This window comes from Cryptomeria japonica, chromosome 1 (assembly GCF_030272615.1).
Source record: "Cryptomeria japonica chromosome 1, Sugi_1.0, whole genome shotgun sequence".
NCBI classification, from domain to species: domain Eukaryota; kingdom Viridiplantae; phylum Streptophyta; class Pinopsida; order Cupressales; family Cupressaceae; genus Cryptomeria; species Cryptomeria japonica.
Window position 1 is genome coordinate 102,850,371 of NC_081405.1, and position 72,089 is coordinate 102,922,459.

The 72,089-nt window shown below is 37.1% G+C and overlaps 1 protein-coding gene across 1 annotated transcript; it reads left to right on the forward strand.

Moving 5' to 3' along the window:
- The first annotated feature begins 33,669 nt into the window (after positions 1-33,669).
- On the forward strand, positions 33,670-38,336 carry LOC131040660 (eukaryotic translation initiation factor 3 subunit B). The gene is made up of 11 exons (XM_057973616.2): positions 33,670-33,902; positions 34,292-34,526; positions 34,867-35,013; positions 35,416-35,544; positions 35,655-35,783; positions 35,953-36,036; positions 36,219-36,343; positions 36,456-36,654; positions 36,831-37,363; positions 37,455-37,563; positions 37,661-38,336. The coding sequence occupies exons 1-11, from the start codon at positions 33,784-33,786 to the stop codon at positions 38,000-38,002; spliced, it is 2,151 nt and encodes a 716-aa protein (XP_057829599.2). The 5' UTR covers positions 33,670-33,783; the 3' UTR covers positions 38,003-38,336.
- The last annotated feature ends 33,753 nt before the right edge of the window (positions 38,337-72,089 follow it).

Genomic DNA, 72,089 nt, shown 5'->3' on the forward strand with positions numbered 1-72,089 from the left:
TGTTGCTTTTTACTATTCCAAGAAATTGTTTCTGAACCAACAAAAAAATAATAACCACAAGTATATTTCCCATCATTGGGATCTCCACCTAGATCAGAATCAATAAAACCTTTTAAAGTAAAATTAGAATTTGCATCATAAAACAAACCTACATTAATAGTTCCTTTAATATATCTTAATATTCTTTTAGCAACTTTAAAGTGTGTTTGTTGAGGTTTAGACATGAATCTTGAAACCAAACCAACACTATAAGAAATATCTGGCCTAGTAAGAGTTAAATAATTCAAACTTCCAACTAATTGTCTATACAAAGTAGGATCAACAAGAGGAGTTTGCATATCAAGCATTAACTTAGTGCCTAATTCAATAGGAATTGAAACGTGGTGAGCATCATTCATTTTAAACTTATCTATGAGATCTTGAGCATATTTACTTTGAGATAAGAAAATTCCTTTAGAGGTTTGCCAAATTTGCATTCCTAAGAAATAATGTAAAAGACCTAAATCAGTCATTTGAAATTCTTGATTAAGTTGAAACTTAATATCAGAAATCAAAGTATTGGAACTTGAAGTAAGAATCGAATCATCTAAATACAATATAATAATGATAATATCATCTTCACTATGTTTAATATACAAGTTAGGATCATTTTTACTTCTAATAAAGCCTTGAGAAAGAAAGAATGCATTAATATTTGAATACCACTCCCTAGGAGATTGCTTTAATCCATAAATTGATTTCTTTAATTTACAAACTAAGTGTGCATTACCTTCTTTAATAAAACCAGGAGGTTGAGACATATAAATTTCCTCATGTAAATCACCATTAAGAAAAGCACTTTTAACATCCATTTGGTCAATAGGCCAATTCATTCTAGAAGCTAAAGAAAGCACAAGTTTAATTGTAGGCATTTTAGCAACAGGAGCAAAAATTTCAATATAATCTAAGCCTTCAATTTGAGAAAAACCTCTAGCAACTAGTCTAGCTTTAAATTTACTAACTTGATTATTAACATTCAATTTGGTTTTATAAAGCCACTTACAAGAAACAAGATTTTTACCATGAGGCAAGGGAACTAAATCCCAAGTCTGGTTAGAAGTTAAAGTATCATATTCTTCCTTCATTGCTTTTTGCCAATGTGGTTGATTTTTAGCTTGATCAAATGTTTTAGGATCACTAGAATTCATAATAGTAGTCATTAAAGCATAATTACAATAATGAACTCTTCTAGCTTGTAGTCTATCCATTCTAGCTAAGTATTCATCACTATCTTGAATTAAAGATTTAAACCATTTAGGTCTTCTTTTAGAAGTAATGGATTCATCACTAGAAGAAGATTCATGAGGAGTAGAGTTATTATTATCATCGTCACTATCACTAGAAGGAATAGAAAGAGATGCATTAGGAGTAGGGTTAAGAGAAGGAGGTTGGTCCTCCACAAGCACAACTTTTCTTTGAGCAAGTTCATCATCCTCCACTTTAGAACAATCATGAATGCCTTTTTCTACAATACAAACATCTCTTGCAACTTTTACCTTGTTAGTAATAGGATTGTAAAATCTATAACCTTTAGTATTTTTATCATAACCAACAAAAATAAAAGGAGAAGATTTAGCATCTAATTTTTTTCTTTTCTCCTTAGGTTTGTGAACATAAGCAGTGGAACCAAAAACTCTTAAATTCTACAAATTGGGCTTTCTACCAGACCAAGCTTCTTCAGGAGTTTTATCCTTTAAGGCTTTGGTAGGTGTTCTATTAATTAAATAGGTTGCACAAGCCATAGCTTCAGTCCAAAACTTGTAATCCATATTTTTTTGCATGCAATAAACATCTAGCCATTTCAACAATTGTCCTATGCTTCCATTCCGCCACACCATTTTGTTGTGGTGTATAAGGAACGGTAAGCTCATGTTTAATTCCAAAAGATTTTAAATAAGCATTAAATGCATTATTGACATATTCTCTTCCATTGTCAGTATGAAGAATCTTAATTTTAGAACCAGATTGCCTTTCTACAAACATATGAACTTCAGTAAACACATCAAGCACTTGATCCTTACTATGAAGGAAATATATCCATGTTCTCCTTGAAAAATCATCAACAAAGGTAAGTGCATACCTTGAACCTTGGATGGAGGGATTCTCCATGGGACCGAAGAGATCACTATGAACTAGATGCAATTTAGTATATGCCCTCCAAGATTGACCATGAGGAAAGGGTTCCCTATGCATCTTACCACTCATTCAACCATTGCAAACAATTTGAGAAGGAACAATACTAGGCAATCCATCAACCATATTTGCTTTTTGCATCAATGAAATGTAATCAAAATTGAGATGGCCAAGTCTTTCATGCCATATAGTAAAATCAACAGTAGTAAGCAAAGAATACTTTGGAGGAGCAAATTCATAGAACTTGAATAAGTTATCACTATCCATTTTAGTAGTAGCAATAACATGATTAGTGTTTGGATCAATGATATAACATATACCCCTATAAAAGTTAATCTTATAATCTTGACAAAGTTTAGGAACTGAAATTAAATTTGATTTTAATTCGGGAACATAAAGAACATCATGTAATTTCCCATTAGGAACATTCACATCACCAATAGCTTCAACTTTGCAACTATGATTATTAGCTAATTGAACAGGAATATTAGAAGTATCGGGATGCAAAGATTCAAAACATTCTTTATGAGAAGTAACATGCTGAGATGCACCATAATCAATAATCCACTCAAGTGGTTGAGAAACTTTATAAGTACATGTAAATGCATGACGAGATGAATTACCATTATTATTACCTTTCTTATAATGAGGTTTATGTTGTTGATTATTTTTATTATTTTGGTTCATGGGCTTTTTACCATTTTGCTTTTTAAAACAATTATTAGTAATATGTCCATCTTTCCCACAATATGTGCAATGGGGTCTTGTTTGAGAATTATTCCTTTGATTATTGTACGAATTATTATGATTATTATGAGAATTGTTATGATAGGATTTAGAATGAGATTGATAATTAGAAGACTTATGATTATTATTATTATTATTGGATCTAAAATTATTATGATGATTTTGATTTTTAAACATAAAAGCATATTCACTACTTTTAAGAGTACCAAATTGAATTAATTTAGCTTCCTCTTGACGTAATAGATTATGAAAAATATCATAAGTTAATTGAGTAGCTAAGCTAGGAATAGCAAGTTGAGCATGAATATTCGTAATAAATTGCTGAAATTGACAAGGAAGACATTTTTTAAGAATAAGATGAATCAAACGTAAATCAGCTAGAGTTACTCCTAAACCAGTTAATTGACTATTAACAGAATCAAACTTTAATAAGAATTCATCCATGGTTTTAAAATCTGTATACCTGAGATCTTCAAGTTGATCTTGAAGCTGAATTTTTCGGGATTCATTTGAGCTATCATAAGTTGTTTTTAAAATTTCCCAAGCTTCATACACTTCTGTACAATTTCCAATTAAAACATACAAATCAGGAACCATTGAAATACCAATTAAACCAAGTGCTTCCTCATTTTGAGCCTTCCATCTATCTTGGTCGGCTTGAGGAGCAGTTGTAGCGGGCTCGAAGGTTTTATCAGCTGCAACATCCAAAAGATGCCTGAAACGAAAAATAAAAGAAATATGTGTTTTCCATGAATGATAATTAGAACTATTTAATTTGATTTCCGGAATTAATGTAGACATGATAGCAAAATAATGGTTAGTAAAAAAAAATTCCCTTTGACTAAAAACCAAAAATTAACCTCCTTAATTAAAAAAGAATCAAATTTTAATAATATTTTATATATATATAATTTTCTAAATTTTACTCACAAATTTAAATTTAAAAAAAACTTAAATTTTAAATAAATGAATTTAATATTTAAACTTTAAATCTTTATTAATAAAGAAAACAATTAAAAAGCTTTATTAAAAAATTCATATATATAAAAAACTTTTTAATCTTAATAATACAATGAAACCATTTTATATTAAAAACAACTTTATTTATTATAAACTTTTTAGAAAAAGTAAACTTAAGATAAACTTAACTTAATGTAAAGAAAATAAGACTTTATCATAAAAAGTTGAATATAAACTTGAATATAAAGAGACTTAAAAAAAACCTTTATAAACTTGAATATACGTAAAAAAGAATGAGAATAAGAAAGGTAAAGGTCAAAGGTAATGGATAATCAACGCATAGAGAATGTAGGATTCATTATTAGAAAACCACATAGAGGCGTTATGGAAGAAGAGGTGAAATGATTATATTTAGTATTATTTTATTTTATTTTATTTTGGTAGAAAAGTAACGTTACTCTGTAACAATTGCAATGAAAAATAGTTTGCTTTCTTGTCAAAGATGTTATAGGAATGATTGCACAAAAAAAATAAAAGAAATATGAATCAAACTGTTTTTAGCAGTTTCAACTTGCACAAAGACGTTACCTAAGAACATATCTGATTCAACAAAGTAACAAGTCAAGTGACAAGGCAAGAGAAGGACCATGCAGGGGTAAAGAAAACAGGTCTGCGACAAACAAAAAAATAGATCTATACAAATTCTTTAAGAGAAGTGAGACGATAACGAATCTATGTAAATAACAGAAGCAAAAGAGAAATATTAGAAAATGATTTTTTTCAAAAAAATAATATGATCAGAGAATGTCTTAGTCTCCACCAAATATAGTTTATAAAACAGAGATAACACAGATATTGAAATTTAATGTAAATATAAAGGAGATGTTACGCAGAAATTAAATAAAGTAAAAAAATATGATTTTTTTTGTTTCTTATCAAAACCCTGCAAGAAGAGGAATGTTAGAACCTGCAAATAAACAGAGAATGTATTGGTGGATAATAAATCAGTTTTGGCGGCCTGTTAATGGGCTGCTGAGGGATAATCTTCAGAGTAAGGGCAATCCAACCCCGGAGTGGACTCCACCTAAGAAGGGGTGGATCAAGATTAATTTTGATGGTGCATCGAGGGGCAATCCAGGGCCCTCGGGTGCTGGGGTGATTGCTTGAGATGATCATGGAAACATTTTGGCCATTGCGGCCAAGCGATTGGTGGATGGATCAAACAATGTTGTCGAATGTCAAGCTGCGGTGGAAGCTATCCTTATGGCTGGGAAGTTGGGAGTCAAGAAACTTCATTTAGAAGGTGATTTTCAGGTAGTGGTGAATGGGATTGCGCGAGGACGATTGGAAGCGTGGTTTCTAGATAAGCAGGTGCGTAGGATGCAATTGTTGCTGAACAATTTTGAAGATTTTAAAATTACCCATGTCCTGAGGGAGGCTAATTTGGAAGCTGACAAACTTTCTAATGTGGGAGCAAATGGTTCCTTGGAAAATTTGTTTAGCATGTTTGAGGACTTTAGAGATTGTAGTCTTTTTGAGTAAGACTCGAGTTGATGGATTTGGAAAAATGAACCCAAGTTCGAATTTTTGTGACCACTCACAACCTTAGCACTGTGGGAAATTAAGTCCCTCGTGGTGTGTGTTCTTCAATCTTGTTGCAAGTGGCCTCAAAGTGTTGGTTGATGATGGAGGTGTGCGGAGGGAGTGACTGGAGATGATGTTGGGATTAACGTGACGCGTGTGAAGCTTTTATGACAAGAGATGGAGGCGGCCTTTAAGTCCCTTGTGTGATTGATCCCTGGCATTTTGTGGGAAAAACTTGGTTTTTGACAGAGTGCTCAGGGTTGTTTTCTGTGTAGCGGAGAGAGAGAATGGAGGTGAATTTTTCGTTGGAGTCGGACGGTCAATTACCTACTTTTCGAGGGCCGATTTCGAGCATCACGCTTACGAACGTTTTCAGAGTGGACGAAGATGCCTTCTGGAGGGCTATTCGGCTTCTATTGGGAGAGGAATTTCTTTCTTAGGATTGGCGACCTAGAACAAATCTTGACATCTTGTCTCTGTTTACTACTTTGGCCTTGCAAGTGGGGAAGTCGAAGGAGGAAGTGCAGCGGATCCCTTCACTGGTTTTACGACCCAAATGGTCAGGAGGTTTGGAAGATGTGGTGGCCCGTTCTGACATTGGTGTGGGGTTGAGGATGGCGGAGGGCCCAAGCAGGAGGATTGGTGTGGATGTTGGGGAGTTGCAGCCTTTTGTAGTTTGGTCTGCTTCTCGGCCAGTTGCTTCGCAGGTGGAGGATGCAAGAAATGGCTGGGCGGAGATTGTGAACTTTGTTCGCTAGTTGGGGTCGACTGAGCGTTTCAACATTCATGGGAAGGTGACTCCCATTCAGTCTGAGGCCCCCCTGGACGAGAATGGGAGGCCTATGGTTCGACATCAGCTCCCAAAGAAACCAAAGAAGGTGGTGGAGCGTGGGTCGCTGTGTGGAGGAAGGCCTGGAACGATGCCAGGTGGTGGGTGTGAGCAGCAGGTGGCTGGTCCCAGTAGGGGTATTCCTAATTTCTCTCGAGAGGAAGCTTTGGGATGGTTTCGTAGTTAGGCTGGGCTGGCTGGGGTTAGTGGTGTGGTCCTTTTTGTATTCGTATACGACCCTTTTTGTGAATATGGGTCTTAGTAGGAAGATGCTTGGGTTTTTTTTTTGTAGTAGGGGCGTGACCCCTTGGTTTTTGCAGATTGTCTTTCTACCCCTCAAATGTAATACTTATTTTTCAAAGCAATATATTACTATATGCTATCGATCAAAAAAAAAAAATCAGTTTTGGCGGCAAGCCGACCAAACAGATTAAGGACGTTGAGTTTGGTGGTAAACCTTCCAAACTATTCACAATAAAAAAACCAGAAACTTTGGCGGCAAGCCTTCCAAAGCCACAACTTTAAACCAGAAAGAAGAAACTTTGGCGGCAAGCCTTCCAAAGCTTTTCTTTTTTTTTTTTTATAAAAAAACTAGAATAGAAGATTAAACCTACAGACAAATTTGTTAACAAGTTTGAAAAAAAAATTAAAATATGAAATAAAAAACCTGCACAGTAGAAAATATTAGAGAAAGAACTTCTTCTCCTCTCAAGAATGCCTCCAAGAAGGTGAACTCCACAGAATGGTAACCTTCATCAATATCAACTTGAAACAAGGATTAGAAACCTACTCTGATACCATGAAAGGAAAGACAAGAGCAAAGAAAGAAAAATAAAATCCAAGTAAGTTTATTGATGAAGTAAATGTTATCAAGAAAAATGCAGAAACCTTGGAGCAATCACCCAAATGTGAAGAAGGAGGCACAAGAACTTTTGAAAGGGGAAAAACAAAGAAAAACCCCTTGTGATATTATGAATAAGGCAATGCCTAAAATGAGAAGAGAGAGAGAGAGAGAGAGAGAGAGAGAGAGAGAGAGAGAGGCTCTTTACAATAATATCATTAAGAAGAAATGAGAGAGGAGACATCTCTTAAATAGAGATGAGGAGAGGAGTTACAAAGTAACTCCCAAATCTATGAATGCCACCATTCATAAAATGTGTGTGCCATGTGTCCACATCCTCTTATGGAGGAAATATAATATTCTTTAATAAAGGAAAATAAAATAAATGACTTGTCCTCACACATGTACTAGAGGACAAATTACATGTAGGATTTCCAAAGGAATATCCTAAACTAAATACAAATAAACCTAAGCCAAGTAAAGATTAAATATTTTAACAAAAGGTTTATGTTGTTGCATTGTGGCATAAACAAGAATCATAATGAAGGTTAAAAGTTTTCATAAGTTGGGTGAGATTTTACTATCATAATAACTTTAGTGACATTTGTGTGTCTTAAAGAATTATATGCGATATGAGGGTTCAAAAGGACCACTACTACTACCTAGTATTTCTCACTTTTGAAGAAGGAGAAAGAGGTTCCCAATACTTTGGAAAGTTGCCCAAATTGACTATTGTTGGAGTAATTAGGACAATTATCAAATTATTTATTTATTTAGGTCTTCTAATTAATTTTTGACTTAAGCTAAACTTAGGTGCTTTTTGTTATCTAGAGTTGTCTTTTCTAGCCTTAGTTCTAGTTGTAGTTGAGCTTAATTTATCTCCTACTTTGCATTGCTTTGGTTCTCCTAATTTTATCATTATGGCTTTGCACTTAGGGTTTCATTCATTCATTGTAATTGTATGTCCAATCAATTGAGTGTATAGTAATACAAAATTTTCTGGTTGTTATAAAGCATATTATTTATGTTTGATCTCTTTTTTGTGATAGATGTTTTTCTTGCAGATGATTCTTGGCTCCTATGGTTGATCAACTTTTACATGGTATCAGAGCACTAGATTTTTTCAGTTCCTATCCACGTGCTTGAGGGATCCAACTTAGGGTGATTTCATGTGCACACTAGCCTCAAATGAAGGTTGCAATCGTGTTCCCAACATCCCAAAACCTACATATCAACATTTCATCAAAATTTGAACAATTGAAACTTTGGGTCAATTTGGCCGAGGGCACAAAAATTGAGGTAAAATTCTTACCCGATAATGGATGTAACATTGTATATATTGTTACTTGTGGTAACTTATGATGGGTTTGATATATTATAATAGATGTGAATCATTTTCTCATCTTTTGTGCTTTTTGTTGGTTGTTTGATACTTAACAGAAGTTTAGGTAGTTTGCTTGTAATTTGTAGTGTAGATCAAAAACTGGTTTGGTTTCATAGATTTTAAGACCTAAAAAATGGAGATCCGGTGAAGAAAAATGTAGTATGCATGAATGGCAGGCATAATATTACTACATTCATTGAATGCCAATATTTATTGAATACCTAATCAGTACTAATTTCTGAGGCGTATTATAACCACATTCATAACTAATTATGACAATCCAACTCATTTGGATGAAATATCTTTGTTCATGTGAATAAAAAATTAGATTAGGGTTTATCTCTGACACTACAAAATATATTTCAGTAGGCCCTTAGAGTTTATCTGCCATCTTTATCTAGCCAAAGTAAACTTGTCATGAGTACTCTTCAACAAAATTGAATGTAAGATGCCCATTTATCATCAAAGAACTTAGGTAAAAGAGGAGGATAGAGGCTAGAATTCCAATGCTAGAGTGTTCATTAAAACTCTTCAACTTCTATTCACTTGTAAAAACATTACACATATAGTGGGTTTAAAAGTTTTCAAAACATTGAATATTTGTTGTATGATTAAATGTATTTTGTAGTAAATTTTATTAAATATAAAAGTAACAAAAAGAAATATTAATTAATTGTTCGAGCTATATATTGTCTTTTATATCATTATTGGCAATTATATTTATTTATAATGGAAAAATTAATTTATTCTAATATTCTTCTTTACTATCTATCATTAACTGCTTCAACATTCACAATTTTAAAAAAAAATTATTTGCTAGTATGTGATATATATTAATCAATTGATATTTTAATTTACAAAACTCTAATTAGATTTGTTCATTGTTTATCAATTTTTTGATGAAATGATATTTGATATCAAAATGTGTTGCTACTTTTGTGAAAAACATGGTTATTTCATATTGCAATTGTTGACTTATTATCATAAGTAATGGTGTTGGGATTTTATGATTATGCATTAAATTTAACAATAGTCAACACACCTAATTGCTTGATATGCTAATGGTGCTTTCATATACTTTTTTTCAGCTAGTGAAATTGTTATAATAAGTTGCTTCTTTGATGCCCATGAGGTTGTTCTTGATCCAAAATATAAAACATGTTTGGAAACTTAATCTTTCTATCATGCATGCTACCTATAAAGTACCTATAAAATCATTGTCAATATAACAATTAATTGTAGAATATAGTATTCCAAGCCATGTTGTTCTTGGCACATGTCTCAATTTTTTTTCTCAATTTGCTAATGTGAGTCTTTTGATGATTTGATAAATCTTGAAATTGGATTAGCACCATAGATTATATTTTTCCTTGTGGTTGTGAGGTACATTAAAATTCCAATGAGTCTTTTCTACACCATCAAATCAAAATTGGATCCCTTATCTTCTTTGTTGAGTAAATAGTTCTTGTTACAACTAGATTTGGTGCTATATTTCAATTCATCATGTTTAATCTCCTTATAACATCTTCAAATAAATATGTAACCAAATCTAGTATAAAATTAGATTTCTTTGACACCATTAATGCAATATTTTGTTAATATTTGAAGCTCTGATAAACCAAGGGAATAGAGTGAGGTTTGGAGAAAAGAAAAAATGGGATGGACAACTTCAATAGCCTAATTGGATAGGAGAAAGAAGATAGGGGTGGGTTGGGTTATGCCTAGATAGATAAGTATAACACTTTGATAAGAATAAAGGAGAATACCAGGGTTCACATAAAAATAATGATGGGATGGACAACTTTGATAGCCTAAAAGAGAAGTGAATGAAAGTAGAGATTAATGTGGAGTATGCCTAAATGGATACGTTTGACACTATGATAAGCATAAAGGAAAAGCAAGGTTTGGAGGAAGGGCATGTTGGGATCAAAAGAAGTACATATTAGGTGTTGGTGTAGCTAAGGAGAGAAGACCTACACATAAACCTAAAGAGATATAGCTTAATGGAAGAGGAGATGATACATGTTTGTGATTTGTAGTATCTCAAGGATAATTATGAATGAGTACTAAGAATATTTGTGTTGGTGTATTGTGGCATAACCAAGAATCATAATGAAGGTTAAAAGTATTCATATGTTGGGTGATATTTTACTATCATAATAACTTTAGTGACATTTGTGTGTCTTAAAGAATTATATGCAAAAATGAGGGTTCAAAAGGACAACTACTACTACCTAGTGTTTCTCACTTTTGAAGGAGAAAGAGGATCCCAATACTTTGGAAAGTTGTCCAAATTGACTATTGTTGGAGTAATTAGGACACTCATCTAATTATTTAATTAATTAGGTCCTTTAATTACTTTTTCACTTAAGCTAAACTTAGGTGCTTTTTGTTATCTAGAGTTTTCTTTTCTAGCTTTAGTTTTAGTTGTAATTAAGCTTAATTTAGCTCCTACTTTGCATTCTTTTAGTTCTACTAATTTTAGCATTAGGGTTTTGCACCTAGGGTTTCATTCATCCTTTCATTGTAATTGTATGTCCAATCAATTGAGTGTACAATAATACGTAATACTTTGGTTGTTAGAAAGCATATTATTTTTGTTTGATCTATTTTGTGTGATAGGTGTTTTTCTTGCAAATGATTCTTGGCTCTTACAGTTGTTCATCAACTTTTACATGGTATCAGGGCACTAGATTCATCAATTTCATGCCCACATGCTTAAGGGATCCAACTTGGGGTAATTTTATGTGCACATTGAGCTCAAACGAAGGTTTCCATCATGTTCACAGCATCCCAAAACCTACAAATTGATTGTCATTTCATCAAAACTCGAGCAGTTGAAATTTTGGGCCAATTGGCTAAGGGCACAAAAATTGAGGTTAAATTTGGGGGTAGCTAAAAAATCGAGGCACTTTGGAGTGAAACGGAGGTCACCATCATGCTCAAAGTGGCCAAAAACCTTAAGATCATTTGTCAAATAATCAAAATCAAAGACTGGCACAATTTTTGGTAAATTTTTTAAGGGGCACATTTTTCCATGCAAGTACAAATTTGAACCTATACCTACATCATTGTTAGATTTTTTTTTAAAAATATTAAGGCAAAAAAATTTCATCACTCCCTTTAAAAAAGTTTCTTCATTGCAATTTGTTTATAAAAAAATCATTGAAACTTATGCATCAAAAAGGAGGTGTTGGTTTTTATTTCAAAAAAGGCAAAAACATTACATAAAAAAATTGCATAGTAGCTTGTACTAGGCTTGCATCAATAGGTACAACACTAACATCAAAAAATTTGGTTCCTTTTTTGCAGCTTATTAAATTTGGCGCTCTTCTAAATTTAGCAAAGCCCATCTATTTTTAGCCCTTCAAACCCTCAAATACTTAGTTGTCATTTTCTGCTCATAACTTGGACATACGGGCTCAATATTGCACAAATGAGATATCATCAAAATTTTGGTTCTAGCATTGATCTGAATCTGCAAGTCATTTTCCTAGATCCTACATCAATTTTTTGTACTAGGCCTCTGAAGTTAGCCTTCGATTTTGCACTTTTAGGGCCATATCTTGCACATCTAAACTTTGTTTTTTGAAAACCATATATCGTCAAAATCTCTCAGAGTCCTCTATCTAGATCTAGTAACATTTTTTTTAGATTGTTCTCTAGGTACATTTTATTCATATTTTTTTTACTATTTGGTCAATTACTTGGATGCTTTGGCACTTGGGATGGATCTATTTGTTAGAGAGGATTGCATTTGATATGCTATATATATTCTAATATTTTTGGTGTTTGATAATTTCATTTGAGGAAGTATCATGGGTTTTTTTATTCATCCTTCTATTATCTGCTTGATAAAGAGCAATTACGAGTCTTGGCAACACAACATCCTAACATGTATTAGGTGGCTAGATATGTTACCTTATTTGTATGGATTCATACCAAAACTAGTCACTCCTGGAGGTAGATTAGCTTGGGGTGATATCATAGACCATGTTGTATGTGTGATTTTTTCTAGTGTTGATCATGACACTAGGTGTGCTATATCGAGCCTTGAGTGTCCATGCGCACTTTGGACTTAAATTTGGGAGATGCATGAAGACCCTCATACCCCTCCATTCCCGAAGGATCTTGTGTAAGATTGTCTTTTTCCCCTCGCACATGCAAATTTCATACCCTTTGATGATGATACTATAGAGGATCTTGAGTATATCATAGGTCTTGCAAGTTATGATGGATAATTGGAACCCTATATTCATGTTCGTACTCCTCGCATTGACATCCCATCTCAATCATCTTCATCTTCTATTGTTCCTAATCATATTGGCATTGTCTGATGCATAGCCCCCATTGATTCAATGCAACAAGATATTGTTCTTCCAAACATAGCTACTTGGGATCCGTATCTTATAGACATATCATCCTTGTTTGTGGAGTCTCATATTGTAGATATGAAGAGTTATTTTGATCTCCTCTTTGTTGACAACCTCATTAGTGTTGTCAACCCATCTTCATTGGCCATGGAGCTTGTTCTTCATAAGATTTTGCAGAGTCCCGATTTGTCACCTCCTACATTGATTGGGCATGTAATTGATTAGTTTATAGCATCATCATCTTTCATGGATACAACAACATTTGACAAGCTTCTAGAGACACATTTATTTTGGATTTGGATTCCTACAACTTCTAACTTATGGGAGTGGCATTTCATATCTCCAATGGATTTGTTTCTTCCTAAAGGGAGAAATGTTGTTTACAAGTAGTGGATCGTGTTCTATCTTCACATGTTCATCATTAGCACATGAACTACTTCTTCATTAGGGGAATTTGTATCTGTAGACACCTAAAAGTAATTAAATTAATTTAAGCCTATCAACATAATAAATTTAATTGTGTTGGTCCCTTTCTTCTTAAAATTAATTAAATCAAGTTTAATTAATTTTATCACTACGGTCCTATAATTATTTATCAAAATTAATTATTCCCCCATCCTTCTAAAATCAAATATCATTTATTTCTTATAAACCCTACTTAGTTAATTAATTTTAATTAACTAAGATAATCATGTGATTCCTACAAATCAACCTTTCTAATCCTATCATCTAGCCTAATTAATTCTTCTAGAAGCATGCTTATCATTATTCCTCAATTTTAAATTCCTCCACTCATTCTCTCTCCTCATGTCACATCCTCCTAACTTTCCCACTTGCACTCTAATCACTAATTAAGCCACCTAATCAATCTTCCTATTCATTTGCACATCCCTAATCACCATGATTAGGGATGGGTCAACTTTGATCCTTTCAAGGGAATTCAAATTCTTTGAATCTCCCCATGCATCCTCTTCCCGAGGAATATTTAATTCCTTTATCCATTTATTCTTCACACACATCCTCTTATTTTAGAATTTTTAATTCCTCCTATCTTTTCCCAAGTAATTTTATATTCCTTTTTCTCTTCACAATGTCCTTGGGAGCTCTTCCCCATGAACCTTGAGAGGTGTGGAGACAAGAAAATGCCTTTATGGCATATCTCTTGAATCCCACACCTTGTCCTCTCAATCCTCTCCTCCATTTCAAATACATCTCAACACTTCATTTTGAAATCAATCTTGGCCCTCCATTTTGGCCTCCTCAAATCTATAAATTGGGGTCTCTTCCCTCATTTCCATACCAACTTTTCATCTAATCTTATGTTGTCAATTTGAGATCCAAAATCACCCATCATGCCATCATAATGCCAAAATATTCCCTCATCTAAGCCAAATCCTTCTCATCCATCATCATCATTCAAGTCTAATCCAAATCCAATCTTGTTGTGTATGGAGAGAAATCCACAATCCACCATCAAAGGAGCAAATCAAGTAGAGCAACAAGGGTGCCTCTACTTCATCAAACTCAATTGGAGGAAGAGTAGAAGCTAAGGTATAATGGTTTATTTGTGTACTTGAATGCATTATTTTGTGTTTTATTTGGTTTATACACTAACCATTAGGCTTTAGATTTTCACCCTCTTTAGTATCCTCATTTTCTCTTGTGGGGAGACATTCATTATATTATTATGATAGAAACAGTCCTTGGGGGGTCACATTGAGTTCTCCTTCTTTCCATTTTTCTCTAGTACAGTTATCACATTTTCTCTCTTTTGAAGAGGAATTTTCTACTATGTCATTTTTCTCCCTTTCTCAATTTGCGAGAGTTGCATTGGTTTGTACATGAGAACCTAATCAGGCCAATTTGTCGGCACTCATTCATGCATGCATATTTTGCATTCATCATGAACTCTTTAGCTTATCCCTACATTAATCTTAAGGGGCAATGTTGGAGTAATTTTTAGGCCCAATATGGAAAGCTAATGTACTAAGAGGGGAGGGGTGTATCAGTACTCCAAAATTTTTCTTGAATAATAACTTTACTGTTATGCATAAACAGAATAGTGCAGTAACAAAAAATAAAGTTAAAACAAATAGATAACAATCATACATGATTCACTCCATAACACATATATTTTGGTCACGCAGAAACTCTTGGTTAGAGAGAAAAACTGCGGTGGGGATGGCACCCACAACTTCACTACTGCAATAATAAAGAGTGCTCTGTTAGAGCTACATTTTAGCTATTTCTGATAGCTTACCCTATTAGGAGTAACAAGATCTGTTAGATCTACCTTGCTAAAGGATTTTACAACATTTATTCTGAATGTTGCACCTGGTTAGAGGCTTTACAATTTATAGACTTGATTAGAGTCTTTTACCCTTTTAAAGGTTTCTCTTACAACTTCACAATATTACAATAAAATCATTACAAATATCTGCAACTTTACATCTGGAATGTTATAGCAGATTCTATGTGCTCAAAATAGATTACCTTGCTTATAGCATACCTCGATAACCCATATAGTAACTCAGTAAACCCTTCTGTTTACTTTGTTCTTCGACTGTTCTCTGAAAACCTTCTCGGTGACCTCTGTGTCTTTGTAATAGTCTTCTTACACTCATTTTCACACCCTTAACTCATGCTGTATAAATAGATCTCTTAAGATGGTGATCCAATTCATTGCTTCAATCTTACAAACAAGATTCCTTGAATGAATAACTAAACAAAATATTTCATTGGTTAGATTGATCTTAAAATCATACACAATCTTCTAGTGCAATTTCCAATGTAATAACGGTTAGATGTGCCTCGATCTTGTAACATGTTTTCATATGCATATCCAGGTTCAATGTATCTGGTAACACATTTCACTCAGTGTATATCAACTTGGTGTGTCATCTTTACTGCTCGGTAGACATAAAAAGATACTCGATAGATAGCTCGGTGTATACTACGTTTTGTGACTGCTTTCTTCTGTACCTGACTATACTGTGCATACCGACTTCTCTGTGTATACCGACAACATGATTCAGTAGTGTTAACCGACTAGAGTATATAGTATGACTTTGAATATAAAAACTAATAGCAACTTGATAAGGAGTAACAATCTCCCCTTTTGACATTAGTTGAGATGTTTGACAAAAACTACTTTCAAAGTCATAACTCAAAAATCTATATACTTTGCAAAATGACTATACTTGACAGTATATACAATAGTCAATGAAATAGTATATTAAGATATACTCCCCTTATCATTATACTGTACATAACTCTGATTTTGCATGCTCGGTTCTGTGCTTGTGTGCTCTGCTTATTGTCCTTGGATACTCTGCATACTCTGCTCGGTATACTCCCACTGTATACAATACTCTGAATACTATATCAAAACTGTATCACAAAAATTGTATCTCACTCAAATATATCTCACTCCCCAAATAAATATATCACTCCCCCTTTTTGACAAACATCAAAAACTTAATTTCTATCCAAGGGTGGTAACTGGTCAAAAATGGATTTATACTTTTTTCGGGCGTCGGTGAGACCGACAGAGAGTGCATCCTTTACACTTTCCATTAAAGAATTTTTTGCTTGAATATCAGCCAATAGTGATATTAAGCCATCAAGAGTGCTTCCCTCTTGTGTAGTAGATAGGCGTGTAGCTCGGTTAATCTGTTCTTGAACTGATGAAAGATGAGGAAGGAATAATGTCTAGAGTGTCATTATATCCATCCTGATCTTATGTTCTTCATTTCTTAGTTCCAATTGTTGAGCCATGAGCTATTGAAGCTTGGTATAAAAATTCTGAACTGAATTGGGCTCTGGAGTCAACTTAGTTGAGAGATTGGTGATCTCCTTCTCAATTGCATCAGTTTTATTCTTCATGTCTTTAATGAATATAGAAAATGTACAAAGTTTCTGGAATAAATAAAGAATGTGCTTGAGTTGAGGGGACAACTCAGCAATGAATTTGACAAGTTTGACTTTGCCAATAGCTAGAGCTTTATGTACCTCTTCTATCATTTTTGCAGTAAGCTCCTTATCTTTTAGCTTGCTCAAATACTCAGATGCATCAACTCCGGATGTTTCTATTTGATTAAGGAGTTCATCCAGTTGAATGTGGATGGCTGCATCGGTTGACACTATAGTTGTAGGTAGCATATCTGATAGCAGTGTCTTCACCTTTTGAAGTACTTTATTCTTCTTTTGTATGGCCATTTGTTTTTCTTGTTCGGCCTTTTCTTTGCATAGTTCATCGAAATCAATGAGTGCTTGCCCCTTTAATTTTGATATATCCACATTGGGAAACACTATTGGTTTAGATAAATCAACTTTGAAACTATGCTTTTTCACCTTCTTCTCTTTACCTTTGGTCGGTTGGACCAAGACAATAGCTTGAGAGGTTTGCTGACCCTTGGTAGGTTGCTCGGTAGAGACAACACTTTGGTCGGTTCCTGTAGCTGTTGTGGTGTCTTTTGGTGTCTCGACACTGGGTGTCTCAGCTGCTACATTTTCGGTGCTCGAAGGTGCTTGAGAGGTCTGGTCTACAATAGTATCTTCTCTTGTTGTAGAATTGTGACCTTCGGTGCCTTGTGTTGTATCCTAAGGAGCTTTGGTAGAGACAGGTTGATTGATCAGTGGATAAGGCTGAACTTGTTCTAAAACGGATTCACTAGACACAAGTTTTGCATATGTAGTGCCTTCTATCATTTCCTGCTCTTGTTCCTCTGTATCCATGACATCTTCATCTATTTGAATAGTGTCAGCTAGGTCTTGTTCGGTAGCATTAGGGCCTTGCTCGGTGACATCAGGATCGTGCTCGGTGACATCAATGATTTCAACTGTAGATTGTTCACCGGCATCTTTGATTTTGAATATTTCCTGCCATTTTGCTTTTGTCTCATTCTCTATGTCAATATATAGCCCATTCATCAGTTTTAAGGCTCTCTGTTTGACAAGAAATTTTGAATTGTAGGTTATTAGATGTTCCTTTATTTCTGCTACTGACATATCAAGAAATAGATGGACTAGACTTCTTTCTCTGTTTTGTTTCTCTGAGTCCATTGCATATTTCCACCTATTATCAATATGCAAGTAAAGTTCATTTGGAAGTGACTTTACTAGTTCCAATGGAGCTAACCGGAACTTTAGAAGTGTGCAGATGACAGCTTCTTCAATTTGTCTCTTCTCATCATTATTTCTAATTTCATACTTGAGATATCTAAATGAACCAAATTTGCCATATTCTTTCAGATTGGCACAAAAGTTTTCAACACTATGTATATTTACCTTCTTGCTTTTGAGAATCTGGAATTTGTTTGCATCCTCAGATTCTGTATCACTAGACTCTTTTGCCAAAATGAGTCTCCGAGTAGATTTCTTGTATGTCTTGGTTACCTTGGGAGCAGTAACACTCTTTTGTTTCTTACTCGATGATGCAACTGATGATCTTGTATTAGGTCTCTTTGTTGGAGGAGTCGGTAGAGCCTTTGAAATGTCCTGTTTCTTTCTTTTTAACACTTTACCCTTAGGCAGTTCGGTGCTCAGTGTTATAGCTGCCTCTTGAGTTTCAGATTCCTCTTCGGTGATGGCAAGAGTGCCTTTGACAGGTGTGGAGGAAGAATCTTCTCCGAATTTCTACGTTAAAACCTTTATCATCTTTGTTGCTTTCCTTGTAGCTTTGGGTACTACAATGCTCATTTTTACTTTTCCCTTCACTTCTTCATAGGTTCCATACCTCAGCTCGGTAGCATGCCTTGGTAATGTAAGATATGCATCAATTTGTTGTTGTGTGATATCAAAGTCAATCTCGTAACCCATAGGTGGCAAAGATTGAGTTCTTGGTTCCATAGCATTCACATAGCAGTAATTAATGTCTACCTCAAAGCATATGTCATCTTTATATTTCTCCACTAGCTGGGGTGGAATTCGGTACCCGTTGTGCATTTTCTCTTGAAATTTACTAAAGTAATCATCCATTATATATCACCTAGCTTCTTGATAAAGTCATTAATTTGATGGGTGATTGGTCGGTGTAGCTCCCAAACTACTTTACCGACTGATGGAAAGAATTTTTCAAGGTAGAAAAACATGCATACAAGAAGTGAACCAAACTTTAGTGTATTTGCCGAGTTGTTCTTCTTCAGTTTCCTTATTGTGTTCAGATTCTCAAACAGGTTCTTCAGTAACACTTCACATAAGTCAATTTTCATCCCCTTTTTCACAATTTTATAAGCTATGTCAACTGCTACACAGGGTACACTGTTTTCCCTTGCTGATTGGAAGAAACAGTAACCGATTACTCTAATAGCAAACTTAAGTTCTGCATTAGTGACATTGTTCAATTTCAGTCCTCTATAATCAGATTCTACTCCGGTTAAACTGATCAATTCCTTCTGTGATATCATCTTTTGAGCTCGTGCATGATCATAGATAGGATAACCAGTGATCACATGAATGATTTCCTTGGTGACTTTAAATGGTTTCTCTTCTAGCCACATGAAATCATCATGAACTCTGCTCAAAACAAACTTGACCCATTGGGGCTTGAACACATGAGGATAGGTTAGGGCTTCAGTCAATCCTTTGATTTTGATGTGTTCATACTTGTTGTTTAATACACCATCGGTACATAGTTCATCATAGGTGTCTCTTATTTCAACATGACCGAGTTCTTCAACACGACATTTGGTGAAGAATCTCACATCTTTGACTAACAAGACTCGATCTGGGATGAGTGAAAAGGCAGTTTTGTCATCCGGTTTGGAGGCGACTTTAGGAATCAAAGAGTATTTCAATGAGGGCTTCTCTACATTCTTAACAACAATGGGATCTTGGATCTTGGGCGCCATTTAAAATTTTAGGTAAAAACTTAGCAAACTATCCTTAAGGTTTGACGGTTTACAAACGACAGACACTTCACACTCAGCAAATAAATCAACAAGATAAGATCGGTAAACCAGCTTAATAGTGTGATGAGATTTGATGTAAATACCTTGAATTCACTTTGAATGAGGTTTGATCGCCTTGGAATCGCTCTGCTCTACTCTTTCGAAAACTTGGTAAGTGTAAATGATCGTGAAAATACTTTTAAGTACACAAAATACCTTATCGGGCTCCGTGCGGGTTAGGTCAAAAACATTAAATGCACTCAGTTCACCTTTAACCGATTTACTCTCTCTTTTTTTCGTTTTAACCGAGTAACCAAATTTCCTTCAATTACCGACTTGGCAGGCTTCATGTATTTACCGACTTGACAAGTTTCCTGTAAAGTACTTTTGATAGAATTTCAAACTTACTAATACATCTTAACTATGCAAATTTTGAATTTAGTACATAATAGAATAGGAACTGTTATGATTTTAACCTTCAGAGAATGCAATCCCTTAATGCCTTTACTGATTAATTTGGAATAGGTGCACCTAACTCGGTAGGTAAGGTGCTTTCTTCATTTGACACAACTTCCTTCTTTTTCCAAATCATCTGTAATTTGCCTTATATTTCTTCAGTGTCTTTTCTAGGTTGATCTCTGCAATCTCTAGCCAAGTGTCCAACTTTGTGACAATGAAAACATGCCATACCAGGATTTCTCCATGATCTTCGATTGTTCATTCCAAACCTTATAAAACAGTTGGCACTAATATGTCCATATCTTCCACAACATTCACACCATATCCTTGTATTGTAATCCCATGGTACTGCTGCATATTGTCGGTAAGGATCTGTGTGAGTTCAGTAACCTCTAGTGTTTGCTCGGTGTGTAGACCACATGTAGTTCTTTTGCTTAAGACATCACTTCTCAGTACTATGTCCATATCTATTGCAGTTTCTACAAAACCCTTTGAATTTTGCCTTCTAATAATTGTTAATAGACTTTGTCCTACATTGGTTAAATGTGTGACCATATTTATTGCAATTGTAACAATAATCATTGGACTTAGTGACATTCAGTTGCTTACCTTTTCTGATTTGGCACATGTTGGTAGTATGACCTTGATTTCCACAGTAGTAGCAAATAGGCTTCTTTCTTTTGATGTTATTCCTATTTCCAGCTTGCTTTGATGATTCTCCTCTCTCGGTAGTATGAATTCCTTTCTCGGTAGAGTCTTTTCCTTTGTAACTGAATCATGCATCTTTGTTGGGTCTCCTTGTATTCAATTGCTCATCCAACATCTTTGATGCTTCATAACTCTTCTTCAGTGTTTCTTTGGATTTCTTCTCTGTTTCAAGTTCATCGGTCAACCTTGATACTTCAAGTTTCAATGCTTGATTTTCATCATTCTTCAGAATTGCTTCATGATGTGCATAACCTAGTTGATCTGTCATATTTTGTTGAATCCCAGTCAACCTTATGATTTCATCATTTTTATCAGATACTAAGACTTCAAGTTGTTGTTTCTCTCTTTCTAGATCTCTTGCTTTATCCTTAGCTGTTCTTAATGAATCTAGATTTTCAATCATCTGTGTGCTGAAATGTTCATGTTCTCTTTTCATTGATTTTAGTTGATTAGCCAATACTTTATTCTTTTCTTTCAACACTCCAATCATTTCTTCAGTCTCTTCAGATATACTGTTCTCAGATGATGTCTCAATTTGTTCCACTATCTCTTGAGAGTCATGCAAATCATCAGGTAATCTTCTTCTTACTTTCAGAGATTTTTGCATTTGCCTTTGCATGTCTGCAATCACTTGATTAGCATGATCCAGCTCTTCTTGTAGATACACAATCCTCTGAGATTGTTTGTAGCCTTCCATTGATAAGATCTTTCTCTTTATGTAGTTAAACCCTTTTCCAATATTATAGCTCTAATACCAATTGTTAGGCCCAATATGGAAAGCTAATGTACTGAGAGGGGAGGGGTGAATCGGTACTCCAAAATTTTTCTTGAATAATAACTTTACTGTTATGCATAAATATCATAGTGCAGTAACATAAAATAAAGTTAAAACAAATAGATAACAATCATACATGATTCACTCCATAACACATATATTTTGGTCACGTAGAAACTCTTGGTTAGAGAGAAAAACTGTGGTGGGGATGGCACCCACAACATCACTACTGCAATAATAAAGAATGCTCAGTTAGAGCTACATTTTAGCTATTTCTGATAGCTTACCCTGTTAGGAGTAAAAAGATCTGTTAGATCTACCTTGCTAAAGGATTTTACAACATTTATTCTGAATGTTGCACCTGGTTAGAGGCTTTACAATTTATAGACTTGATTAGAGTCTTTTACCCTTTTAAAGGTTTCTCTTACAACTTCACAATATTACAATAAAACCATTACAAATATCTGCAACTTTACATCTGGAATGTTATAGCAGATTCTATGTGCTCGGAATAGATTACCTTGCTTATAGCATACCTCGGTAACCCATATAGTAACTCGGTAAACCCTTCTGTTTACTCTGTTCTTCGACTGTTCTCCGAAAACCTTCTCGGTGACCTCTGTGTCTCTGTAACAGTCTTCTTACACTCATTTTCACACCCTTAACTCATGTTGTATAAATAGATCTCTTAAGATGGTGATCCAATTCATTGCTTCGATCTTACAAACAAGATTCCTCGAATGAATAACTAAACAAAATATTTCATTGGTTAGATTGATCTTAAAATCATACACAGTCTTCTAGTGCAATTTCCAATGTAATAACGGTTAGATGTGCCTCGATCTTGTAACACGTTTTCATATGCATGTCCAGGTTCAATGTATCTGGTAACACGTTTCACTCGGTGTATATCAACTCGGCGTGTCATCTTTGCTACTCGGTAGACAGCTCGGTGTATACTACGTTCTGTGACTGCTTTCTTCTGTAACTGACTAGACTGTGCATATCGACTTCTCTGTGTATACCGACTGCATGATTCGGTAGTGTTAACCGACTAGAGTATATAGTATGACTTTGAATATAAAAACTAATGACAACTTGATAAGTAGTAACAGTAATTAGGACAAATATCTAATTATTTAATTAATTATTAATTAGGTCCTTTAATTACTTTTTCACTTAAGTTAAACTTAGGTTCTTTTTGTTATCTAAAGTTTTCTTTTCTAGTATTAGTTCTAGCTGTAGTTGAGCTTAATTTAGCTTGTACTTTGCATTGCTTTAGTTCTCCTACTTTTAGCATTAGGGTTTTGCACTTAAGGTTTCATTCATCCTTTATAAGGGTTCATTAATTCATTGTAATTGTATCTCCAATCAATTAAATGTGCAATAATACAAAATTCTCTGATTGTTATAGAGCATATTATCTTTATTTGATATTTTTTTGTGATAGGTGTTTTGTTTGTAGATGATTCTTGGCTCTTGTGGTTTATTGTCAACTTCTACAATTATGATTCCATAAAATGATAATTGGTGTTGTGTTGAGTTAGGAGGTTAAAAAATTTGTTATAAAAAGGGTTTTGTACACCTTTTACAAGAAATAATTTCAATGAGAGAAAATATTGCCATAATCTATTATCTCAACTTGTGAATACCTCTTCACAACCAACCAAGCTTTATGCTTGTCAACACTACCATCAAGACCTAACTTCTTGAACACCCATTTACACCACATCCCATGGGCTTATGTCCTTTAAGAAAAGGTACCAAATCCCAAGTATTATATCCTTCTTCAAAGAAGCATTATCTTCATCCAGGGTAAGTGCACAAAGATGGGGGGCGAAAAAGGGGTCTTATGATGCCACTTTTTTTTTGAAATCAACAAAGTTTAAACTTTAATGAGAAATTAATGTTAGGTACAACTCAAAATTTGAAGATGCAACAATAACAAACGTTGAAGTGCTTTGAATCTACTTTCTAAACTACTAATTTGTTTTGAAAATGGCGAAGATTAGGGGTTTCAAAAAGGGGCACCACATTTATTGGTCCCCTATTTTAAAATGTTTTTAGAATTTTGAAAATTGCTCTAGTGAGAAACTAGCTAACACCATGTAGTTTATGCCAATTTTTTTGGCTAATTGAATATATAATTTTTTTATAAATTTTTGAAGTGGACACATCTTGAAAAATAGAAATTTGAGCATGCTCCCCACTAAAATTTGTGAAAAACTAATTGAAAATCATTTTTTTCTCTTTTTAAAAAAATTTTGTGTAGAATGGAGTCTAGTTTTTAAAAATGTAATTTGTTTCAAAATTCGATGAACAAGTAAAAATCTATGCCCAAAATACGACATGTTTTTTGACAAAACAATGAACACACTAACAAAAGAAATTAGAGATGAAAACTTTAACATAATCAAATTATGAAAATAATTATATGGCTTGATAGCTAAGACAAAGCTTAACACTATCATAGTGTTTATTTTTGTTTTTATTGAAACACGTGTAAACTTGACAGAGAGCACAAACAAAAATGTGAGAAAATTTTGTATGTTTGCAAAAAGATACGTCTCAAGCCTGAGAAGGATGTCCAAGCCTTTAGGTTGGATGGCCAAGGAAAATCCAAGCCTAAGGCTCAGTGATTCTCGAGGTAGTTACTTTGGCTCACGCCAAATAAATTCAAAAAATGCATTTTTTAAAGTTTGGCGAGTGCCAAATATGGCATATGTCAAATTTATTGTATTAACAATTTTTCTCTCTCACTCTTTCTATTCGTCAATGCAATATATTTAAAAATACAACATTTAATTATAAGTCAGACTTATACTTTAAGTTATATTTTATGTATATATTGGTAGGATGTTTGAGAGTGGTTTAAGATCTCTAGGAGTTATAATGTAGATTCTAGCTTTTAGAATATTCATATAAATTTCAGACAATCAAATTTTTGTAATCAACAAGCTCGTATCAACATTATCTCTTTGGTCTCTCCCTCTCTTTCCTGTGTCCCCCCCCTCTCTCTCACTCCCTCAACCCCTCTCTATGTCTCTAGTATATCCCTCTCTTTCCTTGCATTGCCCTCTCTCTCTGGTCTCTCCCTCTCTTTCCCTTCCTCCCTCTCTTGCACTTGGGCTCTCTCTCTCTCTCTCTCTCTCAACCCCTCCCTCCCTCCATCCCTCTCTCTAACTTGGGTTGTTTCTATTTGTTCTCTTACTCTCTTTCCATCCCTTCCTCTCTCTCACTCAAGCTCTCTCTGTCTTTCACTATCTTTCTCTCTCTTACCCTCCCCCCATTTCTCTGGTCTCTCCCTCTCTTTCCCTCAACCCATCTCTCTCTCTCAACCCCCCTCTCTCTCTCAACCCCTCTCTCTATTCTCTCCCTCTCTTTCCATAAACCTCTCTCTCTTAGGTCTCTCCCTCTCTTTCACTTAACTCCTACCTCCCTCCCTCCATTTCTCTCACTTTGGCTCTCTCTCTCTGCCTCAACCCCTCCCTTTCTTCCTCTCTCTCACTTGGTCTCTCTCTTTCCTCCTCTCTCTCAAGCTCTCCTCTCTTTGTTCCATCCCTCTCTTTCCATCCCTTCCTCTCTCTCTCTCTCTCTCACTTGGTCACTATCTTTATCTCTCTCAACCCCTTCATAGAGAGAGGGAGAGACTTGAGAGAGAGAGTGCCCAAGATAGAGAGAGGGAGGGAGGGAAAGAGAGAGACCTAAGAGAGAAAGAGGTATGGAGGAATGTGTGGGTTGAGGGAAAGAGAGGGAGAGATCAGAGAGAGTGCCCAAGATTGAGAGAGAGCCCAAGTGAGAGAGAGGGAGGGAGAAAGGGAAGGGTTGAGAGAGAGAGAGAGAGATTGATGGAAAGAGAGGAAGAGACCAAAGAGAGAGAGAGTGCATGAGAGAGAGAGAGAGGGAGGAAGGTAGGTCTCTCTCTCTCTCTCAAGTCTCATCTTCTCTTTCCCTCAACCCCTACCTTCCCTTCTCTCTCCCCCCTCTCCCTCTCTCACTTAGTCTCTCTCTCTGGGATCTCTCCCTTGTATATCCTTCTCTTTCCATCAACCTCTCTCTCTCTCTCTCTCTCTCTCTCTCACACACACACACACACACACACACACACACACACACACACAGGATCTCTCTTTACTATCTCCTTGGTATATTAATCTCTCTCTCTCTCAAGTCTCTCCCTCTCTTTCCATCACCCCCCCTCTCTCTCCCCCCCCTAGTATCTCCCTTTATTTCTATCAACCCCTCCCTTACTCCCTCCATCTCTCTCACTTTCTCTCTCTCTAGTCTCTCCCTCTCTTTCCATCAACCTCCCCCTCTCTCTTAGATATCTCCCTCTCTTTCCCTCAACTCCTCCCTTCCACCCCCCTCTCTCTCTCAGGTCTCTCCCTCTCTTTCCCTCCCTTTCTCTCTCTCTCACTTGGGCTCTCTTTTTCTAGAGGTGAGAGACCTAGAACCTAGGGAGAGAGGGGTGAGAGACCTAGGGAGAGAGATAGAGAGGGATAGAGGTGGGTAATGAGATATGTAGGGAGAGGTGGAGGGATATATATACGGATGGAGGGAGAGGGAACAAAGAGGAAGGGATACATGTATAGAGATGGGGGTAAGGAGGGAAGGCAAGGTAGAGAAGGAGAGAGGGTGGGAGAGACCTAGAGAGGGGAGATGTAGAGAGATGAGGGAGACAAAGATGTTCACAAAGAGAGAAAGAGGGATAAGGAGTTAAGGAGAGAGAATGAGAGGGAGGTAAATAACTAGAGAGGGAATAGACCTAGAGCTTGGGGAGAGAGGGGTGAGAGACCTAGGGGAAAGATAGAGGTGAGTGAGATATATGGGGAGAGAGGTGGGTAATGAGATAGGGATGGAGAGGTAGTGAGGTTAAAGGGAAGGAGGAGAGAGATAGAGGGTGGGAGGGAGAAGTAATGACCAAGACAATGGAGAGAGAGAGGGGAGAGAAACAATAAGACAAGGAGAGAGACGAAGAGAGAGTGAGGGAGGAAGGGGTAGAGATGGGGGTAAGGAATGAATGCGAGGTACAAAGGGAGAGAAGGTGGGAGAGATATAGAGAAATAAAGGTAGTGAGGGGAAGGTGTGTGGATAGAGAGAGAGAGAGAGAGAGAGAGAGAGAGAGAGAGAGAGAGAGAGAGAGAGAGAGAGAGAGAGAGAGAGAGAGAGAGAGAGAGAGAGAGAGAGAGAGAGAGAGAGAGAGAGAGAGAGAGAGAGAGAGAAGGGTAGGAAAGAGTGGTAAAGAGGTGGTGTTAGATCTTAGGTTTGAGGTGAGAGAGTGAGATAGAGAGAGGTATAAATGGGATAGAGGAAGAGTGATAGAGAGAGATCTATAGGTTTAGAGTTTGGGGGAGATAAATACAGTGGTATAGAAGAGTAAGAGAATGTTGATAGAAGCATGTTGATTAATGAAATTTGACTGTCTAAAAATTTAAATGATCATCTAAAACCTATAATCTGCATTATAAATCCGAGAGATCTGAAACCACTCTAAAAAATCCTACCAATATATACATGAAATATAAATTAAAGTATAAGAAAGGAAAAACTTATACTTAAATTTTATATTTCATGTAATATTCCTATTGGTAGAGAGAGAGTGAAAGAGAAAGACAATTTACCAATGCTATATGTTTGGCTAGGGCCAAATTTGGCACTAGCCAAATGGAAATGCACTTTTCAAAATGCATTTCCATTTGGCTAGCACCAAATTTGGCGCTTGCCAAACCTATTGGCACACACAAAATATGTTGAGCACCCTATTTGGCGTATGCCAAATGGCTACATTTAAGCAAAAAATTAAATTGGTAACTTTTTGGTCCCCTATCTTGGTGCACTTACCCTCCATGGCTTTCATTTAGGAAATTGCATTACTTATACCTATAGCCTCTCTAATAGTCTTAGTCTCATCCGTGTTAGCAATCAGAGTGAAAACACAACTAAAATATAACATTGAATAACCAAACCTTTTTGGTTGTGGCCTAATTCTCGTATTCCTCAAAGACTAAGGTTGAGGTTCTTCTTTTCTTGAACTTTAAGAGCTACTAGAGCTCTCCTCATCATCAAGTCTAATAGGAGCTCATAGTTCCACTTTCTCAAGGGTAGAAGGAACCTAAACTACCTCCTTATTTTGTTTCTCCTCTTTCTTTAGTTGTAGCTCGATAGTTGAAAATTTCATCTCTTTGAAAATAACACTTTTGTTGTTGAGAACCTTCTCTATCATTGGATCCCAAAGCTTTTACCCTTTTACATCAACACCATAACAAATAAAGATGCACTTAATAGATTTGTTCTCCAACTTAGATCTATTCTCATTTGGCATATGAGCATATGCTTCATAACCAAATACTCCGAGGTGTCTCCTCATAGGATTCTTTCCTGATCATACCTCCATGTGTGTCATATCTACAAGTGCTAATGTAGGACTTGTCTATTGACTAGATAGTAGGTAATGGCTACATTTTTTGACCCAAAACTTTTGTTCAAGGCCAACACTACTAAGTGTACTCCAAGCCTTCTCCATCAACATCCTGTTCATCCTCTTTGCAACTCCATTTTGTTGAGGGGAGTACTGAGTTGTCTTATGCCTCTTAATCCCATGGTAATTACAAAACTTGCCAAAATCTATTGAGAAAAACTTGTCACTATTGTTAGTTTTCAAATACTTAAACTTTCTACTAGTTTGATTTTCAACAAGTAAATAAACAAATGTCCTACTATAGTAATCAATGAATGAAACAAAGTACACGTATCTAGAAATCAAAGGAACATTTAATGGACCAAAAACATCAGAATGTCCTAAATCCAACAAACTAGAAGACTTGTGAGAACTCAAATAAAATATAACATGGTTTTGTTTACCATAGATGAAATGTTCACAAAACTTGAACTCATGATTACAATCGTAACGATCCTCGATGAGGCATTTATTCTTTAGGGTTTTGAGACTCTTATCATGAATGTGAACAAGTCTTTGGTACCATAACATTTTCTTCTCCACTTGAAGCTTCATCTCTAAAGAAATGGCACCTTAGGTACCCAAAAAGCATGACCATCAGATGTAGAAGCAACATACCTCTTCATAGCTCGATTTGATAGTGAAGATGAAGAATCTAGACCTCTTCTTTGGCTCCATAGAGGTAATATTACCCTATATAGGATCTGCATATAAGGTGCCAATCTATACACCCTTAGCAAGCACCATAACCGCTTTGGTCATATTGCATCGACTTTGCAATAAAATAACCTGCACACTCACATCACTCAATTTACTTAAATAAAGTAGGTTTCATGCCAAACCTAAGATATGTAGAACACCATTGATCCCCTTCACTTTACCATTAGGGAATTTGATCTTGACTCTTCCACAACCAACAATCTTTAAATGAGAATCATAGCCAAGATAAACCATCCCACCATCAAATTATTTATACTCCGTGAACCAACCTGTGTGAGGTCATATGGAAAGATGCACCCAAATATATCAACCACACATCTTTTGATGCATGCATTTCCAAGGTTGTGATAGAGGCTTCATCCCCATCTTGAGAGGATTTGTCTAAATCTGAATCGAAGGGATTTTTTTTCTTCTTTTTCTCCTCCTTACATTCTTTATGGAAATGACCAATTTTTTTGCAGTTCCAACACTTCACCTTGGAATTTCCAAGAGACTTAGATCTCCCATAGGATTTGGATCTACCTCTTTCACCTTTTTTGTTCTTCTTCTTTCCTTTCTCTTTTGATCTTCCACAAATTGTAAGAGCCACCTTAGTTGACTCTAAAGTTTTCCTTCACATCTCTTTAGAAAGTAACGATGCTACCACCTCATCCATCTTGAACTTGGTGTTTGTACTCTTGATAGCCATAACAAGGTAGTCTCATGAGTTCGACAAAGAATACAACGATTCTCCTTGATCTTGTCACCAACAAAATACAACTAAGAAACTATCATGTTGAATGCATTGAGATGATCAACAATGAATCCTCATTCCATCTGCAAAGAATACATCATCTTTCTCAGGAATAGCTTGTTTACTAGGGACTTAGCCTGATAAACATCTCCAAGATTCCTTGAAAGAAGTAATGTCATCTTCTCTTCATGGATATTTAATAGAGTGAATACTGTCAAACAAAGCCTTAGGAGGACCTTAGCTTTACGATCTATCGTATCCTAGATATCCTAGGCCACGGTGATAGGTTTTGCTCTAGATATCACAACTCATAAATATTAATCTACTAGCATATTCTCCATTTTCAACTTCTATAGTTTAAAATTGCTTCCATTAAACCTCTCCATCTCAACTTTTCTAAATTTCTTGTTGCCTTCTTCTTGCAACAAGTTTTTAAAAAAATACTACAAAATATCCCACTCAAATTCAGATCAGTACAAAAATCCACTACTAAAAAAAAGACCAAAATTAGCTAGGCTTTGACAATAATTGAAAGGAAGCAAAGTACAAAAAATGCTTCCAAACACTAACCTAGCGGGAGAGATATTAAATTTTTTTCCTACAATCTTAACTACTATAGTAAAAGAAACATATACAGAAAGAGATACTAAGCATGCATACAAATTACCATAATTAACACACAATATACATGGGGAAAACCCTTTCGGGAGAAAAACTCACACTCCAAAAGCACAACAATTTTGTATTATTTGTAAACAAAGTAGTTACAATACAATGATAGCACTAGGATTCTTAAATAGGAGTATACTACTATCAATCCTACATTTGGAATGATTCTAGTAGCTCAACTTTACCTACAAACAACTTTTCAGAATACTAGATACATTAAGCTCTCCAAGACATATAATTTATACAAAATTCAAGCAAGGAGGAAGCTTCTAGGATAACCCAAAATAAATAGGTGTCCAAAACCAAGTGGCACATTTCCCAGCCACTAGTAAGCATGCAAATGACACTTGTATGCCATTTTCTAGCTCCTCATACATAGTTCCAAACTTGGGCCCCAAAATTTACTATAATAGGGTATGATAGATCTTCTTACACACTTTATAATTGTCATAAAACTTGTCATAAATGACAACACTCACAACTATAAGAGAAGCTATCATAACTGATTCTCTTACAACATGTCATGCCACAACTTGGGCACCCACCTTCTCCATGTAAAGGTGTCTCTTGACACTTGCTCATTCTGTCATAAAGTTAGGCTCTTATGCATCATAACTTGTCATAAGTCATTATAGCTTCTTACAAACTACCTAAGGTGTCAACACATGTCAAAGTAACTCTACCACAAAGTGGGATGTCTACTTTCTCATGTGGGGACAAAAATATCCTTACCACATCCCATATCACCTCCTAGTATGCTAACAACTCATTGTGTCATGTCACACAAGATGACAAAATAAGATGTGCAAGAAAATACAATAGAGGCATATAATTAAATACATTTAAATGAATAAATCAATGCTAGGAAATACTAAGGTTGAGACACCTTAGCTCCCAAAATTCATTAGGGATATATTAGTTTAATTCTTCATTTCTTTTGAGGTTGAGTATATCATGAATCAGACAAATCAAAGTTGGGTCAATCAAATGTGGTAGAATGATATCTATTGAAAGCATTTATCTTAAACCCTAGTTTCAATGGAGGTTCCTTCTTTTGATGGAAATGAAGATACATTATAATGATTATAAACATACAAAACATACGAAGGTAAAACGATAGCATGAAAAACAACTTTTGGGTTCTTATTAAGAGGTGAAGTTAGTCCATAGTATGTACCACTACATAAGGATATTTATGGTTTGGATGAACTAGAACGAGATTTCTTAGATAGATGAGCTCAAAAAGAGAGGAACAAAAGAATATAGAGAAGGAGAAACTTAGGAGGGGATACAAATACATGCACTTTAGCTCCAACGAAGGAAGATTCAATCCTTTAGATTCTTGGATGCATTCAAAAGGAAAAGGTTATTGTTGCTATTAATCCTATTAGTAAGTATGACTTCATCAACATGGAATTAGCCAAAAAAACCTATATTTACAAGCAAAGAAAGGTATTAAAATATTGGGTAAAGATATTCAACTTTTTGAAGATTTAAAGCTTGTTATGGATAGATATGTTTCACATTAAAAAGTTCATGTTTTGGAAATGAATGAGTTGGAAATTGTTCTTTGTTATCCTTAGTTATAATATTTGGAAACAATAAACATCAATATGCAAAAGAAGTTCATGAAGCTTTGGTATAGGAGGAAAAAATTATATTACAAGATATTGCACATAATGTAGTTCAAAGGAAAGTCAAGGAAGAGCAAGTTTAGGAATCTCATGAAGATTGTAACAATGAAATGGAGAAAACACAAGAAGAGCAAGATGTTGAGACAAAAAGAGGAGACAAGTAATGATATTGAAGAGCCAATAAAACAAGTGGCAAAAAATGGTAAAAAAACAAAGAAGGTTCTAGTGATAAAAAGGGTATTTTTAAAGACAAATTAGCCCCCTACCCTTTCAAAAACGAAAAGAGAAAGTGCTACTTGTTTCTCACACTTGCATACCATGAACATTCATTTTTAATATACACGTCTATTTTCATAGGCTAGATTATCAATGCCAATTAGAATATCTATATCCTAATGTGTCATAATAAGCAAGTTGTTGATGATGGTATGGTGTATTTATCTTTTATAAAATTTGAATATTGATCCAAAATTTGAGGAGGACCAAAATTACTTCTTTCTACCTTTTGTTATCGTGTCCAAACAGGATTAAGTTAGAATTCAAAAGTAATTTCCACATATAGATCAATGGATTGGGTATAGGAGCTATAAATATAATGAAGTACTAGACTTAGTTCTTCCTATTTGCCACTATTGAACCAAACAAGCTTGAGTCAGATGTGAAAAGTATTTTCCTCTATAGAAAGCAGGTGGCCTAAGTATAGGAGTTGTAGATACGATAAATCTAAGACCATCCACAAGAGCAAACTAACTCTTAAGTAAATAAACTAACTACTAGCATAGCTATCTTTTAAAAAAACTTATATAAAAGATTTTGAGAGATATCATTCTAAGAGTGCCTCTTTCTCCTATCAAATGTCTTTACACATTTTTGTAAAGGTAGACATGGCAATTTTAAGACTACTAATATTTTTCATATATCTATTATTTTATTTGCAGAAGTACATATCTATTTAGTAAAGTTATCTAACTAAAATCATTTTATTCATTATAGATAGATGATAATAATCATACACACAAATATCATCTCATTTTTGAAGTAAACATTATTCACATAGATATTAAAAATATTTACATAGAAAATAAAACAATCCTTGAAATAGACATTAAAATAATTTTTTTATTTAATTTATCTTTTCAAAATATAATTATTATTAAAAAAAAAAAATTTTCAATATATTTTTAAAGAAATAAAAATAAAAAATAAAATTTAAATATTTTAAACTAAAACTCAAAAAAAAAAATTCAATAATTTTATTAAAGAAATAAAAATAAAATTTAAATAATTTTATTAAAAAACTCAAAAAAATTATGTAAAAGAGATATATTTTTGAGTGATCAATTCTACTGTAATAAAAAATCACCTCTCTAAAAAGACGCAACTATTCTCACTCCAAAAATACCAAAAATACTTGAGTGCGATTTTCCAAGCGATCAATAACATGATGTACGTTTTACATGTTTTGGAACCAGTTTAACTTTTGCCTTTCTAAAATGATATTTTAAATATTATATTATCAAAATTATTATATTTATTTATTTATTTTAATAAGTAAATAGCTGCAGAGGGGCAGGACCCTTGTATTAAAAAAGGAGGAGAATACAAGCCCTGATTCAATTAGAGTGGTAAGGAGAAAGAAAAAACTATTATATTTATTATTATTATTAAATATTAATGTTTCTAACATAGAAAGTAATAAAAAATGAATTTTTATTATTACCCATTGTAGAATGCCTCTAAATGAGTTTGCTCACCGTTTAGCTGTGAAGCCCTAACAGAGATCCGATAAACCCCTAAACGTTTTTTGCCCTTCCTTTTTCCTTCATCTGATACTGACGTGCTCTAAGCATGGCAGAGACTATGGAGATGCCTCTGCCGGTGCCTGCTCATCAGCTGAACATCGATTTTTCGCAGGTGGATTTGGATGCAATGCAGCTGCCTCCTGGTGAAGACTTCGGCATCAAGAGGTGGGTGGATTTTCAGCATGTTAAACATCTTTAGGGCCCTTGAAAGCCTCTTTTTTGTCAATCAGTTTTGAGCCTGAATTGTGTCTTTCACTGGTAGCCAAAAGAATGCAGATGCCATCGGGTTTGCATTCTCTGTCTTTTTTTCCATGGTTCTTTTGTAGGTCTCCGATATTTTTTGGAGTTTAAACAATCATAACCATCTTTCATTGCTTAATCATCTAATTTAATCCTAGTCCAAATCAGAGATCCAAGTAATTTAATGTCTTTGTAAGTTTGCTCACCACAGAATGGAACTGTGGCGTATGGTTTGAAGTGGCAATGGCTCTGCCAAGAACTATAGCGAGTGCTTTCCCTATTTGCTAATGTTTTTTTATTTTTTTTAATTGCAGTGATGATGAAGAGGAACAAGAAGACTCATTGGAGTTTGAGACGGGGTTTGGTAATGTCATTGTTGTTGACAATCTTCCTGTTGTGCCTCCTGAGAAGTTTGAGAAACTTGAAGGTGTTGTTCGTAAGATTTTTGGCCAGATTGGAACAATCAGGGACAGGGGTCTGTGGATGCCAGTTGATCCTGAGACACAGAAGACTAAAGGTTATTGTTTTATAGAGTACAACACTCCTCAGGTATGGTTTATGGACTTCCATTTTGGTTTGAATGCTTTGTATTGACGCATTTTTCAAATGGACTGGTAGGTTTAGGTTATACATAATGGCATATAGAAGTTACAATTTATAATTAATTTTGAGTATTTGTTTTTATATGCAGAGAACATTTTGTTCTCGACTTGCCAATTGCAACCTTATGCCTAGTATTTCTAGATGGTTTATATCCTAGATGAGATCTTCAATTTTGGAATCTTGATTTTTATATTAAGCAAGATGATTGTGTTGATGCTTTCACTCCTTTTTTCCTGTGTAACGATGTTACCTAATATTTTTCCATTTTGCTTTTTGATTGGTGCAGGAGGCACAAACAGCAAAAGATCAAACGAATGGATATAAGCTGGACAAAGCACACATTTTTGCTGTTAACATGTTTGATGAGTTTGAGAAATACATGAAAGTATCAGACGAATGGGTTCCTCCTGAAACCAAGACATATTCTCCCATTGTACGTACTCCTTTTTATTCGTTGTTTTTTACAGCAAATTCAGTTTGTTTGGATTCTTCACGGTTCAAAATATATTTTGAAGTCGTAGAAAAGGTCTACCTGAAAATTCACTTAAAATGAATGTTTAAATATTACTATTAACTATATATGCCACGCATTTTCATCCTTCACTTCTGCTTTCTATTGGCAACATTATAGCTTATCCAAAACTATTCAATTTACACAAGAATTAACTGGAATGCTCATTCATAAATATTTTCATCTTGAAAACTTAACTATTGACTTTTGCTTATTGTAAGTGTGAACCATCTGCTAACAAGTTTGACAATTTAGTGTTATATGCCCTGGAATTCTAGGCAATCTTGTTTTTCATTTATGAATTGAAGCATTCTTATTTTGCAGGAAAATTTACACCTGTGGCTTACAGATGAGAAGGGACGTGACCAAATTGTCATTCGTGCTCAGTCAGATACTGAAGTTTACTGGAATGATGCTAGGCAATCGAAGCCTGAATTAGTGTACCGCCGTACAGTTAAGAAGATCATGGCACTAGCTGCAGAAATTTTTATCTACTGAAGAGAGACAAAATGAATGTTTTTTATTTTCCACTCTACTGAAGCTTAGAACCCATTCTTTTGCAGCATTGGACTGAAAGTTTTGTTCAGTGGTCACCACTTGGAACATACTTGGCAACTCTTCACAGGCAGGGAGCAGCTGTTTGGGGAGGTGCTACCACATTTACCAGATTGATGCGTTTTGCACATACACAGGTTTGTTTGGTGCAAAGTTTACTTGGGTGGCTGTGAATTATTATAATTGAGAATTATTTCTTTGTTGTGCTATTGAGAATCTTTGATATCACATAAATATTTGATAGAAATCATTCTTTTGTCAAATATAGAATAGAAATATGACATATCTCCTATATTCTTCTTGTAGGTTAGATTGATTGATATATCACCCGGGGAGAAATTCCTGGTAACTTACAGCAGCCATGAGCCTAGTAACCCAAGAGACACACAGGTAGTTTAGCAGTGGAGATACTATGTAATTAAATATTTCAGAAAAATACTGTCTTCTTATTGAAAAACATGGTTGAGATATTAAGTACAGGTCATTTTTTAATATATTTTATTTCAAAGGTCTTGTGAATTTTCTCTAACAAGAATGTGAATTTTCTCTAACAAGAATGCCTTTTGTTCAAGAGGGTTACTCTCAACATCTTTGATATGAGGACTGGTACCGTAGCAAGAGAATTTAAAGGAAGTGCTGATGATTTTGCAACTGGTGGAACTGGAGGAGTTGCTGGTGTGTCTTGGCCTGTATTCAGGTATTTCTTTGCAATTTGTTAATAGTGTTTGTATATCAATGATTAATATTGTTGTTGCTTGCATCTCTTAACAGTGACCATTTCTAATTTGATGCAAATCAAATCTGACCAGATGGGCAGGTGGCAGAGATGATAAATATTTTGCCAGGATTGGAAAAAATGCTATCAGTGTCTATGAAACAGATACAATGGGTCTCCTTGACAAGAAACTCCTCAAAGTTGACAATGTAATGGATTTTAGTTGGTCTCCAACAGATCCAATTCTATCACTGTTTGTGCCAGAGGGAGGTGGTGGAAACCAACCTGCAAGAGTGAGCTTTTTAACGTTGTTACTTTGACAAATCCTTTACATTTATCAGTTTATAATCAAATTGTATGCTTTCAGTTAAAAGTCCTATTTAAGAATATTGAACAAGTGATACAAATTACTATGCTTTATAGGGCTCTGGTTTAGGTAGTTTTATTAAATAAGTGCCATTTCTCTCAGGTTAGTCTTGTACAAATTCCTGGAAGGGAAGAACTGAGGCAGAAAAATCTCTTCAGTGTAAGTGATTGCAAGATGTATTGGCAAAGCAATGGAGACTACCTTGCAGTAAAAGTGGACCGGTATACAAAAACCAAGAAAAGTACCCACACTGGATTTGAACTTTTCCGAATCAAGGAAAGAGATATTCCCATAGAAGTCTTAGAATTAGAAAACAAGAATGACAGAATTGTTGCATTTGCTTGGGAGCCCAAAGGGCACAGGTTTGCTATCATTCATGGAGATGGGAGTAAGCCAGATGTCAGTTTCTATTCAATGAGGAGCCCTAATAATGTTGGTCGGGTTTCTAAACTCGCCACTATTAAAGGAAGATCAGCAAATGCACTTTTCTGGTCTCCTATTGGGCGCTTTATTATTTTGGCAGGGCTGAAAACTCACAATGGCCAGCTTGAATTTTACAATGTGGATGAACTTGAGACAATGGCAACTGGTGAGCATTTCATGGCAACTGATATTGAGTGGGATCCTACTGGAAGGTAATTTTTTTTTTCTCTATGTTACATAAGGTATCGGTGATTTGCTGCTTTGTGCTTCTCTGATAGCTGCCGATACACTGTCTATTTACAGATATGTAGCAACATATGTTACAACTGTTCATGAAATGGAAAATGGCTTCAACATATGGTCATTCAATGGAAAGCTATTATATCGTGTTTCTAGGGATCATTTTTACCAGGTGAGAATCCAAAAGCATGTTGAAAGCCATGCTGCACTAGTTAAAAGTAGACGCTTTATAGCTCTGTATTTATATATGCCTTTACTGTAATTCACAGCTGTTATGGCGCCCAAGGCCTCCCTCTCTATTGAGTCCAGAGAAAGAAGAGGAGATTGCCAAGAATTTGAAGAAGTATAGCAAGAAATATGAGGCTGAGGATCAGGATGTTTCATTATTGTTAAGTGAACAAGACAGGGAGAAACGAAAGAAATTGCAGGAGGAATGGCAGGGCTGGGTCAATGAATGGAAACGTCTACATGAAGAAGAAAGATTCCTTCGACAAGCATTGCGTGATGGAGAGCCCAGTGATGAAGAAGAAGAATACGAAGCAGAAGAAGTGGAAGCTGAAGAGGTATTAGATGTTGCAGAAGAGATTGCTTCATATGGTTTTGAGGACTGAAGTACTAGAAAATAGGTTGCTAATGTCAACCCCATTCAGGAAAGTATACAGTTGTGCCTTTCTGCAGGCAAATATCTCAGATTGTGCAGTAGTTTTTCTTATTTTATGGGCACATTTTTCTATTGCGGAACTACTTCGAATTTGTTTTTAGTTGAGTTGTAAAATGCCCAATTTAACATGAAAAAAGTGCAATAAGAAAACTTTTGCTTGTTTGTTGCATGGTATATGCCTAGAGGTGGTTTCATTGTCACATTTTATTCAACTTTTATCAAGAAAAATACATTGTAAAATTTTTATCATGCAAGACGCATTCAAGAAGTGTGATGTTATTAGATGCTGCTGGGGGGATTTTGTATTCTTAGATTATATATTTGTCACAATGACAGATTTTGGTGAGTTCATATGTCTTTTGCTTTGATTTTAATTTTGTTCAAGGGTAACACAAAGCTTTGATCCTATATATAGGAGGCAGTAAGCAGTCGATCATCAAAATTCAATTTTTTTCTTGTTATGAGATAATTAGAGGTTACCATTTCTAGGTCTAGATATTTGTATCTTGACAACACTTCAAGGGACGCTCGTTTGAATTGAAAGGCTGTCTAAATCACACATATCCCCTATATCAAGATTGATAAAATTGTGACAAATATTCTTTAAAGAAATCACTTTTTATTATTGGTTTTGTGATAAATTAATTGATGGTGACTTTTCTTGGTCATGTCGATTCCCCAATGAATTGAATGAGCAGAAGTGGCATGTGCCCTTCTTGTCAAGGGTAACTTTTAAGCTAGGCTGGGGGCATTTAGCAAGTCTTCTTTCTGCATGGAGATGGTGATGGTGTTGGTGTTAATGAGCACTTCATGCTTGTTGAAGATGTTGTGGGGAAAAGCCTGCGTCGTTCTTGAAGATGTTGTGGGGGGAAGCCTGCGTTGTTCTTGAAGATGGTCTTCTCAGGTGCCACCTATATCTTGCTGGGATGAAAGCCATCTCTTTGCCATTGCCACTGATCAACACCTCCGTTCGTTGCACAAAACTCTCTACCACACTACTTGCCATTGCCACGCTCACTAACATCATCACCATCTTCATCACATTCTGCCTCACTGACCTACAGTTCATTCCCCTTCAACCCTTTGTTGAGGGGACCAGACAGCCACAGCAAGTGGCTATCCAGCCAACTAAGATACAACCCATACGAAGGAGAGTTTTAAAAAAAAAGTTGGTGTTCTCCTTTGTATGGGTTGTGTTTTAGTTGGCTGGATAGCCGATTCTGAGCACCATCTATTTAAATATAGTTTGGTTGGTAGGAGTTTGGTGATGTCATCCTTTGCCCCTTATCCACCATCGAAAATCCACTGATACTATGCTTGTAAGGCTAAAAGTAGAAAGATACCAGATCCAGGATGTTAAAGAAAGTGACTGGCAAAAGAAATTTAAAACAAGTGTGCTAAGAACCTGATCAAATTTAGATATTCCTGTTGCAATGGGAAAAGTGTATACAGTGGGAAAATAGAAGTGGTAGATTTTTTGAACACGACAGTATTTGTTGTAAATACGATGTGTAGTCCTTCTAATCTTTACCATTGATCTATATATTTCATCTAATGCTCCTCACTAAAGAAACGTCAATTGGCATAATTAGGAGTTGGGTCCATTAATTGAAATGTTATTTTTAGAAATTAAATGAAATAGATGGAGTATTTAGCTTTTGAGAATGGTGGTGAAGAATTAATGTCAACTATGTTGGGAAGTCTGTTATGACTAGGAAGAGGTAGACCCTTCATTTCCTTTACGTGCATCTTTGTTATATAATAGATTATTTTTGTAAAACGTTTGCCTAATGATTAATTTTGAGAGTTAATGGATGTGCAGCTAGCTTTGGTTATTAAACAAATTCTTAAGTTGTGTGCTTTGGATTCTGTGACTTTCAATCATATCCTTAGAGAATGAAATAGTGTTGCAGATTGTTTGGTCAAATGGGCTTCGGATCAAATTTATAATTGGAATATTGTGGAATGGGACCAATTATCCCCGGAATTGTCCCAAGAGTTGGACTCCTTAGTGGAGATTGATAGGGTTCGTTAATGTCTTTGCTTTGTATCCTTCTTTTTTTGAATAAATCTTTACCCCTTTTAAATTTCAAAATAGAAATTTCTGTTATAATTTTTCTTTCACATTCTTCTACAACATATGAATAATATATTGAGTAGTATCAAATTTGGCATATCTAAGAAGTGCATTAGACATTGGATATACGTAATATCTCCTTTTTAAGTAAGATTTAATATAAATAATAGTATTAATGGATCAAAGAATACGAAGAAGTGCATTAGACATTGGATATACGTAATATCTCTTTTTTAAGTAAGATTTAATATAAATAATAGTATTAATGGATCAAAGAATATGATGTAAGGAGTTATGACTATTGGAGGATTAAAGGTCTAAAAGGAATGGATCAATCATTAACTTGGAAATCAAGTGGGAAAAATATGAAGAATCTTGAGGAAATAAATAGCTATTTTCAAAAGACAACAAGTAAGGATGAATGGTTGTGACTCATTCACGAAAGCTTGTGACGCTGGTGCAGGAGCACCCAAGGCAAGAATGGCCATCATGAGGCCACAATGAAGATCAAGAAGATATTTGTGTTGTAAGGTCAATCATGACCATTTGGATATGTAATTAAGGCAATTAAAGCTATATCTATTCATGTATTGAGTCAATGTAATCAAATTGTGAATGTTGTCATATGGGGAAAACAATGTCAAAATGAGTAATGTAATGGGGTTCAAGGGTAGATAGGAGTTTTTTTTATAATGTTTTGTTGTTTCATAAGGTCTCAAATGACCATATTGATATAATAGGTTGATTAAGTTGAGTCATGTAGCAAGAAAGATCAAAACTTGTCAATTGACAACTAAAAGTGTCAAAATTGACAACAAGTGCACAAAATTGGTTGAATAGGTAGTTGGAAAGTGGTTGGTCGGTTCTCCATGAAGGGAAATGATATATATATGCTTGTAATGATCCAACAAAAGGAGAGTTGTCGAAGTATTGAGTTTTGATAACAATAAAGTTGGTTTTCTGTACTTTTCATGGTTTTCTCCGTGTAACAGTCTGATATCAGATCATTATAGTGGTAAATATTGTTGCATTTTGTTTAATCATTTGGTGGATATGTTGAAGGCTTGAATGTTTTAAATATTGGCTTTTGTTTCAGTAGATTTCATTTAGTTTCAAAGAAATTATTTAAGTTTTTTTTATAAAACTGACAAAACCTTGTCCTAGGGTAACCAATGAGCTTTTAAAATGTAGAACCATTGTGTTTTTCGTGTAATATGCCCTCAAACTTGGTTGATGAAGGGGAGAGGGTTTGTATTTTATGTGTCACCATTGGCAGGAGACCATGCAGTGTTTTGGCACGAGTTTTGGATGGAGGAAGAGAGTAGTTTGTTGAAGATGAATGTGTGACTGTCTCAGAAAATACAGTCTCGGTTCGAGGGGAATCTCTCACAATTTAATCGTTGGATTTTTCTCAGTTTTTGATATGTTGTTGGTAACCAAGGTTTCGAGGATCTCACTAGAGCGATTGGATAAATACTATAGGGTTAAAAAGGTTATAGACAACCGAGTACGGGTCTATGAAGAAAGACCGGTAAAGTTCTTGTTTGACAGTCTAAAGATTAGATTATTTGTGAGTATGTTAACCCAAGTTCAAAGGGGGTTATACATTGTGTTAAGAGTCTTTTCATGTTCAGTAGAGGTCAAAGATCTGAGAGGAAAGAGTTGTTCAAGGTGAGAGTCTAAATGCAAGAGTTGTTGAGGTTATGGGAAGAGTTTGTGGGACAGTCACAATCATTTGGTTGTCCAATGTGTTGATAGAGGTTTGATGTTGTTAATAGGCCATTGTGAGTGTCTTGGAGTATGGGAATGATTTGGTTGAGTGAAGATGAGCCATTGTTGTCATTTTAAGGAGTGGAGTCTAATTGCTATGGTGAAGGGTGCTGACAAGTCAAGGTTGTGATTGCTGTCATGGGAATAAGTTTATGTTCAGTCAAATGAGTGAGTGTTCAAACAAGAAGTTGTAGATCAGAAGATGTGTTACTTGGTTGATGTGAGTGAGTTGTGAGTGTTGATGAATCTTGGAGATAGGTCCTAAGGTGGAATAGTGTTTTGTTACCAAACAAGGGGAAATGAAAAATTTCCTAATGACAAAGAATGGGCCCATGATGCCTCTGCATCAGATGACCTCAAGAATAAGATTATAAAAGGGAGATGCTTTCCTTGGGAGATCATCAAGGAAGAAATAAATAATTAAAAAATTAGGAATGAAGGAAAAAATTATTGTTCCCAAAGGTAACAATGAAGGGTGGTGACTCAATTCTTGTGAAAGGTGGTGTGGCTCTTTCACCAATAAGATATAAAGAGGAGGTCATTTCTTTGGGAGGAGATAATTCATTCAAGCAAATGGACCAACAAGCATCAAAAGATCAATCCATTCATCAATCAATTTAATAATTCAAACACAAATCATTTAAATATCAATCATTCAAACATCAACCTTTGAAGTATTGAATCAACAAATCATCCAATCATCAAACTGGGAATGAGGGAATCAATTGACCATAAATTCATATATCGGCTCACAAGATAATTCAAAATAAGAGGACATAAATCAATTAACAGTCAATCAAGCATCAATCTAGAAGCAATAAAAAAGAATTCAGTTCATCAATCCAAGGTAGAACTCCATAAATACACTCTATAATACATATAATTTTAGAAATTCATTAAAGAATTATTACTAAGAACATTCAAATATTATTCAAGGGATTACTTGTCAATCCATCAAGAAATACTATTCAATAATAGTCTAGCAAATATACCAATCACCAATTCGGAACTCTAGTTATACTTGCGAATTGAATGGGATCCAAGCCCATGGGGTGGGTAAGGTTTGGAAGGACAAGGTCTTTTCCTATCCTTTGGCAAGCTAGGGACTAGGTCCTTGGTGTTGTCACTAGATGAGGTTTGGGCTCCCATAGTGAGTTAGGGTTTGGAATGATGAGATATTTTCTTATCTTTGACAAATTGGGGATGGGGTCATTGGTTTCATCACTATTGAGTTACAAATGAGGTCTTTTAGCTCAACGAATTTGCAAGGTATTTATAGGGAATTGACGATTTGATCAACCTAGGTATTGTGCCATGACTTATTGACTTAAGAATATATTACATAGATTGCAATCATTGATAAAACTATCAATATATCTTGAGTGAATTCTATTAATTTAAAGAATATCTTAAAAGGGGATAGTTAAGGACTTTTTGATTGTTAATGGTCAAACATTTTTTAATTAAATTTTTGATGTTATGAAAAATATTTAAAAAAACTAAGGTATTTAGTATTAGTACCATACTTTTCTGAAGTAGATCTTCATTTGAAGGCTAAACTTTGAATAACCATGGAAACACTAATTTGTTTTGATGTTTAAGATATGATTTATCATTTATTGTTAATGCCATAAAAATTATTTAGTTGTAACTTACTCTTTTGCATTCAATTGCTGATAGTAAATCTCCTAAATATCAAGATATCGATTATTATTCCTTGTTTTGCCTCATTTTGACATTTTATTTGTTGAGATTATTTTTGATTCATGCCCTGGTTTGCCTTTTGAATATTATGTGTCATGTTATGATTAATTATTATTTGGATACTCGTGATTAATGATGCATATCATCTCTTCTTGAAAGTCTCTATAACAATCAATATAATGTGCTTGATCATTTTAGAGGGCCTACCATCTAGTTTTCAAATAATAATAATATAAGATCTATTTTATATGCCTATTCTTAATTGTCATTGACAATTATGACCTTCATATATTGATACTGCTTTGGACCTTTTTCTGAATATGGTCTCATATCAAAACTTCGATTGGAATGCTCCTATTTTTGTTAAAATGATATTGCTAAAAGAAACCAATATTGCCACAACATCCACAATCCATCATGCTTGACCACCAATTAGTACAGACAATAAATTACATTTGCTTATTCAAAGCATTCATACAATTAACTTTCTTTACTTTAAAATTCAATTGATACTATTGTTCATAATTATGGCCCTTGAAAAATTTAAATTTTGTCCATTTCCATACACTTGAGGTTGTCTTACCATGTCTGAATGAGATATCAGTTGATGGAGACACTTGAGTGCTGGTTATGCTTGAAATTGATATGCAGTGGTTCAGATGATTCTAAGCAGGGCAAGCAAATGGATGCTTTAAGTTATAAAATCTAGGCTTTATTGTGGTGTTGATCTAGGAATTTTCCTACTTACTATGTATATGAAGATGCATTCAAATGTTTAAGGGCATGACTACATGAATGTTCTCATGGAATACAGTGATTGGTGGCTATGTACAAAATGGTTGTTTAAATATTTTGAATTTTTAAAGAAAATTCAATTAGATTGGGCATAATCAAATTACACAACCATATTAGTATTGCCATGACATACACTAAAATGAGAGCTTAAGAGTAGAGTATGGATGTCCAACAAGCAAAGGAATGTATGCAAAATGTTATAGCTCATGAAATGTTTGACAAAATGTGTTGAAAACATGACCGGACTTTACAATATTGAAAATTTTATGCATCCAAATAAAAAAATAGAAATATAAATCATGAATGGAAATACATTACAAAATAAATGCAAACTATAACTCAAGGATTACGTGGAGAAACCCGAAAAAACTCCACACCCAAAGAGATCCAAGACTTGTATTAATCCTTCAAATGAATTACATTGATACAACTTCTCTTTATGAATCACTATGACACTTCATTGCTTCAATAGCTTGTGAATTAGCAATTTTTTTCCTTTCTACTCAAGCACTAAATAAATAGGCATGAGAGAAATTACAACTAACAAATGGTTTCTAAAACCATTTAGGCATAAATCACAAAATAAAGAAACTTCCTCTTGCAACTTGTGATTTTATCTACCTTCTATAAGATCTTCCTTATCTTCTCCAAGCTTTTCATTTAACTTCCACCTTTTCATGCTCTTTCTATTTTGACAATTAAAAAACACCTTACAAGTTGTCATAGTTGCATTTAGCAACTTTCATAGAAGATAATTACAAATTACCAATTAATAATTGAATATAAATATGATAAAAGCAAGGTTGAGACATTTTCTCAACAAAATGTATTATCAAATGTCAGCCTACAAAAATGATGTATGAACTTGAGAGAACATCTCAATGGAATTTGGAGTTGTGGAATATCTTTTTTGCTGCAAGAAAGGGGTCTATAGTATCTTCATGAAGTAGTTGTACCCCAAATTTTTCATTGTGCCTTTAAGTGTAGCAATATTCTTCTTGATGACAAATAGAGGGTCAAGCTTCTTGATTTTGGTATGGTGAAGCAGACATCATAATTGTTGGCAATTGACACTCATCAGATTCATTTTGTTGTCACTAATGGCAACAAGATTAGATGGAAGTCATATACCGGCATTAGGAGGCATATACCGACAGACACCGGCTTTGGAGCATTCAGGGCTACACCGACACCGACATCAGTACTTGAAGGAAGCCGACATCAAGGGAGATTTATTTAGTAAATCATTTTGTAATTATTGTTGAGGCCAACATTGAATAACTTTTGTAATACATTGTAAGCCGACATAAGACATATTGTTTGTAATGGGTATATAGGTTAGTCTGCTAGGTCATTTTGGATATGCCATAAGATATGATACAAGATATGACATAGGATGCGATAGAGGAGAATATAGCAGAACTATATAATGCGAAGTATATGTATGTAGATCATTTGTATGTGGATGCTATATCATGCAATGATTTGTAGATAGCTTGGAAAGCATTCTTGGAGGAGAAGAGATACCTGGTAGTAGGGTTCAAGGTTTATGAACCGGTACAGAGCAGAGCTAGAACCAAAACTCTATTTGGCATAGAAGATGCATTTTTGAGTTCATTTTTATTGTTTTACTTCAGCAGAAACTTGTAGTCAGTGAGACTTGTTCACATTATTTTCAGTTAAAGTTCGTGGGCGAATTTTTGATCGGGATGCCTTGTCTACTTCTTTAACTTTCTAGCTGCACTCGACATACGGGCCAAATGTCATCTCGGCGTTGCCCCGACGGTCCGTGTTTTATGATTCGAAGTCTGAAGCAGTGCGGAGGTGACAAATGGATCAGTTCTGGTGACTCGACATTTCTTTTGGGCCCCGCCCTGTGGTTTTAGAAAGATGGAGACACATGGCATCTTCGCACTATTGGTAGTATTTTGATTGGGAGGCTTTTCCATAGAGGTTCCCCTGAGCTTCCACGTGTCCTTCAGAGTTTGTGGTCTGCCAGGTAGTTCCACGACATGGCTTTTCTGTTCAGATGGGTATGAAGATCGTCGTGGCTGGGTGGGAGTAACAACTTCAGAGGTCGTTTTGCTGGGTGTGTTCCTGCGAAATGCCACGACATGGTTTTTCTGTTTCAGGGGTGGTTGCGATTGGCTGGCAGATGTTTGGGCTGTTAGCAGAGCCGTGGGCTCTATTTATGCTTTGATTTTCCCTTTTCTGGGGGTTCAAAACTTTAAAAAAGAAACAATTAAGTTTTCTTAGTTGGAATTTTTAGCCTTTTAGCTGTTACTGTTTTCTGAAGAAGGTCAATCAAATTGTGCCCGCGGCCTTTGTGATGCCTCTTTTCAACGTGCTTTGATGGTTTTCTACGCTTTCCCTTGTGATTCTGATAACTTTGGAAATATATATCGAAGACTCTGCCGATTAAGCTATGTTTTGCACTTGTTATCTGGTAGATGCATGATTGATATTTCTTTATGTTGCGAAGGAATTTTGATTGTATCTTAGTTGTGGTTCTGTCCGGATATGTAGATTGTTGAATGAGCTTTAAAACCGTATTTCTTTGGGTTTATATGCTGATTAATGTTTTTATAGAATGCTTTGGTGCATCGCCTCAGTAGTTTAGATCTTGTTGTTTCAAGTTTCCTTCTTCCTTTTTCTCAAAACCATAAGGAAGAGCCGGCTTCTCAATCCCAGAGGTCATTCAGTGAGTCTCGCACAATTGGTCCCCCATCACTGAATTTCTCATAAGGCTGTTTGCTTTCAGAGTAAAATTTAGAGTCAACAGTTCTTTTTCTAGCACGCTCGGTGGGACAATAGTTTGAATAAACCTTGAGCCAGTTTACGAGTCACAGGCCCGTCACCAGGAGTCAAACAACCATAAACCCCAGTTTACTCCTTCCCCCTGGTGAACGTTCATTTGGTTGTATCTTCTTCTTCTCAGAGCTTACCTATCTTTCCTACAGTCACTCTCACAACTATGGCACACGTTCCCCCTAGAAATTTGTGACTTGGAATAACGAGAGCCCCCTCATTCCTCCAACCCCACCTGTAGTCTGGGGACCAATTCCCACGGCCGCGCTGAAAGCTGTACCCAAGTTTACTGGAGAATGTCATAAGACTCCAGGGGAGCATTTACAAGATATAGCCAACGTCTGCATGGTTCACGACATTACTGAGCAACATGTAGCCTTGAGATTGCTCGTAGCCTCTTTCAAAGGAAGAGCTCTAGATTGGTTCAGATCCTTGGGGCCCAATACTATAGCAGATTGGGATCAGTTGGGTGACTGTTTCTTTCAGAGATTCTCTAACAAGGCCGACAGATCGTCACTGATACACTAGTTGATCACAATAAAGAGGGCTCCTCAAGAAGCGTTGACGAAATTTAACTTGAGATTCCAGTGGACCTGGCAAAGAATACCTCTAGCCGCCCGCCCTCTTGCGGATATGGCGTTTGTTTTCTAACTAAAGGATTTTAATTCTGACATATCAGTGATGATCCAATCTCTAAGTGGTAATACCCTCCCGCAAGTGTTCGACATAGTAGTACAAGCAGAAAATAATTTAATCGACACCGGAAAAGATCGCCCCTCACCCCATCATGCCAGTGTTTCCTGAGATATCTCACCAAATTATTGAGGAATTCGTCCCTAGTACATCTACTCCACAATATATGTATGTGTATCCCGACCCCCAACAAACATATGTCCCTAGCTGCAGAGGTTAATGACATGAAATATTTACTGAGATCCTTCTCAAACGAAATCGTTAATCTGAAGAGAGCCCAAATCTCACCCACTAGACCCCCTTTTCAGCAAAATTTCCAAGGAAACCGACCCCCATACCAGCATAATCAACATGCAAACCACCGTGCCGATAAGTCTGCCTAGCCGAACGGTCAAATAGTCCTAGTCCCCAATCCTTTGCAGACCGTTTATCCCAACACCGAAAAAGAGTTGGTAGTGGGTCAAAATAATCTAGCGGATGATACTAATTCTTGGTGTTTTCCTTCCAACAACTCTCACACACCAAGAAATTGTTTGAGAGGAAATCTACAACAAAAGATTGCAGAGCAACGGAGCCTAGGCGTGATGCCTGATGAGTCTGCTTATGCATCCCCTGGTATGGATAATGCTTCTCTCATCGCCCAAATGTAGGGTATGTCAATGCAACAGGAGACAAAGATTGCCCCAGATCACACATTATTCTCTTGGACAGAAGACATGGATGCGGTGTTAACCAATGGCACAACTACCTCAAAGGAGGGAATCCCCTTCGTACAACTTGATTATAATCTCTGCTCTAAAAGATATTTCACCAAGGAGAATTTGAACACATTAGGGAGAATACCCACAGGTAAAGCTCCTGAGCAACCTGCAGTCGTCCCTACATACCCGAGGAAAGAGTTTGTTCCTTTCAAGCCAAGAGAGCCAAAAGCATCAGTGCCCATGATATTGGATGTGGTGGAGCAGTTGAAGAAGGCCCCAACCAATGTATCTCTGTGGGACCTCCTTAGCATCCTGGAGCAAAAGAATTGGCTGAAGGAGGCCCTGTCCGACACCAGTGAAAGCGCAACCGGAGTCTCCGCCAAAGTTCCAAAGTACAACGAAAGAGAGCCCCAACCCTCTACAGAGAAATCATGCTCTCCAACGGTGTTAACCAACGAGACCACGTCTCCCAAGGCTTAGATGGAAGGTAAGCCCAAACCCAACCCATTCTATCTAACCCTTATAGTCGGGGATAAACTCTTGCATAATTCTATGATAGATTCCGGAGCTAGCACTACCATCATGCCCAAACAGATCGCTGAGGTTTTGAATATCAAGTACGAACCTTTGAATAGGGGATTCATGCAATTAGATCATAGAAATAAAGTTCAGACCATAGGTCTCATTAAAAGTCTCCTGCTGACATTGTTCGCGTGCCCCAATATTACTGTGCCCCAAGAAATAGTGGTCATCGACATCCCGCCTATTTTTGGGCTCTGCCTTTCCTGGGATTTTACTACCAAGATAGGAGGCTATCTGTCCTTAGATTGGTCTCACCTCATCCTCCGCACCCAGTGTGGAACCAAACTTAAAATCTTTTTAGAGCCCCTTCATGCCGAGCACGTAGTAGACTTGGCCATGATTTATTTTGAGCCCACTCATACTTCCATCTCGAATGAAGAAAGGAAAGTCGTAGAGCTCCTGGAAGACGAGGAAGTGACCAGATAGATCCCACCAAACCAAGAGGTTTTCTTAAATGAATTCATAGACTCCGATCCATTCTCCAACTATCATGCTACCAACCTAGGCACCTATTGTATTTTTAACGAAAACCAGGTCGTCTCAAATATTATCAAAGAGCCTTTCTCTAAGGAAGAATTGTCATCTACTCTCTGGAACTTGCATTTTAATGGTGCAAGATGCAAAGTAGATTCCAGAGCCAGAATTTGCCTCACTTTGCCTTCCGACGAGCAAATCTTGAAGTCTTTCCACCTACAGTTTGCATGCTCAAATAATGAGGCAGAATACGAAGGACTGATCCAAGGTCTGAGCTTGGCGGAGAAGACGGGTATCAAGAAACTAAGAGTCTTGGGTGACTCTGAGCTGGTGGTACACTAGGTTCAAGGAATTTCCAGCACTAAACATGTCCGCATGAGATCCTATCACGCTAGAACATGGGATTTAATTGAAAGCTTCGACGTTTTCAACATCCAGAGTATCCCCCGAAAAATAAATGCTGTCGCCGATCAGATGGCTACAACTGGATCGCATTTTGACCCTACTACGGATCTGCTTGCCAATTCCCAAATAGTTTGTGTGGTTTTCCAACCAGCTATCGCTGACAGCGATACTCAATGGCAAGTTTTTGAGAGTAATGAGAAGATTGCACCGTTCATTCAAAACTCAGGGGAGTTTGCAAATCAGCTGCAACCTAAAGTGAAGGAGGCTTACGAAGACCAAATCCTCCAGCTCAAATCCAATAAACTTCCTAATGGTCTGATCACCTTGGAGAATTTGTTCGACCATGATGACACCAAAAAGGACAAGCGGAAGCTTACAACTGATAAAGGAGATTATATCAAAATGTTGGTAGGAGATGGGAGAATACTTAAATTAGGTAAAGATGTTTCTCCGGAGGATAGGAGCGTTTGGCTCGGTATTGTGACAAATACACGGGTGTCCTGGCATGGTCTTATGAATATTTGAAAGGATATAACCCCAACGTCATTCAAAATACTATTGAACTCACTGATGGGGCTAGGACAGTCCGACAGAAGAAAAGGTCAGTCAATCCGAAGATTGAGTGCCTCACGGCTCAAGAGTTGAGAAAGCTAATCGAGTCCCAGATTATCTACCCCATTAAACACAACATGTGTGTTGAAATGTGACGACTGATCAACAAAGTACTATACACTCAGCATGTATCCTCGCCGGGGTCTGGAGCCGGGTCGGGCCCTGAGTAGGGGTTTGGGGGCGGGAGCCCCCGAGAAATTTTTTTTTTGGGTATTTTTTTGATGAAAACTGACATTGTAATAAAAACCCTAAAAAGGCCGACTCTGTTTTTGCCCTAAAAATGCATGTTATAAGCGGTTGGGATACTTAAGACATTGTAATGTTGATGTATTGTTTTTGCTGGATAATAAGAAAGATTGAACGACTGTGTATGGTGGACGTAACCCATTCTGGGTGAACCACGTTAAATCTCTGTGTTATCTGTGTCCTGTTTTATTTCTTTATCTTTTGTATTTAAATCTGCATATAATTATTAGTTCATATTTGCTTCGGATCTGCTTGAAACCCTAACAATTGGTATCAGAGCGAGGTTTTCTATAAATTGGCAGGACTTTCAGATTTGAGAGGGAGCAATGGAGGATTCCAAATTCAAGGTCAAAAAGTTTAACGGCCAGAATTATCAGTTATGGAAAATGCAGATGGAGGATTACCTATATCAAAAGGATTTGTGGCAGCCATTGGAAGGAAAGGCAAAGAAACTGACCACAATGTCAGATGAAGAGTGGGACATTTTAGATAGAAAGGCACTGGGATCCATTCGATTGTGCCTTGCATCGTCTGTAGCATTCAATATAATAGAAGCAAAAATGACTGTAGATTTGATGGCGACATTGGCTAAGTTGTATGAGAAACCCTCGGCTTCGAATAAGGTATTTCTTATGAAGCGTCTGTTTAATTTGAAAATGAGTGAGGGAGGATTTGTAGCGGAGCACTTAAATGAATTTAATACAATTACCAGTCAATTGTCTTCGGTAAAAATTACTTTTGCAGAAGAGGTTAGGGCTCTCTTGATTTTATGTTCTTTGCCAGAAAGCTGGAATAGCTTGGTTATGGTTGTAAGTAACTCTATCTCTGGTAAAAATACTTTGGTATTTGATGATATTGTTGGTGTTATCCTAAGCGAGGAAATGCAAAGGAAAAACATAGGTGAGACTCCAACATCATCGGGTAGTGTTTTGAATATGGAGAACCGAGGAAGATCAAAGGAAAGAGGAAAAGGCCCTGGGAATGAGAAGTCACGAGGGAAGTCAAAGAAAGGACACTCTCAATCTAGAGGAAAGAAAGATTGCTGGTACTACGGAAAGCCTGGTCATCTAAAGAAAGAGTATTGGTCTCAGAAAAACAAAGGAGACAAAAATGAAAATGACAGTTAGGAAGCTAATATTGCAAGTAATACTTTACAAGATGCTTTAATCTTATGTTTGGATAATGTTAATGATTCCTGGGTAATAGATTCTGGGGTTTCTTTTCATGCTACACCCCATAGAAAATATTTTCTAGACTATGTTCAAGGTGATTTTGGACAGGTATATTTGGGTGATGATGAGCCCTGTCAAATTGTTGGAAAATGAAAGATAAAGATCAAGTTGTAGAATGGAAATGACTTGTTTCTGTAGGAGGTAAGACATGTTCCTAATTTAAGAAGAAATTTAATTTATGTAGGGCAACTAGGTAGTGAAGGTTGCATAGTTACCCTCTCAGACAGTATGTGGAAGGTCACTAAAGGATCATTAGTAATAGCTAAAGGTGCGAAGGTAGGCACACTTTATCTGTGTACAGGTAACACTTACTCTACCCTAGCTGCTACAGACAAAGTTACTGCAGGGACAACAACAATAAATGTTGCAAGAACAAATTCGATAATGTGGCACCATAGGCTTGGGCACATGAGTGAGAAAGGGATGAAAACCCTTCACTCCAAAAATCTATTGCCAGGACTAAAGAAGATTGATTTAGAGTTCTGTGAAAACTGTGTTTATGGTAAACAAAAAAGAGTCAGATTTCTCAAGGTTGGGAAAGAGAAGAAGAGTGAGAAGTTAGAGCTTGTACATTTAGATGAATGGGAACCGGTTCAGGTATCATCTCTTGGTGGCTCTTGTTATTATGTTATTTTTATTGATGATTCAACTAGAAAAACATGGGTATATTTCCTAAAACAAAAATTAGATGTTTTTGAAACTTTTAAGAAATGGAAAGCTTTGGTTGAGAATGAGATAGGAAAAAAGTTGAAGTGTCTCAGATCGGATAATGGAGGTGAGTATTGCAGCAAAGCATTTGAAAATTATTGCTCCTTAAATGGGATTCAAAAGCAAAAGACAGTTCCAGGAACTCCACAGGAAAATGGTGTGTCAGAGAGAATGAATAGGACTATCATGGAACGCGCGAGGAGCATGAGATTGCATGCTGGATTGCCCTTACATTTTTGGGTAGATGCTGTACATACTACTGTCTATTTGATAAATAGAGGACCTTCAACCCCTTTGGATAGTGGTATTCTAGAGGAGGCATGGACTAGTAAAAAGGTAAATTATTCTTTTCTAAAAACTTTTGGTTGTGAAGCTTTTGTCCATGTTGATAAAAAAAATAGAACCAAGCTTGATGCTAAATCTCAGAAATGTACCTTCATTGGATATGGGATAGATGAATATGGCTATCGGTTATGGGATTTTGAAAATAAGAAAATAATTAGAAGTAGAGATGTTATATTCAATGAGAAGGTCATGTATAAAGAACAAATGCAGGAAAAGAAGCATGAATAGGACAAACAAGAATATGTGGTGTTGGATGAGATTCCTGAAAATGAAATGCCACAAGTAGCTGATGCTCAGCAACAACAGATTGTCCCACAAACTCCTGCAAGTTTTAGATGTTCTACGAGGACAAGTAGACCCCTTGAAAGATTTTCTCCTTCTTTGTATTCTATTTTATTAACGGATTCTAGTGAACCCAAAGAATATGAAGAAGCAATGCAGGTAGATGCCAAACAACAGTGGGAGCTAGGCATGAAAGAGGAGATGGACTCCTTGATGAAAAATAAGACTTGGGACTTAGTCCCTTTACCTGCAGAAAAAAGAGCCTTGCCTAACAAATGGGTTTATCGGCTAAAGGAGGAGGAAGGAGGTCAGAAAAGATATAAGGCTAGACTTGTGGTAAAAGGTTTTGCATAGAAAAAAGGTATAGATTATGATGAAATATTTTCTCCAGTTGTAAAAATGACTTCAATTAGAACTGTACTTAGTCTTGTGGCTGCAGATGATTTACATCTTGAACAATTAGATGTCAAAACAACTTTTCTCCATGGAGATTTGGAGGAGGAAATTTACATGTTGCAACCACAGGGACATGAGGTCAAAGGTAAGGAGAACTTGGTGTGCAAGTTGAAGAAAAGTTTGTATGGCCTAAAGCAAGCACCCCAACAATGGTATTTAAAATTTGATAGTTTCATGGTTGAACACGGTTATCATAGATGTCATTCTGATCATTGTGTATATTTTAAGAGATTTGATAATGGCAGTTATATTATCCTGTTGCTTTATGTTGATGACATGCTTGTTGCTGGGTCTAACATGCAAGATATAAATGATCTTAAATAGAAATTAGCTAGGTCATTTGCTATGAAGGATTTGGGTGCAGCTAAGCAAATTCTCGGTATGAGGAATACATGGGACAGGAAAAATAGAACCTTGAATTTGTCCCAAAGTGAGTATATAAAGAAGGTGTTGAAAAGATTTAACATGCAGGATGCAAAATCAATTAGTACACCTTTGGCTAGTCATTTCAAATTGACTAAGGAGATGTGCCCAAAGGCATAGGAAGAGGTTAATAAAATGTCTAACATCCCGTATTCATCAGCTGTTGGCGGTCTGATGTATGCAATGGTATGCACAAGGCCAAATATTGCACATGCAGTGGGAGTTGTGAGCAGGTTTATGAGTAATCCGGGTATGGAACATTGGATTGCTGTGAAATGGATTCTTTGGTATTTGAAAGGAACTACTACGAAGGCATTATGTTTCAAAGGATCTAATGCTGCTCTGAGTGGATTTGTTGACTCTGATCTGGCAGGTGATATTGATTCACGAAGGAGTACTATAGGGTATGTTTTTAATATAGGGGGAACTGTAGTCAGTTGGATTTCTAGGCTGCAAAAGGTTGTTGCACTTTCAACCACGGAAGCTGAGTATGTTGCTGCTATAGAAGCCAGCAACAAGATGATTTGGTTGCAATATTTTCTGGAGGAAATGGGTTAGACACAAGAGGATAGCCCATTGTATACTGATAGCCAGAGTGCCATTCATCTTGCGAAGAACTCTGCTTTTCAATCAAGGACAAAGCACATTCAGCTCAGGTACCACTTTATCCGGACTATTTTGGAGGAGGGTCAGTTACGGTTTGAGAAGATTCACACAAGTGAGAATCCTGCTGATATGTTCACGAAGGCAGTTCCACAGGAGAAGCTGATTTCTTCATCAGTTTATGTTGGTCTTCTTGATTAATAATTGTGGAATTTATACCAGTCAAGTCTTAGTGTTTTATCCAGCAGATGTTGCATGTATAGTGGTGTCATGTAGTATCAGTCTCCAAGTGGGAGATTGTTCGGTGTGGAGCCTGATTAGTCTCCAAGTGGGAGATTGTTGAAATGTAGTGACTGATCAACAAAGTACTGTACACTCAGTACGTATCCTCACCGGGGTTCGGGGGTGGCAGCCCCCGAGAAAAGTGGGGGTTCGGGGGCGGGAGCCCCTGAGAATTTTTTTTTTGGGTATTTTTTTGATGAAAATCGACATTGTAATAAAAACCCTAAAAAGGCCGACTTTGTTTTTGCCCTAAAAATGCATGTTATAAGCGGTTGGGATGCTTAAGGCATTGTAATGTTGATGTACTATTTTTGCTGGATAATAAGAAAGATTGGACGACTGTGTATGGTGGACGTAACCCATTATGGGTGAACCACATTAAATCTCTGTGTTATCTGTGTCCTGTTTTATTTCTTTATCTTTTGTATTTAAATCTGCATATAATTGTTAGTTCATATTTGCTTCGAATCTGCTTGAAACCCTAAAAATGTGGGTGTCCAATTTGGCGCCTATAAGGAAAAAGAATGGAGATATCAGACTCTATGTAGATTTTAGAGATCTAAATCAGGCGTCTCTCAAAGATCACTACCCCTTGCCTTCAATGGAGCAGTTGCTGAGCACAGTGGAGGGATCATAAATGTTCTTGATGCTTGATGGTTTCTTGGGGTATAATCAAGTCCTGGTGAAGCCGGAAGACCAACACAAGACAACTTTCACCACTAAGTGGGGAACATTCGCATACCAAAAGATACCTTTTGGGTTGTCAAATGTTGGAGAAACTTTTCAAAGAGCTATGGATTTGGCCTTTAAAGAGCTCATTAATAAAATTATTCTGATATACTTGGATGACCTAACAATGTTTTCTAAACACCGAGAGGATCATTTTGATCATCTTGAACTAGTTTTCAAAAAGTGCCTCGAGTTTGGGATTTCCTTAAACCCAAAGAAATGTATCTTCATCGTTCCCAAAGGTAAGCTACTAGGACATATAGTGTCCAAGGAAGGTGTCTCCATCGACCCAAACCAAGTCAAGGCATTAAAAGACCTTCCCCTTCCAGTCAACAAAAAAGGAGTCCAGTCTTTCCTAGGAAATGTCAACTTTGTTAGCCATTTCATTTCTGATTTTGCCAGAGTAATAAGGCCCATCATCCTGATGCTCAAGAAGGAGACACATTTCAAATAGACTCTTGAAGCCAAAGGATCTTTCGACAAAATCAAGGATGCCATATGTTCATCTCCCATGTTATCTAACCTAGATATATCAAAGGATTTCATAATGTATGTTGTTTCAGGTCAATACAACATTGCCATGGTCCTAACCCAAAAGGATGTCGAAAAGGGTAGCGAGCATCCCATAGCTTTCCATTCAAAGACTCTCAAAGAATATGAGGCTAAATATAATTTCGTCGAAAAGAAAGCCTTGGCCATAGTGAAGGGATTGAAGAAATTTAGGCACTTCATTGCCTGCAATAAAACCACCATAAATGTAGCTCCTCCTGCAGTTTGAGAATACATCATGGAGGGTGATATCACTGAAAAGAGGGTCAATTGGATCACTAAGATCCTGGAGCACGATATCGACATCAGGCCAACCAAAATAGTTCGCGGCAGAGGCTTATGCAAATATATAGTTCATGAATGCGAACCCCATGAAGACGAGATGGCTACAAAGGAAGCCGTGATGTTTTCCCCCGAGTCCCCAAACACATGCTGGATGGAGGCCAGAAAGGACTTTATGAAGATCAGGATTTTCCCCGAGGGTCTCCCTCCGAAAAATAAAAGGTTCTAGACTCCAAAACAACGGTTTCCTTCTGGTAGATGGTGTGCTTTTCAAAAGAAATTTTGATGGGGTCTTGCTCTGGTGCGTGGACAAATGCAAAATTGATAAAATCTTACATGAATTCACTATGGTTCATTAGGAGGCCATTTCTGTGCACAGACAAACATCATCAAAATCACCCAAGCCGGATATTTTTGGCCCTCTATGTTCAAAGATGTGCACGTTTTGGTAAGGGAATGTAAGGAATGCCAGTATTATATTGGTAGGAGTAGAAAAACGACAATGCCCCTTAGACCTGTGATGATAAAAGAGCCTTTCGCCCAGTGGGGACTTGATTTTATAGGGATGATGAACCCCCCCAGTTCAGCCGGACACAAGTGGATCTTGATCGCCACCGACTACTTCACTAGGTGGTCCGAGGCTGTCCCTTTAAAATATTCGTCGGAGAGTGAAGTGCCGACTTTCCTAGAAGACCTGGTGTGCCGATATGGTCCGCCCAAGACCATCATATCAGACAACGCACGTGCATTCACCGGTTCCCAAATAACCTAGTTCACCCTCAACAGAGGTATCTACCTCAAAACCTCTTCCAATTACTATCCATAAGGGAACGGTCTCACCGAGTCTACTAACAAGAACCTTATCAGGCTCATTAAGAGGATAGGCTTAGAATATAAGAGGGAATGACACCACCACCTGAGGAGTGCATTGTGAGCGGACCGAATAACACCCAAGCAGGTTCTAGAAAACTCCCCATACAAGCTGGTTTATGGGAAGGATGCACTATTTCCTACCTCTTTAGAGATCCCAACCCTGTAGCTACTTAAGTCTATCGAGGTGTCAGAGAACAACCCGATTGCCGTAAGGTTGGTGGAAATTATGGAGTTCGAAGAAGCCAGAGAGACAACTTTTGCATCTCTCCAAGACCGCTAGCAAACCATCAAGAGGTGGGCTGACAAAAAAAGAGTTCCAATCAGGTTTTCAGCCCAGGGGACCTCATGCTGAAATATAACGAAAGAGCAGCCAACCCTAGTCAGCACGCCAAGTTCGATGGTTTGTGGGAGGGGCCTTTCCGTATTGTAAATTGTAAGGGTGTTAATTCTTTTGACCTCAAAGATATGAATGGAGATTCTCTCCGGATCCCAGTCAATATGTTCCACCTCAAACCTTTCTATTAAGATTTTCTTCCTCCCCAAATGTATATATTGTAAATAGTGCTTTTGCATGCCTTATTTATTTTAATTATTCTCAGTCATATCCAAGCAAGGTAATTGTAGTGACAAAATATGGCATACTAAGCAAAAAGAGAAAAAGTTATCATATTATGGGCATTTTGTTTTACATATTGAAGGGTGATCCTTTGGTCCTATTTTACAAAAAGTAATAAGTCAATTGCTGCAGGCTAGACTGCTACTTTCTCTTTGATCCTCCTCGTCTTCACCATCCCCCATCTGGAAGTCTGGGTCCCTGCTATCATCTAGAGCGTCATCTCCCTCTGACCACTTATGGCCTTGATTGTCATCACGCACCCCATCCATGTAGACGATGACCAGGTTCGGTTGTATATGTGATGTCAAAACTCGAGGGAAAATGTAGTCCCTAAAATCAGAATACCATTTGGTTCCATCCGGAACAGGGACTATCATGTGGACCTGCAAGAGAAATTCCACAGCAAGCTCGACGCGAAACCGATGAGAAGACAATGTCATCGTCTTCAGACCACCGACGAGCGGATGCCAGGGTACTTCATCACCAGATGAAATAAAATGTCTCAGGTCAGATGGTAGGGAGAGGCCCCTGAAAGGGACATGATATGCAACTACATCGTCCCAAGGAAAAAGTTCCTTGGTGAGCTGCGAAGCCAATAGCCTAGCTAGACTGCAATTCAACAACGAGGCTACGAAACGTGAGCAGATATCCATGTTCACACGATATCGGTCCACATTGTCAATGAAATCCTCTCCCAACACTCATTTGATAGCAACGATTATCAGAGGATTCCTCCACCATGTCATCAGCTGTAGCCTCTAATAAGAGATATTCCCAAGGAAAGTGACCTGCGCTTTGTTGCTGACAAGTCTGATGGGAGTATCCATTTTTGAGGAAAATCCGTCGTTGAAGCTAGTACTGTACAAAGGAATGTCTAAAAAGACATATTTATAGAAAAAATACAACTCAAGGTGACGAGTGGCTGTGATACCAATGTTCCCGAACTCCAATGCTCCTCTCACTCTCCATTAAATCACACAAGGGAATGAATTTTGGTTCAGAGTCAGAGATGTCCTGCCGGTACCTCGAAATAGGAGATTGTACCAAGCAAGTGCCACATGTATGCGTAATTACATCGCATTTAAATTGAAGCCTCTGTAGGATTGCCTCCACTCATGCAAGCCTCGTTGTTTGTCAATCTCCTTGGGAAAAGAGGAGATCCGTTCGGACAGGCTTTTCATCTCAAGTGGCTTCAGACAACGGTGGGTTAAATAAATGCACACTCAGAAAGCAAGAATGGCGGCGCTTGTCCTCATCAGAAGTTAATTATGGTTGCAGAATGAGCTGGCATACGTGTAAACAGACGCTTACCATTAAGCATCTTGTTTTACAAAAATCTAGGCACTCAATGCATTTAAGGATGGTGTTTGTCCTTATTCATCTTATTACTCTTTTGTGGCCTAAGTTTTCAGTTTTTCTCTCAAAGATTGAAAGGTTGGCAGAAGAAGAGCATCAGACTGAAAATGGAAGCCGAAGACGCGTCTTCAGGGTCTGCTTCAGGAAGAGTATGGGTGGATATTTTTGGAGACCTCTCATATTCCTCACATTCCATTCCTCCCAAGGTGGAATATCCAAGGACTAAAACCAAGACAAAGACAAGCACCCGCAACACATCTGTTGTGTTGGATTCGTTTGAAAATGTCTTCGAACTAGAGGTCTGCAAGTAGCCCAAGAACCTCAGAGAGGCCGCATGCAATAGAATGCTTCATCATAGAGCAAAGTCACAATTAATGGCAGCTCGATTCTGGGGTAGTGGTACACCTCAATTTATAGTCCCCATGGTTCCATACTGCCCTGAGCTCGTAGCGGTTTGCGATCACAGTTTTGATCCCTCCCCCTGTTCAATCAGTGGCGCATCTTTGAGGGTGGTGATCTCCAAGAAGGCTATTAGGAATATGATGTGCTGCCCTATTTTTGAGGGAACAAAGGTCTTCTTTGAGACTGCAATGGAGGAATTCTGGGGTACCAGAAGGGATGCATTGTCTTTTTGCCGAAGAACACTCAATCGGAGTCTATCAGCTGGACTCTCGAAGTTCCCCTTGTCCCATAGTGACCTAAAGCACAAAGATCTCAAAGATATTTCCTCCACCCTTGCCTGGTTATGTGGTTATGATAATGAACGATACATCACGACCGCTATAATGGGTTTTCTTTTCAAGTGTAGAAAACAGAGGGAGTCCTTCCATTTTGGCTTCTTTGTTTGTATAGCCAGAGCCATGGTGAAGCAATTATCAGAATTTTAGTATTTCCGGTGATTTAGGTTTTCCTCAGTCTTAGTCCACCTGCTCTTGCATTAGAACGAGGCCTTCTTCGGCCAATACATGTGGTTGGCGACTTGCGATGAATCGAGAAATAGGATGCCGTTGTCAGCTTGGATGCCCCTGCTACTAGCTTCTTTTGATGTGTACCATTTTTCTGACCTCTTCCTGATTCCGATGCTCAAAGAATTTGGTTCAATCCCCAACGAACCACTGGCCCATTTTTTGCAGGTCCAGATGAACTAGATGCAAAATGAGCGCCCTCCTATGACTGGTTCATAGGCAGTGATTTTTCTTTCATCCGAGTTCATGGTTTCTCTAAGGAACCTTTTCGCTTGCCCATCTACGTGACAGAGAGGACCCTTGCTCTTGAGATTGCGTGGAAATTGGTAAGAATTGAGAGGGCTATATGAGAAGGAAAGCATGATACCTCCATTACTGAATACCACAAAGCCATCGGTCCGATCACTCCGGTACAAAGAAACATTACGGAAGAGGTCTTCACATCTAAGCTAGTGCATCTCGGGCTGGTAGTAATCAATGATTCCAGGAGCTATGACCCCGACGATTGTCTCAGCAAAAGGAAAAATGCAATGAAGCATGAGCTGCAGAGCTCATGGGAGGGACGTAGAAACCCTTAGGCTGATGACCCAAGTTTATGTGGGTCTCAATGACTTTCCTATCCTCAAGCACCCCCCTGGTTAAGATTTTACAAAGTCTTACAGAGGTACAACCCTGCAAAACCTATTCCTTGGGTGATGCCAGAAGCCATGACTGCGGATGCATAGTCTAGGAAAAAGAGAGAAGATTTTTGGATCTTTCGGCAAGAGGTAAGTCAGCCGAGGGCTAACATTGGAAACACCCCCTTTGACGAGCATTTCAAGATAGAATGACGTTAGCTAAATAAATCAGATGAAGAGACAAGTGATAGTTCCCCTCATGGGGACTCGTCTCCTGAGATGGCCCCACGGTAGGATGCAGGGATTATAAATATCAAAGAGAAAGATCCAAAACCCCATATCCTTCTTCCTCTAGCTGGTTCTGCCCACAGACCCCATTCCCAAGCTAGTAAGCGACAAGCTGAGAAGCAGGTGCATGACTCCCCTCCAAGAAAAAAATAGCATCTGAGTGTAGCAAAGAAGAGTCCACCTCCTCAGACCCCAGGAGTCCCCTCAGATCCATAGTGGGTGGTGACTTCAACAGTTCAGGTATGCCCTTGTTTACCTTTATCTTCTGCTCAAGCTATTTCCTCGACTGTCCCTCCTGTCACAATGCAAACCTAGGTCCCCACTGCCCTTACTTTGGCACCCGTCAGAACGCCGGTTGAACCTCAAGATGTATTCCCACAGGTTTCCATTCCTTTCCCGGCCCTCACCTTTATCCCCGTGATGATTTCCATGCAGATGTCTGAAGAAGCCTCCATGTCGCGTAGGTTTGGTTTTGGAAAGTCCACTCCCCCCTCAAATCATGGGGTTAGCATCCACAATTCCTTTTCCATCTGGAGCCTCTCCTTTCGTCCCATTGTTTTCCCCATCAACCCTTGCCCAACCTATTCAAACCACTTTCGGCAGGCCTATTTCACAGTTTCCCTTTGCAGTCCCCCAGCGCCGCTTTTGCTGACCAGACTATTAATAACCCAGATGATTTCCAACAGCAAGTCGCTTACTCCAAGACTCCCCGAGTTGATAAAACAGGCAAGCGAAGAGAAAAGGAAGGCACCCGTCCAACTTGCCCACACCTTCAGACACATTTCAGCGAAGAGAAAGATGTCTTTTCTTCGCAAATTTGTTCCCCAAGGTTGACAAGCAACAATTCCAAATGGGACCCAATGACTATACCTTGCATGCTATCAACATTAGCCTTGAAAATGCTATGACATTTGACAAGGTGGAGATGATGGAAGAAACTTCAAAGGCCGTGTCTTCAGATTTCATCAGTAAGACTCGTCGCTTGGAGAAAATACAAGTGGAGAATGCGCATCTCCAAGAATCCCTGACCCGACAGAGGAAGGAAGACAAGGCACAAAGCTCATAAATTAACCGCTTGCAAGGTTTGTTGACACAAGCCAATTCAGAGAAAGGAAAGCTGCAGTCAGCCCTTAATAACGCGAGCACCCAATTGAAGGGCCAAGAAGTGACAAGGAGTGCGGCCTTAAAAGAATCACAGGAGAAAGACTTGGAGATCCAACATCTAAGGGTAGCATTGATAGATGCCACCCAAGTACAAGTGTAGCTGCGCGAAGAGGTCCATCTAAAAGAAGAATATGCTCGACAACTTAGTGATGCACAAATTATGCTCTTAGAGGAGAAAGCGAGATTTGAAGTAGAGCTCCGGAGCAGGGAGGGTAGTCTAGAATTGTCCGAAAGGAAATTCCTAGACATAGAAGTTTTGTTGCAGCAAGAACAAGATCGTATGGTGCAGCTCTAGCAAGCAGTGCAAGACAGAAGTGCCAGGATCCTTGCTCTAGAAAGCCAGATGATCATTGAGCAAAATAGGTGCAAAGAGTTGCAACATGAAGTAGCTTCCAAGAGTGAAGATGTTTTGTAGTTGTTAAGTATTCCTCCCCTCGCACAAATTTCTCAAGATTTTTCGTCAATTCTGATCGAATTGTATGTTTCCCATTGGGAGAGAATTAAGTAGTATAGTCCCTCACTGCAACCTGTGTTGAGATTCATTCAGGAAGCACAATCCCTCTACATCGAGATGAGAGCCCTTGTCAATAGCTCTATGGTCATCCTTAGTCCTAAGATCCCCATGGCTCAGGACCTAATCCAAATGTTATACGCAGCCCAAGATGAAGAGTTAAGAGAGAAAGGGATAGCAGACCACCGACAATTGATCAAGAAGATGAATATTTTCATCAATCATCATAGGGTGATTATGCATGTATCAATGATTCTTGAGACCTTACAAATCTCCATCCGAGATATCAAACATCGTATAGAGAGGTTTGTCTCGTTAGGCCTACCTTCTCTGTTCCCTACGGATGGTTCTGTACTGGGAGTTGAACAAGTATTAAGTCAGGTTGAGCATTTGCAACAAGACAAATCTTTCATCCAACAACTGAGTGATCCCATCTCCGTGGAGGAGGTTGAGCATCTCCTACACCCCTTAGCTTAGCTTTACGTGCTCTTGAAGTTAGTCCATGATGAACCAGTTGGCTTGCCTTTTGATGAAATTATCTGCCTGGATCAGCATTATCAGAATCTGGAATCGCAAGTGTTGCTCCTTGAGGAAGATTGGACCTCCTTGCAGCAGGTCTTTGATCTGCTCTGCCCTGTCCTGGCATGAAGTCTAGTCTCCAAACCAACAATTTTGGGTTCTTGTATTCTGCAGGCATAATTCTCCCTTTTAGTCACCAAGAAATGTTCACATTATTTTCAGTTAAAGTTCGCGAGCGAATTTTTGATCGGGATGCCTTGTCTACTTCTTTAACTTTCCAACTGCGTTCGACGTACGGGCCAAATGTTATCTCGGTGTTGCCCTGACGACCTGTGTTTTATGATTCGAAGTCTGAAGCAACGCGAAGGTGACAAATGGATTGGTTATGGTGACTTGACATTCATTTTGGGCCCTGTCCTATGGTTTGAGAAAGATGGAGACACATTGCATCTCCAGGCTGTTGGTAGTATTTCGGTTGGGAGGATTTTCTGTAGAGGTTCCCCTGAGCTTCAGTGTGTGTGGTCTGCCAGGTAGCTCCACGACATGGATTTTCTATTTAGGTGGGTATGAAGATCATCATGGCTGGGTGGGAGTAACAACTTCAGAGGCCATTTTGCTGGGCATGCTCCTGCGGAATGCCATGACATGGTTTTTCAGTTTCAGGGGTGGTTGCGCTTGGTTGGTGGATGTTTGGGCTGTTAGCATAGCCGTGGGCTCTATTTATGCTTTGATTTTCCCTTTTTTGGGGGTTCAAAACTTTAAAAAAGAAACAATTAAGTTTTCTTAGTTAGAATTTCTAGCCTTTTAGCTATTACTGTTTTCTGAAGGTCAATCAAATTGTGCCTGTGACCTTTGTGATGCCTCTTTTCAACATGCTTTGATGGTTTTTTGTGCTTCCCCTTGTGATTTTGATAACTTTGGAAATATATATCTAAGACTCTTCCGATTAAACTATGTTTTGCACTTGTTATCTGGCAGATGCATGATTGATATTTCTTTATGTTGCAAAGGAATTTTGATTGTATCTTAGTTGTGGTTCTGTCTGGATATGTAGATTGTTGAATGGGCTTTAAAACCATATTTTTTTGGGTTTTATATGCTGATTAATGTTTTTATAAAATGCTCTAGCGCATCGTCTCAGTAGTTTAGATCTTGTTGTTTCAAGTTTCCTTCTCCCTTTTTATCAAAACCATAAGGAAGAGCTGGCTTCTCAATCCCAGAGGTCATTCAGTGAGTCTCACACAATTGGTCCCCCATCATTGAATTTCCCATAAGACTGTTTTCTTTCAGAGTAAAATTTAGAGTCAACAAGACTCTTTAGTGACGAGCAGTATGCTCTAGGCAGTGTGCCTTCCTACATGTGCAAGCCCCCATTATATGTAATATCCTTTCATATGTCCAGTGAACTAATAATGTGGTTTTTCCTCTTTGAGGTTTTCCACGTATAAATTCTATGTGTTAAGGTGTTCATTTATGTGGATGATTTATTTGCTTCATGTTATGTGTTTATATGTTTACCAGTTTATATGTGTATGGTATAAAAGGATAAAATATTGTGTTATCGACATAACACTAATTCACCCTCCTCTCAGTGTTCTTGGATCCCAACAATTGGTATAAGAGCCTGGTACCTCGAAATAAGTTTAACAGCTTGAGGAAGATCCTGAAACTAAAATCTTTGAACATGGCTATGAAGAAGCAACTTGAGAAGGCTCTTGAGGATTATGATGCTGAAAGGATGAAGAACTTGAAATTGCAAGAAGAATTGAATTCTGCAAATGAGTTCATTCTTATCCTGCAAGAAAGGTTATCATCAACTCAAGCCAAGAGAAAATAAATTTTGCAAAAACTGGATGATGAGGAGAAGAATGCACTTAAGGAACAATATCAGAACTAAGTGAAGCAAACATGCTCATGAAGAATGAAATGAAAGATCTGACTATGAGGTTATCAAAAGATATTGAGGATAGAAAGAAGAAGGAAGATAATCTTGTTATATCTCTGAAAAACAAATTTGATGAATGTGGTAGATTGACTCATTAGAATATTCTATTGAGAAATGATTTGGCACACTCCCATAACAATGAGCAAGAACTTTAAAGACAAATAACTACTTTGAGAGATGACGTAACTATTGCAAGTGAGTATAAAGAAAAAATCAGGATTAGTGCTGCATAGTTGGATGATTTATTGAAAAGACAAAGGCAGATTGATGATTCTAGAGGACTTGGTTTTGTACAAGGTGAAAGCTCCGGTACTGCAAATGAAGATCAGACAACCGGTATGCAGAACTCATCAGAACAAAGGAAACCGATAAGGCAATCTAATGCTTATAAATTCAATGGTAGATGTTTTGTTTGCAATAAATTTGGGCATATGGCTAAACAATGTAGAAATAAAGCAAATCAAAACTACAATTCTTTTCTCGGTCAATGCACAAATTGCAAGAAATATGGTCATAAATCAAAAGATTGCAGAATGAATGTTAAATATCATGCATGTGGAAATTTTGGACATTTTTCTAATCATTGTAGGTCAAGGAATGACATCGGATTTGTCAAAGCAATTCAGAAGAACAATATTACATGTTATGTATGCAACAAAATAGGTCATATTGCTAAAACTTGCAGAAGAAAGACTCAACCGGTTAGCAGTAATAAAGATAATGAGAAAGGAAAGTAGAAGGTAGATGAAATACAACAAGGTCACACCAAGATATGGGTTAGAAAATCTGAAGAACCAAGTGGAGATGGATCTACACCGGTAACTCCACTGGTAGAACAGGGTATTCCTCCACCAGTAGGAAATTCCACCGATAATTGAGGCATAAGCCTTAGGGGTTGGCAAAGTCATTGCAAAATCCTACATATTACCTCAAAGGAGATCTAAGGAGATTTGGAGAGTTGTGTTCATCATTGATGAAGGTTCACCCGACACAAGACTGTGAAACTGACATCCATAGGGTTGTTTGCGAAGCATTTATTACAGAGAAAGATTAGGGTTTTATTCTCTAATAAAAAGGGGTAAGTGAATTCATTTTGACTCACTGAGAATTCAAACATTTAGAGTGAAGAAAAAGGTGAATTAAGAGCAAGCAAAGGCATTCTGAAAGGATTTTGAGCAGAAACACTCAATCTTCCACCGACAGTAACTATAGACATACATACACAATCGACAGTAAAGGAGAGTGTATAGTCCATAGCAACTGAAACTATTTTTGAGCAAGGAAATGTACAAGATACTATAAATACTGTGGATAATGCTCCATCGACAGTAATTGACACTGCACCAAGTGGCGAAGCCACCGGGGCAAAAGAGGTTGTAGAGGATAAGGTAAAGGAAACTGAATCTATACTGGAAGTTAAAACTGATTCCCCAACAAAGGTTTTGGAAATTGACACTTCTCAGGTTGAGAAGAAATCTGTCACTGAGATGAGTCCCCACTGAGTTGATGATGATGGTAACTTAGAAATTATTGTAGGAGGGTACTGCAGACAAGGGAATAATTGATCAATCAATTACAATACTGCATAGATTGACACCTGATTGTAAGATTTAAGATGGAGAAAGCCCTTCAGGAAAGCTGAAGACTCTAACATAACATATTTCTAACAATTTTCAATCTCTGAGGCAGATTGCAGATTGACAGGCTTTAGAAAGATTCACTACAACTAAAAGAACAACCTTTGACCAGATCATTGAAACATAGAAAAAAAAATTGAGGCCAAACTCATTCTTATTGAGAATTGTCTAAAACAAGGTACAAATATCTACAGGGTCTGTTGTAACATAAGAATTCTTACAACTAATGTAGATAGTAGATTAAAGGAGTTACATGATAAAGTAGCTAGCATTGCAAACTCTTTTGATGGATTAACCGCACCGACCACATCTGTTGATGGACACATTTTTTCCATGGAGAACCAGATTTTTGCTTTTGAGAAGGAGAGAGATAAAGTCATTAGGAGAGAAAGAAGTCATAGAGGATTGGTGAGTCCCAGATTGGATTCATTGGGTGTTCATAAGAGAGAGTGCATGGACATGATTGCTAAACCCACACTGATAGATGTCAAAGAGAAGGAAACACTTGCCCACTTACTAAGTGGACTAGCATCTATATCAGACATCTTCAAAACTGGCTGGGATACATATCTCCAGTTGTTGAATAAAGCTTACCCCAAAAATTTGAAGTTGGTCAAGCTCTAGTGACATTAACAGTATTCATTTATTCTTTTGTTCTGAATTCTATGAATTTTTTCACCGGTCTTTGACATTGATGCCAAAGGGGGAGTATGTATAAATGTGAAAAATATCTGAAAAATTAGACATGATCACATGGGAAGGATATCATGATATCAGAAGGAGTGTATTTCTTAGGGGGAGCATAATTCAGTTGAATCGACAGGGAATCCATTTTTCACATGAGTGTTGCCATCAATGCCAAAGGGGGAGATTGTTGGAAATTGAAACTCATCAGATTCATTTTGTTGTCATTCATGGCAACAAGATTAGATGGAAGTCATATACCGAAAGATACCGGCTTTGGAGCATTCAGGGCTACACCGACATCGACATTGGCACTGACACCATCATCAATACTTGAAGGAAGCCGACATAAAGGGAGATTTATTTATTAAATCATTTTGTAATTATTGTCAAGGCCGACATTGAATAAATTTTGTAATACATTGTAAGCCGACATAAGGCATATTGTTTGTAATGGGTATATAGGTCAGTCTGCTAGGTCATTTTGGATATGACATAAGATATGATACAAGATATGACATAGGATGCGACATAGGATGCAACATAGGAGAATATAGAAGAATTATATAATGCGAAGTATATGTATGTAGATCATTTGTATGCGAACGTTATATCATGCAATGATCTGTAGATAGCTTGGAAATAATTCTTGGAGGAGAAGAGATACCGATAGTAGGGTTCAGGGTTTATGAACCGGTACAGAGCAGAGCTATAACCAGAACTCTATTTGGCATAGCAGATGCATTTTGAGTTTATTTTTATTGTATTACTTCAGCAAAAACTTATAGTCAGTGAGACTCTTTAGTGATGAGCAATATTCTCTAGGAATTGTGCCTTCCTGCATGTGCAAGCCCCCATTATATGTAATATCCTTTCATATGGCCAGTAAACTGATATTGTGGGTCCCAAATCCAACCATGGTTTTTCCTCTTTGAGGTTTTCCACGTATAAATTTTGTGTTATGGTGTTCATTTATGTGGATGGTTTATTTGCTTCAAGTTATATGTTTATTTGTTTATTGATTTATGTGTATGGTATAAAAGGATAAAATAAAATGCTACCGACAAAACACTGATTCACCCCCCCTCTCAGTGTTCTTGGATCCCAAAAATAATAGCCCATAAAATTCTCTTACAAGGATTGTAGGAATACATTTGGTTTATGTTATGACTCACAACATAAATAAGAGGAGGCCCTAAGAAAACAAAGAATGTTAAGAGGGAGGAAGGTACCTCAAAGTCTATACAATAGTTTTCTAAGGTCTGGTAGTTTGGAGATAACAAACTTAAGGAAAAGAGGGAGTGTGGTAGTATCATCGATATTTCTCTCTATAAGTTTAATACTACAAGATACTATTGCACTGTCATTGATGCCCTCAGGTACAAATACTGAACATTAAAGAACATAATTAATGGTACATGACAGGTTGATCAGACTGTCCTGATCATTAACTCTGCCACTAGAGGTTTTGACACAGGTATCTCCAAGGATGGGAAAACTAGGGAGCGTACACTTCTGACCTTCATTCTTGGTATGAAACTGTAAAGTGGAAAATTGGGCCCTAGTGACTCCCCACCTAGGAGAGAGAAAGGAAGTCACTAGGATGATTTTCGCTTGGAGGAACTTTACATTCAAAAGAGGGGCTTGAATCCACTAGATCCAAATCCAAGGGAAACAAGGATGTGAATTCCAAGTGGATTGCAAGGGTTGAAGTGTGATTTGCCCTCTTTTGTAAATGGGAAAGTTGACTTGTTGACTATGTAAGAAAGAGAGATAAAATGAGTGAAATGAGGAGCTATTGGTTCTGGATCGCGTTGTAACTTCGGATTTGAGATATTTAGACTAATACAGATCTGCCTTGCAAATTTGGAAAAAAAGTAGGCGAGACCATGTTGAAAGTGTACACGGTCCTCCGCAAAATTTGCGAAATGAAAAGGGTTCTTCTGCCTCTGTAAATGGAGTCCAAATCTGAAAATACAGTTGCGCACCTGCAAGATACACACAGAAAAGAAGGGAAGAAGGGTTGTGGATAGGGGTTTTCTTTAGTCAAACCCCGGTTGAGGAATCAACCTTGAAAGAAAGTAATTGCAAATTCTTGAATGTAAACGATGGAAATGTATACCTTGTAGATTTGCAATTTGTTGATGATGGTTGCTTTGCTTCTTGAATAAAATCACAAGTGCTACATGAAATGACATGTAACATGACAAAACCCTAACACACACACATTATTGCAAATGAATGTTGTAAATGTTGTTCCAGTGGATGAATGAAGAAGACACATGAAGAAGAAGACTTGATGGATGCTTGAAGAAGACCTTTTGCCTGAATATTGCCTATCATCTCTTTCCTGTCCCCCCTTGAAAATGAGAAGACTAACTCCCTTTTATACATGCCTCAGAGAATTAATTCATCTCACCCAAGGCCAACATTGGGGGAGTTTGAAATCTTGAAATGCAGATAGGACCCGATGGACCTATCTTGGGGCCACCCTAAGAGGGGGGACAAGGGCCCCACGCCCCTACCCTGCTCTATCTTTGGGGTCCAGATAGGGTTCTGAGGCCATCTTAGGGCTTAAACAAGGAGAGATTCAAGGTGAAAATGTAGAGAGAAGTCTCAGTTGGGAAGGAAGATGTTGCCACTAAGGTGAGGACCTCAAATATGGTTAAAATTGCTAGGGCCACAATTTTATGACACTACATCTAGTCCTTACTTTAGCAGGAGTACGACTTACGCCGATACTATCGGTAAAGTAGAAAAAATAGATATGAAAGATGAGAAATGCAGAGCAATACCAAAAGGAGTATGAGCCATCACTAATCTTGAGGAACAAAGCCCCCAATCTTAGGATCTTAACTCACTAAAACATATGCAAGAGCACACACACCAAAAAGGAACAAGATGCACAAAACAAAAACAAAGTGCAAAAGACACATGAAAAAAACAAGATACAAGACAAACCAACTAGCTGAGGAGAGCTTGATACTTAGATGTCTCAACAACTAATCAGGATACAAAGACCAATGCCATCACATACACACAAGTGATCACATAAAAGAGAAAAGCTAACATCATCCATGAACCATCAATAGAAAAACTATGGGTTCATGAGAGGAAGGAGAGAGGACATGAATACACACTTTGGTGATCCATGAGAAGAAAGGAAAACAAGAGAGAAACCATAGACATATCACCCCTAAAACTAGGTGATCCATGGAGAGAAGGACATGAAAATCTAGCCCCCAGAGTCTATCTGGATGATCCATGTAAGGGAGGAGAGTGAGCACACCGTTAGTTCCACCCAACCTCAAGTGCGTGTGTGTGAAAGTGAGGTTCAAAGCACCTCATAGGAGTCTATGCTCGAGTACACTACAACCTATATATAATGTATAGTACAAGTGTTAAGAAAGGCGTGACATCTCACTCTAAGAGTCTATGCTCTAGTTTCGAGAATAATCACCCTGCATAATAAAAAAGTGGCATCATCTCACTCTAAGAGTCTGTGCTCTAGTTCTGAGAATGACCCACTATACAAGGAAAAAGTGATGACATCTCACTCTAAGAGTCTGTGCTATGGTTATGAGAATGACCCACTGTACCAAGAAAAAGCAACGTCATCTCGCTCTAAAAGTCTGTGCTCTGGTTTTGAGAATGACCCACTGTACAATGCATGAGAGAAGTATAGTACAAAGGAGAGGTGTGGGTCCCACCCCCTTAATATGTAACTTAGGTTGATGTTGATATCTTAAGGAAAGTAGAACAAGTATACCTACCTTCAGCACAAAGAAGATATCCTTTATGCAACAATGTCATGAATCCAAGCAAGAGAGGGAATACTCTTCAAGCAAAGATAGGATAGTTGAAAATAGATATCTTGTTGTAAGTGTAAAGGAGATCCTTGGAGGAGAAGAGATATTTGTTAAAAATACATTGACCCCCCAAGAGGAGTTATCTTAGACAAATATAACGTCTTCTAGAACGAAGCGTAGAAGAGAACAAGAATTCAATCCTTCCTCCTATTGCTAGGTGAACGGGATTCTTGATGAAGGATGAATCACTTTTAACTTGATGGGGATGGGTGAATTTATTATAGATGTACATAAC

Bases quoted from the DNA above. Each gene is read 5' to 3' on its own strand.
- LOC131040660 (XM_057973616.2), top strand. From the start codon at position 33,784: ATGGCAGAGACTATGGAGATGCCTCTGCCGGTGCCTGCTCATCAGCTG. The intron at 33,903-34,291 runs GTGGGTGGATTT...TTTTAATTGCAG, and splicing joins GAAGACTTCGGCATCAAGAG to TGATGATGAAGAGGAACAAG. The intron at 34,527-34,866 runs GTATGGTTTATG...TGATTGGTGCAG, and splicing joins TAGAGTACAACACTCCTCAG to GAGGCACAAACAGCAAAAGA.